At 35.3% G+C, this 72,089-nt stretch overlaps 4 protein-coding genes and 2 long non-coding RNA genes across 11 annotated transcripts; 3 read left to right on the forward strand and 3 right to left on the reverse strand.

Moving 5' to 3' along the window:
* The first annotated feature begins 1,563 nt into the window (after positions 1-1,563).
* On the forward strand, positions 1,564-3,687 carry LOC118646907. The gene is made up of 2 exons (XM_036290854.1): positions 1,564-1,870; positions 2,074-3,687. The coding sequence occupies exon 2, from the start codon at positions 2,092-2,094 to the stop codon at positions 3,685-3,687; it is 1,596 nt and encodes a 531-aa protein (XP_036146747.1). The 5' UTR covers positions 1,564-1,870; positions 2,074-2,091.
* A 481-nt stretch (positions 3,688-4,168) lies between these two features.
* On the forward strand, positions 4,169-5,889 carry LOC118646908 (the record flags this gene model as incomplete). The annotated part of the gene is made up of 3 exons (XM_036290855.1): positions 4,169-4,319; positions 4,403-4,474; positions 4,684-5,889. Coding segments are annotated over 3 exons (645 nt in total), but the record flags the coding sequence as incomplete, so codon positions are not given.
* A 26,512-nt stretch (positions 5,890-32,401) lies between these two features.
* Positions 32,402-36,264, reverse strand: LOC118646991. Its single transcript, XM_036291026.1, has 6 exons — positions 36,042-36,264; positions 35,148-35,567; positions 34,630-34,737; positions 33,198-33,445; positions 32,959-33,118; positions 32,402-32,880 (listed from the first exon to the last, which is right to left on the reverse strand). Exons 1-6 carry the CDS (start codon positions 36,238-36,240, stop codon positions 32,756-32,758), a joined length of 1,260 nt encoding a protein of 419 aa, XP_036146919.1. The 5' UTR covers positions 36,241-36,264; the 3' UTR covers positions 32,402-32,755.
* LOC118646990 lies at positions 36,246-42,040 on the reverse strand. 5 transcript variants are annotated; one of them, XM_036291022.1, is made up of 4 exons: positions 41,720-42,040; positions 41,433-41,611; positions 39,468-39,492; positions 36,246-38,510 (listed from the first exon to the last, which is right to left on the reverse strand). In XM_036291022.1, the coding sequence occupies exon 4, from the start codon at positions 38,395-38,397 to the stop codon at positions 36,283-36,285; it is 2,115 nt and encodes a 704-aa protein (XP_036146915.1). In that variant the 5' UTR covers positions 38,398-38,510; positions 39,468-39,492; positions 41,433-41,611; positions 41,720-42,040; the 3' UTR covers positions 36,246-36,282. The 5 variants fall into 5 exon arrangements, with proteins under 5 accessions (XP_036146915.1, XP_036146914.1, XP_036146918.1 ...); XM_036291021.1 differs by having other exon boundaries at positions 36,246-38,638; XM_036291025.1 differs by having other exon boundaries at positions 36,246-38,638; positions 41,433-41,636.
* A 23,633-nt stretch (positions 42,041-65,673) lies between these two features.
* Positions 65,674-70,288, forward strand: LOC118647018. The gene is made up of 2 exons (XR_004964346.1): positions 65,674-65,753; positions 70,082-70,288. It is a non-coding gene; the product is annotated as an uncharacterized LOC118647018 (long non-coding RNA).
* On the reverse strand, positions 66,135-69,741 carry LOC118647015. Of its 2 annotated transcripts, none has more exons than XR_004964345.1 (6): positions 69,426-69,741; positions 68,948-69,123; positions 67,115-67,168; positions 66,764-67,026; positions 66,505-66,683; positions 66,135-66,416 (listed from the first exon to the last, which is right to left on the reverse strand). It is a non-coding gene; the product is annotated as an uncharacterized LOC118647015 (long non-coding RNA). The 2 variants fall into 2 exon arrangements; XR_004964344.1 differs by having other exon boundaries at positions 66,190-66,416; positions 66,566-66,683; positions 69,426-69,739.
* Positions 70,289-72,089: the final 1,801 nt, after the last annotated feature.

Raw genomic sequence — 72,089 nt, forward strand, 5'->3', positions numbered from 1 at the left:
TTATAAAAAATAAATAAAAATAAAATATTGCCATACATGGTGCTATAGTGACGATGCGAACGCCGCATGGTAGCAGATGCGCGAGATGGAATTTCGTCCCTCATTTTCGGCACCCGCACTACCCGCAAAGATACCCACAATGTTGACGATGATAATAATGACGACGACGTATCTTAAATGAAATTTTGGCTTTTCGGACTTTGCGTCGTGATAATCTCCTCTCATAAAGTACGTAGAGGAAAAATAAAAACACTTTTCTGATACAAATCGACCCTAAGCTTTCGATTGAGTCTAGTTAGAACTCGATTTAGCCGTTTCTGAGATCTGATAATCTCGGATGCTCGCAAGTCGCGTACTCGCGTAAAAGAGCACGGTCGGGCTCACGCTACGCTTTCACTTGGCGCGAGCCACTACCGTGTCTCTTGATCTTAGTAGTGATTTCCCAAAGACGACGATTCCCCAAAGTACCAAGATTTCTACGGGGACTGATCTCATCACAAGTAAAAGATAGCGCCTTTGCACGTGTTCGGTAATATGAAACTCCAAAACATGTAACCGTTGCATTATCACGTCATCGTGAGATGACTATAAGCCACTCGGCACGTACACCAAGATCGAAACAAAGAGTTATTTTTATATAATATTATAATAAAAATAATTAGCAGGATATTTATTAATATTATTTAATACTACTATTAATTACTATTAAAATCTGTAATTTATTTTAATATTTTAATATTTTAATATTTTATATATTGAACTTGATACAACCAGACATGAAATACATGTGTTGCATTGTCAAAAAAAAAAAAGTAGAAATGTTAAACCAGATGATGATAGAAGTAGAATCTTATAACTTCGAACAGAGAGATTTTTTTTGCAACATTTAGTATTGTGCGAGCTTTGAAAGAGGCTAAAATGAATCTCTACGAAATCATATCCAAAGTACAACGTATTTTGATACCCTATTCGCCGTATTTACGACGTGTTTGTAATAGTACGTGGTGCGCCCGTTTGCGAAATCTTTCACGAAAAGCTTTATTGAAAAAATTTAAATTTTTAATAAGTCGCTCCGGTTTACGTATCATTATAAAGTGTTACAATAGAGGTTTATTTACTGATGATAGTGATATTCTTAATATTGTTTACAACGAAATTGTGCAACGCGGTTTACAAAATACTGAATATGTTCACAATATAGTGTCCAGATACAACGAACGTCGTGGTAAGTAAAAAAAATAAAAAAATAAAAAACAGAATCTGATAGAAATATAATATTTATAATTTTTATACTTTTTAAAATAGCCATACAAGAATTATTGACAGATGAAGATGATGCTATTTTATTGGAATGTGTTCAACAAATTGAAAATAATGATACTACTAATGAACCATCAGTACATGAAGAAAAAAATGTAGAACACACCGATGCAGAGAGAGTTTACGACAGTTCTAACCTGTTTGAAGAGTGTAGTTGGATGTGGCAAGAATTTCTTCGTTTTACATCAACTTCATTAGAAATAGAGCAAGACAACGAAAATCGTAAAAATAATAGCTATGTACATACATATGAAGCTGGAACCCTAACTGTAGGGGAAGTTCGCCTAACGCCGGACGGCACCTATTGCCGGACACAACAAATATCTATACATATAGAAACGCGACAGAAAACGCTATAGTGGCAAAAGGAGAAAGGGAGGGAGTAATAACCTTGGACCTAGCGACACGCTTTTGCGACACGCAGTAAACAAATAGGAACTATCAATCGTTGCGCTCGGAAGAAAAAAATTGTACTGCGTAAATTTTAGAAGAGTATATTATCAAAACTCTTGTGATTAAATATTGACTTATATTTTTATTAAGTAATTTGGTAAGTACTTTTTCAATTACGTCAGTGTATTTTATATAAAAAGATACAGTTCAAAAAATATATTTTTTTATTTTGGATATTCGCTGTTCCCTGGTACCGGACAGAACATTTTCCCCTAATGCCGGACAATGAAAATGTCAACGTTATGTGTCTATGTTTATTTTTATAATATTGAATTATAATATTTTGTTTTTGGAGAATAGAAAAACCTAGGAGGCATTATGGAGAATAAAAAGAAAGGATCATGGGATAAGGATAATTTGAAAACTGCTCTTGATAAAGTTTTGTCAAAAAAAATGGGACTGAGAGAAGCTGCGCTAAAGTATAGTATTCCTAAAAGCACTTTACATGACAAAATAACCTGCCTAAAGTCCGGTGAAGAAATTGCATTGCAGCCTAAGCTTGGTAGATTCACCAAAACATTCCTACCAGAATATGAAGAACAATTATTGAACCATGTAAAAGACTTATCTAATCGATGTTTGCCACTTATGAAAAAAGAATTTTTAAAGTTGGCATATGACTTAGCTGTAGAGCTAAAGCTTCCTCATCGCTTCAACACTGAAAAAAGAACAGCTGGTAAACATTTTTACTATGATTTTATGGCTAGACATCCTGATTTATCACTAAGAACACCCGAGTCTACGAGTATGATGCGAGCTGTAGGTTTTAATAAGCCGCAGGTAGATTTGTTCTTCTCAAATCTTGAAAAACTCATGAATCAATATAATTTTCCTCCTTCTAACATATATAATTGTGACGAAACGGGAGTTAGCTGCGTACAAAAACATCAAAAAGTTTTAGCTCCAAAAGCTGTACGCCAAGTAGGAAAGCTTACTTCAGCTGAAAGAGGCAAGAACATTACAATCATGTTTTGCATGAGTGCTAATGGATATTTCATACCACCGTTTTTTATCTTTCCAAGAATGAAAATGAATGAACGCCTTATGATTAATGCTCCCTCACAGAGTGAAGGTGTCGCTCAACCAAAAGGTTGGATGAATAGTGACTTTTTCTGTCAATGGTTAAAACATTTTGAGAAATTCTCACATCCTTCAAAAGAATCACCTGTGCTTCTTCTCCTAGATGGTCATAGCAGCCATAAATCATTGGATGTCATAAATTTTTGTAGAGAACATAACATTCACTTAATTAGTTCACCACCGCACACAACTCACAAATTGCAACCTCTTGATAGAACTTTTATGAAGCCCTTCAAAAATGCTTACCATGAGCGATGTGACATGTGGATGAGAGCAAACGCAGGAGCACGAATAACTGATTATGATATTGCAGGCCTTGTTGGTGAAGCGTTCACAAAAGTAGCTCGATTAGACATTGCGGTGTCTGGTTTTAAATGCACAGGAATTTATCCGTTTGATAAAAATATATTTTCAGATATTGATTATCTACCAAGTGATATGACAAACGTTCCATTAGAAGAAATAAGGACTCAGACCGCTCCTGTAGCTTCCAAAGTCTTAGATGCTGTTCCTGTTCGTGACACACAAATGACAAAAGAAATCCATCCGTCTACTAGTTCTGTTCCAGATATTTCCAAAAATTTATTGAAGTTATCCCCGTTTCCCGATGCTGCAAAGAAGCGTTCCGAAGCAAGGAAGAGAAAATCCGAAAAAAGTCAAATTCTCACTTCATCTCCGTATAAAATATTAGTTGAAGAAAAAGAGAATGAAAGAAAAGGTAAAAAAGCAAAGAAGAGCCTTGAAGAGCTATATAAAGAAACTAATTTACCTGATAAGAAAAAAAGAAACAAAGCACCGAAAACAAACAGCAGTGGCACATTTATCCGGGCCTGAAGCTAATTACCTTGAAGGGTTCTTGGTTATGAGAAAACGCGAAATCTTTTTTCTAGTTTGTCATACACTTCTTTTAAGTCCGGTTATTAATGCATCAAATAATATGTTTGTGTCTTCTATACGAAACTTATTCTTGCCCTTTGGTAAATCTGTGCCTCTTTTGCCGTCTGAAAAATTTTTTGTTTTATTTTTTTATTTTTTAGCTTGTGTGGATATCTCTGAGTGTTTTGCTAACTATATTTGTGATCGGTACCTATTATTTTAAAGTTGTTCGGCGTTAGGGGACTTACTTTTATTGTGTCCGGTATTAGGGGCCAGTTTATGTTTCACTAAAATCATAAATCAAAGATTAACTGTGATTTAAGATAATTGTTCTGACAAAGTTGATTATTTTGTTCTTTTATCTTGATTTCTAATATGTTAACTTGTAATAAATACAATATAAAAAATATATAACGAAATAGTTTTTTATTTATCCTGAAAAAACCTTAGGTGTCCGGCACTAGGCGAACTCCCCCTAAATCACGTGTCGGGCGAAATTGAACCTACATCAATAAACAACGATAATAATGATGCGTTTAATGCGCCGAACGAAGTTGAGACTACTACAATAAACAACGAAAAAAATAACGGTAAGATATATTAATTAAGAGAGAATAATATTTTATTGTAGAATGTATTTAAAAAATTAATTATACATTTATACATGATACAGGATTTTCATTGGTAAATAATGTATCGGACGAGATTGAACCATCAGCAATAAATAACGATAATGATTATGACGGTAAGATATTGATATTTTTATAATAATAATATATTATTAAAAAATATATATATATATATGATGCAGGATCTCTACCGGTGAAATATGTGTCGGACGAGATCATAAATTCGTTTAAACTCCTTGAAAATTAAGTTAGTAATAAAATAAATAAATAAATTTACAGAAAAGTTAAAAGAGAAAAAAATGTTTTATTAATATTTTTATTACAGATATATTAACAATACAAATAGGATGTGGCCGTGCGACATGTGATACGGCTGCAGAAGAAGAGAAAAAAGAGGAGGAGGGAGAGGTGGAGATAAAACAGCTTGGAGAAAGAAAGAATATGCAACACGTTCAAGATTCTGATGAAGCGAGTGAATCGACATCATTTAATATTTTACGAGAAAATCGACACTATTTTCAACGATTTGACACTCATGGACATGAGATAACATTCGTTGTACGACAACCGCCAGAAGGTTTCAATCCTTTAAGATGGTTAGATAAAGTATTTGCAGAAGTACATGCATATCTTACAAATTCGAGCAATCCTGACGATTATATAGGCGTGACATTTACTGCTGATACTCTTGCCCATGGGCCTGTGTGGCTGTCTTTTACCATTATGTACGAGATTTTAGAAATATAGATTTGTGGGAATTAGTGAGTCGAGTCGCTTAAAGTGTCTCAGATTTTCATATTAATGATAGCTGCACACTAACAACTTGTATAATACGTCGCGTAAACGGTGGTTCACGCAGAAAACTAACCCTGGATAATGTGGCGAAACGATCAATATTATCAATAACAAATTCCGACAATCTTTGCTTACCACGGTCGTTAGTAGCAGCACGAGCGTACATGAAATTCGTTCGGGCGAATTACACAAACATTGGATGTCTATACGTTTATCTCGCGGCAGATTACAAAAAGAGAAGGCTCTCGAACTTGTAAGAAATGCAAAAGTAAATATACCTGATAATGGATGTACAATAGCAGAATTAGAACAATTTCAAAAATATTTAGCGGAATTTGGCGTCGCTATCGTCTTATGTGAAGTTGAAACACTAGGTTACGGCGGAGAAACTTTATATGACGGTACGAGATATGTAATGAATTTATTTAATAGTATCACACACACTTTATGATTTTTATATTATCGTAGAATACACCATTTTGAACCTATTTTAAACTTACGGGCTGCCGTAGGTAGTCGCGGTTTTTGTATAGCTTATAATGTAGCGTATACTAGAATAAGTGATCATAAATGTTTACAAAAATGCAATCGCTGTATGGGGCAACCACCGTGCATAACGGCTGTTAGCCCTCATATTAAATGTAATTCTTGTAAAAGATCTTTTTACAATAATAATTGTTTTCAACGGTATTTAAAACCCATAACGTTAGACAATAAAAAAAGAAAAGATAAAAAAAGTCTGTATGATACATTAAAAATATGTAATATATGTTCAAGATTTATTTCAACAGGTAAAAAGCAAAAGCACGATTGTAATATTACGTATTGCAAAATATGTAAAGATTTTTATCCTATTAATCATTTATGCTACATTCAACCTACAAAACAAACTAAAAATAATCAGTCAAAAATCGTTTTTTTGTTTTATGACTTTGAAACACAACAAAATATGCATGTTAAAGAAGGATGATAAAACGTTTGTACATGTACCTAGTTTATGCGTTGTTCAATAATCGTGCAGTTATTGTTTAAATGATAACAGTAATATGTCAAAAATATGTCAATATTGCGTTGTGCGCGAATATATATTTAATCAAGATCCTGTAAAGCAATTCGTTGACTTAGCAACAAAACCGTTACATTTTTTCAAACGCACAATCTGTATTGCTCATAATGCAAAAGCTTTTGATGCTCAATTTATTTTACGATATTTTGCTATGCGAGGTAGTATGAATGAGATGCCATCAATAATATTAAATGGTACAAACATCGTTGTAATGACAATAGGTCACACTACATTTTTTGATAGCTTAAATTTTTTTCACATGCCGTTAAGCGCTTTACCGAAAGCTTTTGCACTTGATAGTTGTACTACAAAAGGCACATTCCCGCATTTATTTAATACACCTGAAAATCAAAATTATATAGGACCATTACCAGATATAAAATATTATTCACCATGTTATATGCATAACGATGAACGCGAACGTTTTTTACTTTGGTATAACAAGGAAAAACATTCAAACTATATATTTGATTTTGCAAAAGAAATTGTGCGATACTGCAAAAATGATGTAACAATATTACGCCGAGCTTGTTTAGCTTTTCGTAAAATGTTTATTGAATGTGGTAAGGTTTGTCCTTTCGAGGAGAGTACAACAATAGCATCGGCCTGCTCACGTGTTTATCGTAAAAATTTTCTTCAAAGAAATAGTATAGGTATTATACCTACAGGGGATTATCGGCGGGGTCAAAAACAATCGCGTAAAGCTATTTCTTGGTTGATTTGGATGGAACATGAATTGGGTCGTATTATAACTCATGCTGGGCGTGGTCGTGAAACACGGTTACCCGAAGTTATCTTGGTTAACGGATATTACGAAGAAACTATTGAGAACACGATGATTAAACATGTTTTACAGTTTCACGGTTGTTATTGGCATGGTTGTTCCCGATGATATACTGTAAATAGAAACAGCGGTACTAGCACTGATACCATGGATGCGCGTTTGGAACGCACACAGTTTATTACAGCAAAAATTATATCTGCCGGATATATTTTAACAGAAATGTGGGAGTGTGACTATGATCGTATTTTAGCATCTAGAGAAGATATGTGTATATTTTTAGAAAAAAACCAAACCTCTATATCGCTGAAAGTGTTAAATCCGCGTGATGCCTTTTACGGAGGTCGTACAGAAAACATGGTATCTCTGTATGATGTAAAGGAAAATGAGAAAATACATTATGTCGATGTATGTTCTCTTTACCCTTATATTTGTAAAACAGGTAAATTTCCTGTAGGACACTCGAAAATATACGTTGGCGAAGAATGTCGCGAATTAACAAGTCCTACAGGTGTCGAAATCGATAAAATAGAAGGCCTTGTTTACTGTACAATATTACCACCTCGTAATCTTTATCACCCTGTATTACAAGTACGGATGCATGGTAAATTAATGTTTGCTTTATGCCGTACATGTTGCGAAAATAAGTATCAATCAAATTGTATACACGAGGATGTTACCGATCGCGAATTTACGAGTGGCACCCGTTTGGCCACGTCAATATTGGCCACGTCATTATTGACCACGATCCCGATTGACCACGGGGTGGATTGGCCACGTCATTATTGGCCACGCGTCATTATTGCCCACGCGTCATTATTGCCCACGTCATTATTGTCCACGCGTCATTATTGCCCACGTCATTATTGCCCACGTCATTATTGGCCACGCGTTATTATTGGCCACGTCATTATTGGCCACGTTAATATTGGCCACGCGTGATATGGCTCACGTCAATAATGGCTACGTCAATATTGGCCACGCGTCAATATTGACCACGTCATTATTGCCCACGTCACTATTGACCACGCGTCATTATTGCCCACGTCAATATTAATTTTTTTGCTTAGCGTGGAAAGTTGTAAACTCATGTGGTGCAGAGAAATGCTTTGCACACACACACACACACACACACGGGGGGGGGTGCAAGAGGGGCCTTTGGCCCCCCTCCTGCACCCACCCTGTCCAAGTCGCAAACCCGTATACAGTAATGACGTGGGCAATAGTGACGCGTGGGCAATAGTGACGTGGGCAATGACGCGTGGGCAATAATGACGTGGTCAATATGGACGTGGCCATTATTGACGTGGGCAATATCACGCGTGGCCAATATTAACGTGGCCAATAATGACGTGGCCAATAATGACGCGTGGCCAATAATGACGTGGTCAATAATGACGCGTGGGCAATAATGACGTGGGCAATAATAACGCGTGGGCAATAATGACGCGTGGGCAATAATGACGCGTGGCCAATATTGACGTGGCCATTATTGACGTGGGCAATATCACGCGTGGCCAATATTGACGTGGCCAATAATGACGCGTGGCCAATAATGACGTGGCCAATCCACCCCGTGGCCAATAATGACGTGGCCAATATTGACGTGGCCAATATTGACGTGGCCAATATTGACGTGGCCAATCGGGACCGTGGCCAATATTGACGTGGGCAAACGGGACGCTCCCGAATTTACAGACACTTGGGTGGTTCATGAAATACACAAAGCAGTAAGCGTTGGTTATAAGATCAAAAATATTTATGAAATTTGGCAATACGACGTAACGCAATATAATTCTTAAACTAAGGAGGGTGGTCACTTCACAGAATGCATAAACACTTTCTTAAAAATTAAGCAAGAAGTTAGTGGTTGGCCTTCCGATTGCGTTGATGAGGAATCTAAAATACGATACATAGAGGAATATGAGCGAGCGGAAGGTGTTAAATTAAAGTCGGAAAAAATTTGTGTCAATCCAGGTCTCCGAGCTGTTTCAAAATTATGTTTAAATTCTTTTTGGGGTAAATTTGGTCAGCGTGAAAATCTTCCTAAAGTTGAAATTGTGACAACACGTAGCAGATTGATACAGTTACTATCCAGTAATGAAGTTAACGTTACAAGTATACTACCTGTTAATGACGACGTTTTATATGTTGGTTATGTAAGTACAGACGAAAATTTAACACCATCTTCGATAACAAATGTTGTAATAGCCGCATACACAACAGCTCAAGCGCGTTTAAAATTATATGAATATCTCGAACGTCTTGACAAACGAGTGTTATACTGCGATACAGATTCCTGTATATATGTAAGGGGTATTTCACCAAACGAATATGAACCGCCAACTGGTAAATTGTTGGGTGATTTGACAGATAAATTAACGTGTTATGGTACGGGTAGTTATATCGAATCTTTTGTTTCGGGTGGTCCAAAATTTTATGCTTTTGTAGTACGTAAACCTACCTGACGGTAGTACCGCAGAAATTTGTAAAGCTAAACGTATTACTCTTAATTTCGCAAATAATAAATTGATCAATTACCATTCTGTCAGATCTCTCGTTACAAATGAGCTGGATACCCCTATAATACTTCATTTCAAAGCTATTAAGCGTACAGAATTTCATAACGTTGTAACAAATTTCAAGCATAAAACATGCAAACAGACTTTCGATAAAAGAAGGCGTGAAGGATCTTATGGTTCATTACCGTGTATGGTTATTGTAATTTATAATTATTTATTATATGCTTACAATTTCTTGAAATAAAAAACATCGATACAATAAAAAAGTTTTGTTTTGTTTACTTTTTAAAATATTTTAATACTTAATATTTAGTTAACTATATTATGATGTAAGAAATATTTTAACCAGAAACTTTCGCCAACTTTGGTTAGTCGCTAAGATGGATACGCGTTGGAAACATCCTTGGACTTCTATGATCTGTGGTCCCACAGGCTGTGGTAAAACCTTTTTCGTGAAAAGATTTTTTCGAAACATAGATACTATGAGCGACACCAAGTTTGATCGTATATTGTTTTACTATTCAGAATGGCAGCCAAGTTATACTGAATATGGTGATAATGTCGAATTTTGCGAGGGTCTACCACGAAATGATGATTATGTTAATGATCTACGACCAAAACTTATTGTTATTGACGTTCTTATGCGCGAAGCATCTGATAACGCTGTTGTAGATTTATTTACAAAAGGGAACCACCATAAAAATATTAGTGTTATTTTTATCATACAGAATTTATTTCATCAAGGTCGTGGTATGCGGGATATTTTGTTGAATGCTAATTATATAATTGTGTTTAAAAATCCTAGGGATTTTACGGGAGATATATAACGATGCAGCATCTACTCCTCATGGTTATTTATTACTGGATTTAAAACAATCTACACCGGAAAATTGTCGTTTTCGTACACATATATTTCCGGATGATGAGTATCAATATGTTTATATACCACGTAAAGAGATAAAGAGTAAAAATATAATACGGGAAACACAGTTCCGATAATCTACATCTAATATTTTATACAGAGACTCACTTAATATATTTATACTCAAGAGTTAATTCAAATCTTGTCAGTAGCTAAAACATTTCTTATATTAACAGACAGATAGACAGGCAGATAACAGTATTACCCACGATCACGTAATTTGTTTATAATGGCACCGTCGGCGCATATTTTATTCGGTCAAAAACATGCTGCAATACTACAGGCATTATGTCATCTTAGTAGCGAACAACGAATTGTTATCTTGAAAAAGGCTGATCCGAAACTCGTCAAGTGTATATGTGAGTGTGCTTTAAACATATTACGTGGTAATGTGACTCTTAAACAACCATATAAACAGCGTTTGAAACGTTAGGCGCACATATTACGACGACTAGCCAATAAAAACGATTCTTGGAAGAACAAAAAGCGCTTAATCGTACAACGAGGAGGCTTCTTACCTTTATTACTAGCACCTATATTGGGTACTGTATTATCTCGTCTTATAGGAGGTAGCTAAAGAATAATGGAATACGCAAAAAAAATGGTCTTAATACCAGAAGAAAAAGTCGAGCAATTAACACATGTATTGAATAATAATAATAATAAAACAATTCAAACACCTGGTACTACATTAAGTAGACTAGATGAAGAAATGTGTGAAATTCTCAACTCAAGCAAATTTGCGGACGAAAGAGAAAAATGCAAGGCCTATTTACATATACTACAACGTTATCTATACTTCGTAGAAGAAGCAAAACGTAACACATCACCTATTAAGCCTAGCCTTGATAATAACGATTATAAAACAATACAATCAAAATATTCAGAGGATAAAGAGATGAAAAAAAAGACTGTCTAGATGACTTATTAATTTTGGATAGTGTGCCTTTAAAATTTCGTCAAAAAGCTAAACTTTTATTAAACCATATATCATTCTAACGCTTCTGATCGACTAAGTTGGGATAAATATGGAGTTGTCACTATTAACGGTTTGAAAATAGATGAATCTAATATTATCGATCTTATAAATGACGCTATGCGTTCTAGAAAAATGGAAGACCTGTCGGAAGACATCATTTTGCATCACTCCTGCATAATGTAAAGATACCCCGTGAATTTATAGGAAACCAAAATTTTTGGTCAAATGATTTGAGCACCGACAGTCATACGCTTCAAATACCTAACATTGTACCGTTGGTGGAAGAGTACGTCAGACATCTGACTCGAGTGAGTTTTTCACGGATGATACCGACGTCTACGAGCGTTATACTAATAAGAATAATTGGGAGAGTTTAACCCCTTTAAATAAAAAAAGAAAAAAATAAAACTAAAGTATGAAGAGATTGAAAAAAATCTATTACAACCCTTCTAATGAGGCCTCTTTTTCTGGAGCGCCGAAATTATTACGCGAAACAAATAAAACAATTTCGAAAGACAAAACAATTGCATGGTTGGAGAATCAAGATGCATATACGTTACACCGGCCTTTACGACGTCGATACCCGCAACGTTTTTACAATTTATATAATATTGATGATTTGTGGGAGGCAGATATCGTAGATCTACGGGCAATTAAAAATTATAATAATAATTATGCATATTTACTGGTCGTTATTGCCGCTTTAAGTAAATTTGTTTGGGTTGAAAAACTGCGGGATAAAATAAGTGTTGGTATTGCAAAAGGCTTAGCACATATACTATCACGCAGTAATGGTAGACGTCCTATTGTTCTACAGACTGATCGAGGTAAAGAATTTGTAGGGGCAGTCACACAGATTTACTTGAAAAATGCGAAAATTGGTTTTCGAGTAGCTTGTAATCCAGATGTGAAAGCAGCAGTTGTCGAACGATTTAACAGAACGTTAAAAGAACGTATATGGAGATATTTTACCTACACAAAAAATAAACGATATATTGATGTACTGCAAAATATTGTTAATGCGTATAATCGCTCATACCACAGCGCTATTAAAATGGCCCCCCAAGATGTAACATTGAATAATGTTCGAATTGCTCGAGCAAATCTCTTGCATAAATATGCTTGTAAACGTACCCGTATTCCTAAATACAAGGTCGGTGATCTTGTGCGAATCAGTAGTAGCAAAGCTGCGAAAGGTTATGAAGGTGGCTGGAGTAAAGAAATATTTCTTATAATACGTATATCCATACAACCACAGCCACCGGTCTACTTTTTACGTGACCTTCAAGGTGAAGACATCGATGGCGTCTTTTACGATGAAGAATTGACCAGAGTTCAACAAGATTATGCAAAGACAGATCTTAGAATTGAAAGAATAATTCGCCGTAAAGGTCGAGGCCATACAAGACGTATCTTCGTTAGCTGGCGTGGTTTTCCAGAAAGTTTTAATAGGTGGATAAAGCCTAACGATGTAAAAAATAAAAAATGAGGGATAATTTTTATCTAGTTTTGCCTAGCAACAGCAGTATCTCATATTTCCGGATAACACAACGACACATTTTATTACACGATTACCACAACAATTGCGTTTACAAGGTGAATGGGGTGTTTCTTTAACTGATATTCAAATACCTATGACATTTCTTCATCTTCCTGAAGATGAAAAAACAATAGTAAGAAGAAACTATATCATCGAACCACAGATGCTTGATACATTGAGGGGTGTAGAAGAAAAGCTAAATATCCCAGTGAACACAGTAATATAGTAGCAGTGTAACAGCAATGTAACCGAATATAACAGGTTATGTTACTCTGAAATTACACGTAACTTACATGTAAGTTACAATTTCCGACTCAGCAATATAACATGTTATAATTACATGTTATCTAACCGTCACACAACAGTTACAAAGAAAAATAAAATAAAATAAAAAATTCATTTTTTTAAAATTATTTTTATCAACAGCACATACTACATTTAGAATAAATTTTTATTAATTAATTAAATTTAAATTATGTTATTTTTTATTTTATTCTTACTTGCCGCTGCTAGGTTTGAACCCGGGACCTTAGGATGACGAACCTTGTACTCTACCTGCTACGCCAATTTGACTCATCGATATGGGTACTTGTTATTGTCTACATATACCTATATGTTATAAACTGACACAACTATATTATTTTTTATAAAAGCAATTAAATTTTGCAAAACATTAAAAATAAATAGCATTAATTTATTTACTTATTAATTTCATTGTTAAATTTATCTTTTTCCATAACCTTAATAATTTGATGGAAATTGCGATTTATTTAGCACTAATCTTTGAAGCGTTCAAATGATTAATTAGATGGTTAACTATATAGATCGTAATTCTAAGAAAAATTGAATAGTATACATTTATTATTCTGTTTTTTTTCAGCATATGATGAATTTATATTTTGTGCATTTTTTGTGCGCAGTAATTGTAGACAAACCGTTATTTTTGAAAACATCTTTATAATAATTTTTTTTATTATCAAATAGATCTGTCATTCAGGATGTTATAATGTTGTCTGATTTCTAAGTCAACTACGACGCATCGTTCCGTAATAACATTGATACGAACGTGTTGTTACAATTATACAATTTTTGTTGAATAACTGTAACGCCAAAACGATGTATAACAGCTATATCACTTGCGTATAACAAATATTACGTAACAGGTTATTTCCATGTCATATAGCACCTACATATCACAAGAATAACAATGTTAAATTACATGTAACTTCCATGTTATATTGCCGCTATAAAATTTGTTCACTGGAATATTTGTAGAACACCACATTGTACCACGGGGTTTCTATTAGACAATTGATGATTTTATTAAAACAGTGAATGGAACATCGTTGAGCGAGCATTTAATTTTTACATTACATTAGATAGAAACGGTTATATTACAGCACAACGTTCCTGTAAACATTGCCGAGAATATAAGCATACTATCCAATTATCGCCAACATTGACACAAATATTTGGATATGATTTGGATATGAAAAAAAGAGGGTATCATATTTTGTATGGTAATGATGAAAAACCTTAGGTAGCATCTAGACCAGCTAATTTAATCAGAGCATTACCTACGACGTTGTTTGTATATACAGATATATGTGAATCTTACAGGTGATGTGCAAACACCATTACTCCATACCGTATCTTTAGATATAGAATTGTACGTTTATGGTTCGGTCAAATATAAAAGTTTTGCAACGTCCAAATATATACCACTACTCCATACTTTTTTGCAAGCAATTGAGATTGATATAAGAAATGAATTTGGACAGCCTATACCATTTTAATACGGTACATTGACTGTAACACTGCACTTTAAAAAATTAGATTAGATTAAATAAACATTAAAAAGAAAAAAATGACATATTACGATAAGTATTTTGATATTCAATATGGTGGTGGTGGTAGACAGAGCGGTATTGAGCGCATATATGTAGGGTCAGCGAATCAACGAGGGCATGGAATTGGTAGTTTTCTCGGAGGACTTTTTTGTCGTGTTTTACCTCTTTTGTCAAAAAGTGCAAAGGCTATAGGTAAAGAAGTTGTTCGTTCTGGGATGAGTGTAGCTCATGATGTAATACAAAGAGATATACCGTTTAAAGAAGCATTTAATACCCGTATAAAAGATTCAGCTGAGAAGTTAAAACGGAAAGCCGAAGAGAAAATCAATATTCTTATAGAGGGATCGGGGTATAAAACATCAAATATAGGACATTTAATTAATGCTCGTGACAACGGTCATATCGTGAAACAACAAAAGAAAAAAAAGGCGACTCACCATAACAGAACAAACACGTTGAAGAAGAAGAAGAAAACAAAGAAGAAAAAGAGCTACACACGGAACAATCAAACTGTTGTTGATATTTTTCAATAATATATTTGACGCTAAATAACAACGAACATGGCCTTTTTACATGCTTATTTATGTGAATGTCTCAAATCAGAATTGGAATTATTCACCGTACTACCCACACAGGCAACAACTGAAAACTCACAATGGATACACTATAAACCGATATCATCGTTAACTGATGATTCACCTATAGAATTTGTTGTACCGGGACAAGGAGAAGAATACGTTGACTTACCACATACAATGTTGCATATGTGCGTTCAAATAAGGCCTACTGTTTACAAAAAAAAACAGAAGTTGTTACAGAAGCTTCAAAATCTTCAGATGTAACTGATAATCTCGTAGGGCCTGTAAATAACCTTATGTACTCGTTATTTAATTAAGTGGATATTTTTTTAATCAAAAACTTGTATCACCCCCAAACAACGCTTATGCTTACCGAGCTTATATAGAAACATTGCTTAATTATGGTCCTGCTGCAAAAAACTCTCATTTAACGAGTGTATTGTGGTATGAAGATACAAGTGGTGCAATGACCGAATTCGATTTAAATCAAGGTTTTGTAAAACGACATTCATTAACAAGTAATAACAAGAAACTTGATCTTATGGGCCATCTACATTGTGTTGTTTTCAATCAAGAAAGATTTCTGATAAACGGCGTAGAAATGCGTTTACGAATAGTACGCTCGAGAGATAGTTTCTGTCTTATGGATAAAACTGAACAAAATTTCGAGGTTCATATACTTGATGCTACTCTACTTGTTAGACGTTTAAAAATTTCACCGGGTATATTATTAGCACATGCTAAAGCTCTTTCGAAAACCACCGCGAAGTATCCTCTTACGCGTGTTGAAGTGAAATCTATATCTATACATAGCGGTATATACGGTGAAACACTCGACAATGTAATATTAGGTCAAATACCAAAACGTTTAATAATTGGCTTTGTTGATAATAAAGCATTCAACGAAAATCGTAAACTTAATCCTTTTAATTTTCATCATTACAAAATTAATTACTTATCTCTTTATGTAGACGGTAAACAAATACCTAGTAAACCGTTACAAACCAGATTTTACGAAAGAAAATTTATATATGGATGCCTATCATACGCTTTTTTCTGGAACAGGTATACATTTTTTAAACGAAGGCAATTCTATTTCTTGTGAGTGTTATCCAAACGGTTATTTTTTTTTTACATTTGATCTTACACCAGATCTTTCAGCAAATGACAATACACATTGGAATTTAATGAAACACGGCAATGTTAGAATTGAAGTGCGTTTCGAAGAAGCGTTAGAACATACGATAAATTGTATTATTTATGCTGAATATGATAATATTTTGGAAATTGACGCCTCAAGACAAGTAATTGTGGATTATGATGGAAAAGTGTGCATGAGAGAGAGAGGGAGAGAGGGAGAGAGGGGGAGAGGGGAGAGAGGAAAGAGAGGGAGAGAGGAGAGAGGGAGAGAGTGAGAGAGGAAGAGAGGGAGAGAGGGAGAGAGGTAGAGAGGTGAGAGAGAGAGAAGAGGAAGAGAGGGAGAGAGGGAGAGAGGGAGAGAGGGAGAGGAGGGAGATATGGATAGAGTGAGAGAGGGCGAGAGTTTGTATATATATGTATAGAGCGTTCAGATGATGAGATAGGGAAGGAAGTTTGAGCCTGCTCTCTTTATCTCTCGTGCTCTCTTTCTTCTCTTCTCTGTTTCTCTCTTTCTCTCGTTCTTTCTCGTGTCCTATACTCTTTCTCTTCTCTTTCTCTCTCTTGTACTTTATTGCCTTTCTCTCTTTCTCCTCTGTTCCGCTTTCCTCTCTATCTCTTCTCTCCTCTCTTTCACTCTTTCTCTCGTTCTCTCTCTCTCTGCTTCGTCTCGCTCTCCTCTGCTCTCTCTTCTCTCTCTCTCTCTCTCCTCTCTCTCTCTCTCTCGCGCTCTCTCTCTCGTCTCTCTCTCTCATCTCTCTTCGATTATATTGTGTTACAAAACATTTCCCTGCACCTTGCGTTACTATTTGGTTCAAAACAAGCACTACAGGAACAGGCACAGCAGTAAAGATCTTATATATTGCATCGTCAGTCTTCGTTAGTTCTTGGTCATATACACTACTACTACTACTACTACAGCTATTAGTAATTCTCTTTTCCTGCTGTTATAATTATAAAATATGGACATCGTTATCGATATACAAGGCTTCAAGGATACTGAAGAATCTTTTTTTCCAAAAGAAGTTGCTGTTGTCTCTGTAAACACCGCCCATTGCGCTCATTGGATCATTGCACAGCCGTATTCTTTTACTGAACTGTCTGCCCGTTCAAAATCTCAAAACAGTGGCTCAGTAAAAATTTCCATGGTATTGAGTGGTTTGAAGGAGACACACCGTATAAAAACTTATGTCGACATTTGAGAGCTGTTACACACCTTACCAACCAAATATTCACTAGAAGCGCTGATAAATCAGCATTTATCCAACGTATTACTAGCAGAAACATTATAAATGTAGAAGAAGAGCAAGAATGTCCATCATTTCACCGTTTACCACAGTTAGAGCAAACTTGTTTCATTCCTAACATAAAAAGTAAGACAAATAATAGGGAATATACACGTGCTTTAAATAATGCGTTACGTATCAGAAAATGGCTTAAAGATTATGGTCTTTTGGATTCTACATCATCGTCACCATTATCGCCACCAGCCCCATCATCTTCTATGACATGGTATAATCGTGATAAGCATCAAAATACTAAAGAAGAAGAAGAAGAAGCAGTAAAAGAAGAAGAAAATAATTCTCCACATAACTTTTGGTGGTTATGAATAGTTTGCAACTGCAAGCAGCTTTACAAAATATTCCTTGTGACACCGCCGGTGTTTACGCGGCGGATGAAATACATACCAACTGTTTGGAGTAAACCTGCAGGAATTATTGCTAATACCGATGATCACACAAAACCCGGAACACACTGGGTCGCTATGTACGTCGGAAGAGACGGCGTCGGCCATTATTTCGACAGCTACGGATTACCACCCGTCATCCCTCAGCATCTCAAACGGCTTAGAAGAAACTGCAAAATCTTATTCTACAACCCTCAACAATTTCAAAGTAATACCTCTGACGTGTGTGGACAATTTTATGTTATGTTTGTGCATCTTATGTGTACTGGTTTTAGTATGCATCGATTTCGTGATATCTTTTCGAACGATTTATCACGAAATGATAATATAGTTCGCAATTATTATAACACGTATATGACACACCTTATATTTCAACAACCTTATATTTCAAACCAACAACCTTATATTTCAAATAAAAATCAATTTATAGGTCGTGGTATGTCTCATTCAGGTTGTGCGTCACGAACACAAAGTTGTTATTCGCGAAAATAATATATCTTATATTAACCACAACTATGTAACCAATAAATATTTAAGATACTATTTTGTATTACTACTGCAACAGAAAAAAATGTATGTCGTAAAATGTAACATGTAATCAATAAATAAATAAATTATTTGATTATTTAAAAAACAAAAAATGCTTTATTTCTTAAAAACCTTTCTTTAAGCTTTATGTTAAGGATGTGCTTATTGTTATTAGAATAAATAAATAAGTATTTATCAAAAATTTGTACCAATAAAGTATTTAAAAAGGGAAGAGAGAAAGAGAGAGAGAGAGAAAGAGAGAGAGAGAGAGAGAGAGAGAGAGAGAGAGAGAGAGAGATTTCATAAATGTAGCATTTGTACCACTATAAAGCGAGAGAGAGAGAGAGAGAGAGAGAGAGAGAGAGAGAGAGAGAGAGAGATTTCATAAATGTAGCAGATTTCATAAATGTAGCATTTGTACCACTATGGGTAGCCGCCTGTGACACTGGAGCCGTTGTAGAAAGGTGGGGGACGGCGCCAGTGACGTCACAGGCGGCTCCCCATAGTGGTACATACCTACTTACCTTGTCTGATAGACAAATCTTTGTAAGACCTATAGCGGTAAAATTTTTTTCGGTAATCGAGTTCTGGTAGCCGCCTGAAGAATTCTATCGATGATTATTAGCACTCAAAGCTGTAAACTGCGTAATAAAAAATTTTTTTAGTTGAAGATACAAATTCGAAAATTTTCTAAGTCCCGTCAAAATGGAAATATTTCTCGATAACCGACAGTTCCATTGAAAATTTTGGTAGTCTTTCAAAGAATTTTATCGATAATTATTAGCATTAGAAGCATTTGTCAATTTTTAATAACAAGGAGTCAACTTCACGCATTCTCCGTCACTGACTTTCTCTTGTACCTCCGCGCTTATAGACTTATTACAATGATGAATTAAGGCGAAACTATTTACCGTATTGAAAAATAGTATTAGACATTTCTTCTTAGATTTTCATTCTCTATTGCATGGTGCTAAGCAAATCCGATGCTTTTGTAACACCCTGTGTATATATATATATATATATATATATATATATATATACCCAGCTAGCCAGGCCTGTTAAAATCACATATCGTGAAAGCTTTACAGCAAGGATTGTTTCAATTCTGACAACAATTTTATGACAAGTAATTGTCTGTTGCTTTGTTTTCTAAAAGTTTCGAGCAAATTTACGGCAAAAGTTTTCATCACACGATGCTGCAAATAACAGAGAAAGACTTGTACATAAATATTACGTATAGAAATTACAAGATTTGTTCCGACACGATAAAATGCAAAATTTAAGCAAATAACAGAGCAAACCTTGCTACACGACATGACAATAAATTTATGACAGAAACAGGAAATCTTGTTAAGCACAGAATAACGGCAAATTAGTAGCAAGAACAAAATAAAACTTGCCGAGCATACTTTTGCAACAAAATTGCGACAAGGTGTGTCCGTAAACAGCTTAGTTTTTGTTGGCAAGGCTTGTCGCAAATAGTATGACGCACATTTTATACAAATAACAGGGTTGCATTATCGGGTTTTAAACTTTATTTCTGACTTTACTATCTATCTCGAGATGGCGCATTTCTTGTGAAAAAGATTTACCTACTGGATTAATAAAAGGGGCTCGTCGAGAACAAAGAACCAAGTACGATTGCACCATTCACATTTAATATTGGACTAATCAGTCTAATATTTCAGTCTAATAATCATTTTTGTTGATCTAAATTTCGACAATATTTGTCCTATTTTTGCCACAAATTTGCTATCATATTGTGCATAGCAAGGTTTGCCTTGTTTTTGCCACAAATTTGCTATCATGCTATGTACAGCAAGGTTTACTCTATTCTTGCCACAAATTTGCTATCATATTGTGTACAGCAAGGTTTGCCTTGTTCTTGCTGCAAATTTGTTGTTATACTTTACTAGTAAATTTTACCCTGTTATTTGCATAAAATATGCGTCATACTATTTACAACAAGCCTTGCCAACAAAAGCTAAGCTTAATGCGGACACACCTTGTCGTAATTTTGTTGCAAAGGTTTGCTCGAGTTTGCGGCAAACTTCGCGCAAAGTTTGCGTTATTTTGCTAGTTGGGTATATATTGTGACGTGACAGCCGCAGGCTGCTGTCCGTCACAAGGGCCTTAGTGGCCCTTACGCGTTAACATCACGCGGGTCCTGTGTCCTCCCGCTCGGGGACGGATGCAAAAGCGTGTTGTCTCGTGTTTTTGTGTATGTGACGTTCCATGTACTAATCGTTAAGATTTTTGCGAGCGCTGCATCGCGAGTGCGGCGGAAATCGGTGGCCACAGCGATCGATCTTGTAATTTTTTGGCGTCTCGTCTCGATGGAGAACATTCCTGGAGGTCACCATGTGAGCGGACACCAAGGGAATAACGGAGACCCTTTTCGAGCGGGGGTCTGCAGGTAATACCGCCCTTATCTTGCCTACAATTCGTGTCGTTCGAGAATTCCGATACTGCCGCCAAATCACGCTTTCAGGATCCAGCGAAGGCGCGCGAGGCCGATGTTCCGACGGGCTGTGGACGTTGTATTGTCTTGTGCAATCCAGATCCCGAGCTGAGATACCATGTAAGAGGACGCAGGAGCTGGAAACCTCCCGATCCGGACGAGGCCGAGACGAAGGAGCCGGCTTGGTGAGACGAGCGTCGTAAATTGTAAAGCCACCGATTTCGCGATTGGGCGACTCACGAAGGAGTTACGGATTTATTACGATCTTGTGGTCATTAGATTAGAGTCGCGAGTTTATTAGTGTATCGTTGCTTCGCCCGATCGCGCCCGCCCGCGTGAGTTCGTTCCGTGCTGTTCGTTTCGTGTTCAGGGGGTCTATTATGGTTCTTAGGTGAGTTCACTGACTTTTTACATTTCCAGCACTCTCTCCACTGATTGGTGTATACTTTTAGAACTAACAATATACACCAATCACTGTAGCTCACTTTTCACATTTTTACAGTAGGTGATCTCACCTAAGAACTGTAATAGACCCCCTGATTATGTTGCGTGAGCGTCCCGATCCGCAGCCGAGTCAATTGTGATTTCGTCCTACAGTTGTGTCGCGAGTTATTAAGCGCGCTGTGAATTGTCGCGCATGTATGATTTATTGTTAGAAGAATTTGGTTTAATCTATTGCATCGATATTGCGAATCGTTGTTAATTGCGCTCTCGTCTGATTTCATATTCTTGTCTTGTACTACTTCATTGGCGAGCTCAGAATAATTATCGCGCATATTATTCGCGGATCTTGTAACGTGCGGAGGAGCACAAACCCGCCGCGTGTCGCGTGGACTCGGAGCTACTGTTCGTCCCGATCGCCCTTGGCGACACTGTTATTCCATCGGGAGTTTGGCGTCCACTAACGGCGCCGGATAAAAAACGTAGACCCGTCGGAGAATTCCCGCGTACGTCAAATCATCCGTTCATTGATTATCCCGTATTCGCGACATGTAATGTCAAGCGATCGTCAGCTTGTAACGCGCGCAGGTCACCATTGCCGCCCCATAGAGCCGTCTAATCCTGTATTACTTACTGTTAAATATATTTGTTAATTTTATTGTTAAATTTATGTTGCTTCAATAATTTTCTCGCCTTTTCGATTCCATCCACCCGCGCCGAACCTCCCCCTCTGCCATTTTAGGGCTGAGCAGCTGGATATCGGAGCCGCTAACGCCCCAGTTGCCTAACGAGTGCCCGTCTTTTCTGCGATCTTATTAACGTAACGACAATTTATGATTTGGTGTAAACAGAGTGGTACGCTTAACGTACCTGGCGCCCAATCGAATATTTTTGGTGTCGGAAGCCTTACGAGAATGGTCGCCCCGACACCCGGGCGGCTGAGGGCCGCGACCAGGGACGAAGCGAAGTTGGTCGTCGCTCGCGACGATTACAATATATATATGTATATATATATTGTACATATATTGTATACATGGGAAAAAGAATATTATAATATAAAATAAACCCAACAGGTTTCCAAAAGTTAACAACACTTCTTTTATATTCGATTGGGGTTTCATCATTTACACATATCATTTCCTTTACTTAATATGTTTTTTCGTCTTCATTTCCTTTTTCCTTTACCAAATCTGCTTTTGTAGGCCTATTCTCTAACTCTTAACGACAATGTCGATATCGTTATATTGTCGTTGCGCAGCTTTTTTACCATATAAAATATCTGCGTAACGATACCCCTAGCTAGTAATATTGTCGTTAAAAAGTTAGAGAATAGGCCTACAGGCTTCCGGTATATAGTTTTTGACCGTCTGCCATTCACATTGAACTTTCGTATTTTGATTCATAATAGTACATATATTCATGTCTGTTATCTAGCGATTGATAACGGGCATAATAATGCAAATATATCGAGAGGTTTTTAATTATTTTTGAAAAATAGTTTGTCGAAACATAACTCCAGTATATACCGTTGAATTCATAAAAAAAATAACCTTTTATTTGGTGATAAAAAAATTTTAAAATTTCAAAAAAATTTATTGAATAGTGGGGGTATTTTGAAAAATCAAAGCATCAAAAAAAAATTTTTTGTTACTGTTTTGTAATACTTTTAAAGCCCTTCAACTTTTATTTTAACAATTTTTTTTTTATCTTGTTTAGTTCCGGAGATATTCGGAGACTTTAGCTTTGAACATCAGTTTATACACATAAGTAGTATATAACATAAATATTAATTATAGGCTTAAATGAAAATAAACTAATAAAATTAAGATAATGTAATGTCAGAAGAGAAATTTAAAGTATTATTGTAAATAAGTTACACAAATATACATAAAAAACTTTTATCGTCAAACGCAAATAATTAAAAATACGTATTTAGATGTTTAAAATTAAAATATATTTAATAAAAAAACATTTTAATAAAACAACATTTTAACATAAAATTTTTAATAGAGTATAAAATATATAATAAATAATAATAGTTGAACATTATTCTTCAACATAACCTAACAAAAACTATTATTTTTCAATATTTATTGTAAAATAATAGTTCTTGTCAACCCCAAACAGCACAATGATGTACTGAGAATGTTCGAAGAATATCACAAAAGTATATTACTGATATTCTTAGAATATTTGAGATACGTACTGTGATATTCTCAATATATACTGAGTATAACCTAATATTCGCCTTTTACGTTTACTCAGTCTATACTCAAAATATTTTGCAGTATGTAGTGAGAATATCACGCAGAATATACTGAAAATATCACGGTGTATGTACTGATAATATCCCGCAGTATGTATTGAGAATATTATGGTGTATGTACTGAAAATATTGTACAGTATGCACACATTACTCATATTTATACTCTGAGAAAAGTTGTTTTGACAAAATTTTTTAACTTAATTAAATTTCTTTAATTTAATTATTTATGTATTTCAGTCACTGTTCAAGAATCATTTTACTATCTACTACTTTCGTCGCCGATCAGATGGCAGCATCTGCCGGACACGGTCGGGCGAGACTAACCGAGATTGGCGCGCATCGCGCAAGCGCATGCCCATCTCAGCTGGCGACGGCGCTGCTTCACGTTCGTTTCCGGCTAGAGTTCTCTATGGCTACCGTGCGAATCGTACGCGTGAAATAGTGTGCATTAGTGTTTCATTAGTTCTTCTTATCTCGTGGACATTCCGAGCGCTCTCAATTGTACTCAGATTAAGGATCAACTCATTTGTCAGACGCATTCAAGAATTTCTATTCACCGCGTGCTGCGCCACGCGGTCTGCACGGCTCAAGGGCATCATCATGAGTGGCCTTCACTTGGACACAGTACAATTGGACACAGTGCAAATGGACACGGTGCAAATGGACACGGTGCAAATGGACACAAAGTAATGTACACGTTTTAAATGGACACGGTTCATTTCGACACAGGAATTTTAGACACAGTAATTTTGTACACAGGAAAAATATATTTTGGACAAATTACAATTTGGACATAATAAAAATGTACACCGTGCAATTGGACACGTAAAATTTGTACATCGCAAAGTTGTATACCGCAAATTGTACACCGCAAACTTGTACACCACAAAGTTTTGCGTGAAAAGTCGCAAACCCATGTGGTGTAGAGAATGGTTTGCGCGCGCGCGCGCGCGCGGGGTTCAAGGTAGGCCTTCGGCCCCCCTTCCGCACCCACCCCGTCGAAGTCGCCAACCCATGTTGTACATTGCAAACAAAGTAAAGTTTATATGTATTAACAGATTTCCAATACAATATACAAAAGTCCAACCCTCCCCCCTCTGCAAACGCAGACAATACGCATTTTTCAATTAAACTTGCGCCGTTCAATCACGGTGACAGGTGACATCCGTAATATTATCTCGGAAAAACACATAGACATCCTATTATTACAACAGCCATACACTAAAAATCAAGGTAAAAACTATACCCACTGTAATTTAGGCATTGGGACGAAAATAGCAGCCATTTGCACACAAAGTCCTTGCACACATCCAATGGTCGCAATAAGTAATCCCAAAATACAACTTCTATTCATCCCACAACTTAGTACAACGCACTGCGCTTGCACAGAAAATAAAACCAATGCATCGTTCTATGTAGCTTCATGCTACTTCCAATACAGGGACGAAGTTGGCAAACATCTCGCATACCTCGAAAAGGTGCTACAATCTCTGAGAGGCCACAAAATCCTGCTGGCGATAGATACCAATGCCTATTCTTTATCCTGGGGATCCCTAGAGACAGATGATAGAGGTGTAGAAGTAGAGTCGATTATAAGGGCACATAACGTGATGATAGCGAATGATATTAGTCAGGGACTAACGTTTAAAACGGTAAACGGTTCTTCATATATAGATGTAACATTAGCAACGCCATCAATGTTCCCGACCATTGGGGCTTGGAACATAAGGCAAGAATGGTGCGCTAACGATCATCAGGCAATAGCGATCGACATTAATCTAGGACCGCCCATAGGATGCGAACAGCGCAAACAGATTAATAGGTTTAACCCACGTAAGACCGACTGGGAACTATTCTCAGAACGCCTAACAGAGTTAGCGCAAGAACTAGAAGTAATAGAGCTAAACTTAACAATTAGGGTAGAGAAAATGGTCAAAACGCTGTCAACGATTATCACTGAAGCGTGCGAAAGGTCCATGCCTAAGAAACAACTGTATAGGAAATCAAATCCGTGGTCGGATTAACTAACCAGGAAGAAAAAGAAGTCTGCAGACAAAGAAAAAAGCTTCAGCGAAAAAAGTGTAAGGACAAACAAGCCCTGCTGACATACCGAGCACTAATACGAGAACATAACAAAGAGATTAAGAAATCCAAAAGAAACAGCTGGTAAAACTTCGTAACAACACTAGGAAACAAAGAACCTTGGTGGTTTATATATCGCCAGCAAACGGACAAACTGGAAATGGAGAAAGTCCTTAGCTCACTAAAGAAAGGAGAAAACTATACAATGACAACTGAGGAAACGGCAAAACATCTGCTTGATACACATATCCCAGAGGATATAATAAGTGAAGATACTCCTGAGCAGAGCCTAATTAAAGAAAGAGCAAACACACCGCCAACGGCCAATACTCCAAACTTAATGGAGAAAGAAGTGGCTATAGCAGCCAAAACATTTAAGAATGACAAAGCTGGCCCAGATCTGATCAAAACCAGAGTGATTAAAATGGTAGTCAAGCTAATCCCCAAGCAACTTACGAGTTGTTAAACGGCTGCCTACAGTGGGATGTTTTCCCAGCAACATGGAAAGTCTCAGAGATAGTCTCAGAGCTCTTCTCAAGAGCGAAGACAAAGATGCTTCAGACCCAAGATCTTACAGACCAATTTGCCTTCTATCCACAATAGGAAAATTATTCAAGAAACTTATAAAGCAACGCCTCATGGAAACATCCTTAGCCACTAATATATTAGACCGACAATTCGGCTTCATGTCGGGAAGATTAACAGACGACGCGATAGTTGAACTACGAAAAGTAGTTGCCACCTCTGGGGAGATACACTGTAGCATTATTGTACGACATCACAGGAGTCTTGGACAACGTATGGTGGCCCCTGGTTCTCGCGGGCCTAAAAGAATACGGCTGCCCCGCGAACCTGTACACAGTGTTCCAAGACTGCTTTAACAATAGGGAAATAGGGATAAAAATGCAAAATACACGTATCACTAGGCGGGTTACAAGGGGGTGCCCACAAGGCTCCGTACTTGGCCCGCTCTGTTGGAACATAATGTTCAACAAACTACTAAACATACTTAGGTCGGTATTCATAGTCGGATCTTATATTTAAGATCATCTTAAGTACTGTCTTAAGATGCCATCAGCCAATCACAGAGCCGTATTAGCATCTTAAGACATTGCTTGAGACGATTTTTAAATAAGATTTGACTATGAATACCGGCCTAAGTTTATCGTAGTCAACCATGCTAGTGGTGCTAGGCTGTATGTTTGGTTGTATGTTTGGTATAAGAAAACTGAGATAAGTACTCTAAATGTAAAATTGCTAAGATTTTTATTATAAATTTGCATTTATTGTCAAATTTATAATAAAATTGTCGTTATACTCCATATTGTTTCCGGTAAATTATTGTCGCCAGCGCCACCATTTGGTACTACATTTTTGACAGATTTTCGCCTCACTTTTGGAGGCGAAATCAGGCTTAGTTCGGTCTCCTGGTTCTAGTCTTCATAGCCCTACTAATTCAATTAACTATTCTCCCGGATTGGTCGAGCCGATGCCTACGACGCGCGGCTACTTTGAATGGATAAGCACTGCATGCTGCACCGCGTTTTTGTTTTACCAGCATCAAATTGATAAAACTTATTTCTTGTGCGATAACTGCTATCTTCAAGCTCCCCCCGAGACCCATCTGCTTTACACATACAAGCTGCACCATTACATACATATCGGGTTCGGTGATTACCAAGAATACTGCGCAGTTTGTAATGTATTATTAGCCATTCGCAGTATCTTACGCGAGTGTCGCGCCTGTATCAGTATATTTGAGGAATTCTTGCGTTACCTTGAACGGAGCGACGACCTTCCAACTGATTTGGTCGAAGTCACTATCGTCGCGATCTCAGAAGATCCGGTGTGTTAATTTTGTAAAGTTGTCCAATTTCATGAGTCATAACCACATCAGAGTGCAGGGCAATAGCCGCAATTTCATAATTGGTCGCGTGCTCGTCCTGCACGTAACATTAGTAATAGCACAGGGAACAACTTCGTCGCATACGCGAACGGGAGTGGTTTACTTGGACACAATACAATTGGACACAATTCAAAAGGACACGGTGCAAATAAACACAAAAAAATGTACACATTTCAAATGGACACGGTTCATTTCGATACAGGAATTTTGGATACAATAATTTTATACAGGAAAAATAAATTCTGGACAAATTACAATTTGGACACGATAAAAATGTACGCCGTGCAATTGGACACGTTAAATTTGTACACCGCAAAGTTGTATACCGCAAATTTATACACCGCAAAATTGTACATCGCAAACTTGTACACCGCAAAGTTGTACACCGCAAAGTTGTACACCGTGTATATTGTAATGGAAATCTGCTAATATGTATATATAAACTTTACTTTGTTTGCAATGTACAACATGGGTTAGCGACTTCGACTTGGTGGGTGCGGGAGGGGGGTCAAAGGCCCCCATCCTCGTGTGTGTGTGTGTGTGTGTGTGTGTGTGTGTGTGTGTGTGTGTGTGTGTGTGTGTGTGTGTTTGTGCGCGCGCGCAAACCATTTTCTGCACCACATGGGTTTTTGACTTTTCACGCAAAACTTTGTGGTGTAGAACTTTGTGGTGTAGAACTTTGCGGTGTAGAACTTTGCGGTGTACAACTTTGCGGTGTACAAGTTTGGGAGAGGTTCAATGACGCACAGTACAACTGGACACATTGCAATTGCCCACCGTGCTATTAGACACGAAACATTGCGCACCGTTCAATTGCGCACAGTTCGTTTGGATACAGTTCGATTGGACACCATTGTTTTTGGACGCAACGCATATTATTAACTTATTTAAATAAATAAACGTCCCAGGTAGTCGTCTAATTGACGAGTGAGTCCCAGATGCGCACAGTAACAAACGGACACCACCAATCAAATTCTATAAATTCATCCTAATCCTAACCAACCCAGCAATCTGATTGGTGGTGTCTGTTTGTTACTGTGCGCATCTGGAACACTCCCTAATTGACGGCATTTTTTGGTTATTTTATGACGAACCAGACGTCATAATGTCGAGATAAAATGACGTCTAAATGTCGTAAAACTGACGTACATTTGTCTTATCTTAACGACATCATATATTGACGCCAAAAATACGTCATTATTTTCATATTATTGACGTCATTTTCAAGAAGCTAGTATCGTACATTTGACGGTATTTTATTGTTATTTTTATGACAAAACATAAGTTTTTAGATTACATCTAATAAAGACGACATTTTAACGTCATTTTTATGACTATCCCAAATAGTAAAAGTCGTTATTTTGACGTTTTTGAGATAATCTTTCGGGTACATGTCCTATATATGCAGTACTTGCATTATGAAAATATCGAAATAACATAATTATAATGTAAAAAAACAATTTCCGTTGTTTCTCAAAAATTAAGCATCATGACCCACCACACCATAGTCACATTTGGAATTGCTTAACTTCCGCGATCACCCATCCAACTCTGAACCGCCGTCGACGTTACTTGACTTCGAAAATCGTACGCTACCCAGTGAACACATTTTATAGCGGCAATATAACATGGAAGTTACATGTAATTTAACATTGTTATTCTTGTGATATGTAGGTGCTATATGACATGGAAATAACCTGGTACGTAATATTTGTTATACGCAAGTGATATAGCTGTTATATATCGTTTTGGCGTTACAGCTATTCAACAAAAATTGTATAATCGTAACATAACACGTTCGTTTCAATGTTATTACAAAACGATGCGTCGTAGTTGACTCAGAAATCAGACAACATTATAACATTCTGAATGACAGATCTATTTGATAATAAAAAAAATTATTATAAAGATAATTTTTTCAAAAATAATGGTTTGTCTACAATTACTGCAAACAAAAAATGCACAAAATCTAAATTCATCATGTGCTGAACAAAAACAGAATAATAAATGTATACTATTCAATTTTTCTTAGAATTATGATCTATATAGTTAACCATCTAATTAATCATTTGAACGCTTCAAAGATTAGTGCTAAATAGATCGCAATTTCCATCAAATTATTAAGGTTATGGAAAAAGATAAATTTAACAATGAAATTAATAAGTAAATAAATTAATGCTATTTATTTTTAATATGTTTTGCAAAATTTAATTGCTTTTATAAAAAATAATATAGTTGCGTCAGTTTATAACATATAACCCAGATAGCACACGGACGTCCTTAGGATGTCCTCAGGACGTCCAGGACGGACTTCGTGGATATCCTGAGGACGGCCTGATTTTAGCCCGGGACGTCCTCAGGTCATCCTGAGGAATAGCAAACGAGCGCCACTTTTTAGTCCTCAGGACATCCTGAGGACAGTCTATCGGACATCCTGAGGACAGTCCATCGGACGTCCTGAAAATACCATAGGATTTCCTCAGGACATCCTCAGGAATAGCAAACAATGACCACTTTTTATCAGATTTTTTAGATTTTTTTTTTTAGGATTTTTGATAAATGTATCGATTTTTTATAAGAAACTTATAAAATTTTTTGAAACGTTTCTCAGAAAAATTTAAAAAATAAAAAATTCCGATTAATTTAGAAAATTTTTTAAATATTTCTAAGTATTTTTAACAGTTTTTGAGAATTGAAAAAAAACTAACAAAAAATTAAAAGTTCTAATTATTTCTACGATAATTTTGTAAGAGGAAGAAGACTATACATGTTTTAGCGACAGTTGTACCTGTTAAAGCATGTTTAATCTCTGTACCCGAGAAAACGGTCACCCATCCAAGTATCAACCATCGCCGACGATGCTTGACTTCGAAGACCATATGCATCCTAACGCTTCGTGATGATCCATGAGTACTTCTTGTTTATGCATACATATTTGTTATAGATCATTACAATAGATATTGTCAGAAGGATGAAACATATATAGTTAACTTATAAATTTTTATAAATAAATATAAAGTTTTACAGTTTTTTAAAGTCATTTTTACATATGCGCGCGAAATAGCATGTGGAATAACTTATTAAAAAACTGTTTTTGCGCCGTTTGTATAAAATAAAATGAAAAAATTATTTAATGTCATCTTTTATAATTTTTTAGTATTGTTAATATGCCATATTGTTTCAATAAGTGTAGACATTCAATCTGACTTTAAAGTCAACATTTTTACACATTTGATTTTGCAATACATTCTAGAAATACATACGATATTCAAAGATTTCTCACTTGCTATATTAATTTACGTTTTTTTCAAAAATTACTATACGTCCAGGATGTCCTGCATACTGTTTTGGGATGTCCTGAGGACTTTCGTAGGATGTCCTGAGGACTCTCTTAGGACGTCCTAAGGACTGTCTTGGGATGTCCTGAGAATTGTTTTAGAATGTCCTGAGGACTGTCTTAGGATGTCCTGAGGACTTTCAGGATATCATTCTTAGAACATTCTGTGCTATCTAAAATGTCTGGTATTTATACAGTCATTATATTTAAGTTTATCTTCAGACATTTTGTAGCTAATGAAACTCTTTATACAATATTTTAAGAATAACGTTTTCAGCTACCCACACAACACGCAGACATAATTAGGATGTAATTTGGATGTCCGATACAAATCCTGAGGACATCCGACGGATGTCCTATTTACATCCAATGGACGTATTTAGGATGTTTTATATTCGTCCCAAGGACATACCAAGTACATCCTTAGAATGTCCGAACCGGACGTAAAACGGACATTATTTGGACACATAATAGCCTCATATATGTAATACTTCTATATAGCTAACGGTCCCGACAATCGGCGAAAACATCACGGTACAGGGGCCCGATTTTTGAAGTCATTCGCAAGAGAAACGTATACGCAAATACTCGTTCTAACAGAAAGTTGTAAGTTTATTGGTTAATAGCCATACGATAGCCAATAAATTTCTAACTTTTCTGTAAGAACAGAATTTGCGAATACGTTTCTCTTGCGAATAAATTCAAGAATCGAGCCCCAGGTCTTTTTCTCCACGAATAATATTCGCTCTCTTTCTTTCTCTCTCTCGCTCTCTCTCAGAGTGTCGTGCACAGGCGTTGGCTTACTATGCTTGCGCACAACGCTGCAGAAAGCTATCCGCGGAAGAAAGATAATAGTATATACATATATCTGCACCGTAATGTTTTCGCCGCGACTGCACTATTTTAACTAACGTTTCAGACGGAAGGCTAGCAATGTACAAGTATTACATATACGAACCTTACATAAAAAATACTATTCAAAAGAATTTGCATAACGCTTATTAAAAACTATTGAAATTATTTATCATTACAAGTTTTCAATAAGCATTATCAAATGTTATCATTTTGAATAGCATAACTTAAACAGAGATCAATGAATTTATTTTTATTGTAAGTGGTGTGGCAAAAAAGGGATCAAGTATTAATTTTTAACCACTGCTGTATATTGCAATTGTCAATAATTATTCTGTCAATATTTTATTTTTATATATATTATAAAAATATATTTCGTATACATTTATATATATTATAAAATATATAACTTTATGGTCCTTAAAATATATTTTAATCGCAAAACAATTTTACATTATTTCAGTACTGTTTGTTTAGATATCACAGTTTAGTCTTTCTACAATGTAGAAATACTATTTCTACAATGTAAAAACACTAAACAAACAATACTGAAATAGTGTCTACAATACTAATACTAATTAATAATGCTAATATTGCAAATTTTTGAATTCTTTAAATTTTAAAGTTTAATAGAAAAACAGCCATGTTAAACATTAGAAAAAAAACATTAATGATTATGCACTATTTCAATATCTACATTTTTTGGAATCCTTTCCGAGGCACGACGGAACCAGTTGATTATGCCCAATTCTATCTCTCGATCATCAATTTTAAATTTATGCTTCGTAGCAACTGTAAATGAAAAGTTAAGTATTGTATAATATATATAGTCAAATTTTTGTCATCAACTATTAAAATATACATATTTACCAAATATGGTACGTGCCACAACAGATCCTTCCACTTTTTCATTATTTTTCCGCCCTTGCCAGGAGAACTGTACGGCAAGTTGCGGAGAAAACACGGTTCCAAGTATTCGCCTGATCAAGTCTCCACCATTTTTTCCTCCTCGATTGGAAAACATTGTCTCCTTAAAGAATAAAAAATGTAATTTAATTTTAAGATTTATTATGATTTTAAAGATTTTTATTTTGTTTCTAAACACTTACAAGCTGTTCACGTGCGACTTTATTATTTGACAATAATGTTGCCAACTCATTCCAATCCTGCAGAGTTTTCAATGGAAAAGCTGGCAAAATGTTTTCCATTTCTTCCCCTTGTTTCGTGTCCTTAGTTTTTCTTTTAAAAATGTCTTCTTGATGTAAAATATCTTGTTGCATCGTTATGATAACGTCACGAATTTCTTGTATATCCAATTTTACTTTCGTTAAGTCACGAATTACTCGTTTTTCGAATTCTGTATGTAAGAAATTGTTGAATAATTATAACACTTAATGAGTCCATTTATAGGTACGTTCCGAATAAGCTTTCGCTATTTTTTTAGTTACAAAGTTGGTAACCCTTTAACTAACTTTGTTTTGTTCTGTTATGCATCAGCTGACTCAATTGAATTTATCGTATTTATTAATAAGCAAAATGAATATTGTTGTATTAAACGAAGCCTTTTCAAGTTCAAGTTCAAGTGATGAAAATGATGAAAAATTAAATTAAATTTTATTAATATGGTTGAAAATAAAAACCGATGCACACATAAAAAATCAAGAGTTGCAAATTTTATTGAAACTGTTGTTTATATGTATAACAATGAAAAATTTCAAGAATCTTTTAGATATATAACTCAGATAGCACAAAATATTCATAAAATATTTATAAGAAAAAATATAATAAATATTTTGTACATATTTTATGTCCGAGTTTGTCAAGTATAAAAAAATTATGATAAACATTTATGAAAATATTTAAAATAAATATTTATACTATTATTATTAAAGAATATAAAAAATATTTCAAGTTTATATACCATAAATATTTTTCAGTATATTTTAAAAATATATTCTATATATTGTTGATAATAATTTTTGTATTATTTCTAAATAGTTTATGAAAATATTTATATAATCTTTAAAAAATATTTTTTTTAATGAATTTGTAAAATATTTATAAATATTTATGATAATATTTTGTGCTATCTGGGAATTATATGTAATAGAACATAAAATATTTTTATAAAAAAATTGAAAATTAATAAATAAAAATTGTAATTTTTATTATTAGAATGAGACGCTTGACTTTTAATTACTTATTATTGTTATTAAGAAATGATTTAGAGGGTGGAAAAAATTGTGGCAGAATGCCCATTTCTGCAGAAAAGCAGTTGTACATAGCCCTATATGTGTATTAGGCACATCAGATTCATATAGGTAACTACTTTGATAAGGCTTCGTTTAATACAGCAATATTCATTTTTGCTTATTAATAAATATGATGAATTCAACTGAATCGGCTGATTCATAACGGAACAAAACAAAGTTAAAGAGTTACCAACTTTGTAACTAAAAAAATAGTTAGCGAAAGCTTATTCGGAACGAATTCGCACCCTATATCTTCTATACATAACATTAGAGTAATAAAATTGTTTACCAGTTTCGCCGATATATGTAATCTGTGATTTTATTTCGCGAGGATTCAACGGTTTGGATCGTTGTTCTTCTCTTCGATGATCCTTGCTGCATCCTTGTCGTACACCATCTAAAAGGGAAGACGGAAAACTTTCTAATATTTATGTGCGTTCTAATAGTTTCGAAATGACCAATATTTTCAAATAAGCATTTTTAAAAAAGTTTCAAATAAAGCATTTTGGATATTAAAAAATATATTAACTGATGATGTTAATTTGACCTTGATGTCAATCTGTTATTAAAGTATTAGTTATGCAGATAATACACGTAATCAGTAAATTTGGAAATCATTATCTATGCCTTGCTTAAGTAGTTACCCAGATAGCACAGAGAGTTCAAAAAGAACTCAATTGTATGTCACCAATTATGAATTCTTTTTGAGAGGCAAAAAGAATTCATAATTGGTGACATACAATTGAGTTCTTTTTAACTCTCTGTGCTATCTGGGTAATTTGTTAACAATTTCAATTAGATGTTTACCTTCATCGACGATGTTATGCTGATTCTGTGAAGACTTAGTGGAAATAATGAAACTCTTTTTTCTCAGGACCTCACAGGGAGTAACATTTGCCTGCAGAACTCGTTCATTTTTATCTTCGAAGGCTGCAGGTAACTTCAGAGCGTTTGATTTTCGCAACTTATTTTCCTTGTCTTCGTCGCCTGACGAACTATTTGAGGTAGTGTTTTTTGAGGACTTATAAGTTGATAGCTTTAAATTGTTGTACATAAGAGCCGCCGGTGTATTTTTTTCGTTTACTCCATCATCTGATGAATCGTCATCGCTAACATATCTTCGATTACGTTTAGGTAATCTTTTTCCTAGAGTTTTTAATTTTTTGGACGGGAAATCGGATGAAATTTCAGCTTGATTTAAGTTCAAACGAGCTGTGTCAAAATCGTCTGAAAAGTTGATTTTATATTATTGGCTCGAGTCAATTATCGGTTTTTAAAAATCAGAAGCAAAGAAACGAGTAAATTGGTTTATTTATTAAAGTCTAATTATATTTTCAGTAAACATTACCTAAGGTCATAAATACCGATTGTCCAATTCGCAAATCAAAATGAATGTACACAGAAAAAGAAGTAATATAACCAATAACATATGTAATTGTGGGTTACCAACTACATAATATAATCAATACAATAATATTTACTGTTAATGCAAGTACAATGTTGATTTTTATGCAATACCATATATTATTGTATTGAGTATATCTGTAGTTAGCAGCCCGCAACTACATATCTTATTGGATATATTACATTTTTTTCAGTGTACAAATAACTTTTTGTGCACTTAGAAAAGTGAATATACATTATATTTTTAAAGTTTTTATTTTATTTAAAATATCGTAAATTGTATTCTATTTTACGTACCAAACGTGCCGAGGATTCTACACTTGTGGGTTGTCCAATGTTCCTCAGGAACTGTCCTTCGAATGACATTCTTCGTCGGGAAAGAAGTTTTAGGCCAGTAACATTGCGAGCGTCCCGATGATTCGTAAATCCAAAAATCTGGCACAACTTCTACACTGTCATCTTCCGTAAAATGGACGATGCAAAACTGTGACGTCATCTACATAGGTCATCATATATTTACATAATAAAAATTGGAAAATTACTGACTGTGAATGAGAGGAAATACTACAATATTGTTGCGGTGTTCGAATGCGTAGCTTTCATCAAAAATTGGAAGAACAACCCCTTTGTTTTGTATGTCTTCTATTGGAAAGGATCGTAAAGAACTGTATTCGCCAGAGAATTGTAGTATTCCAAAGCAAGTGGATGGTGCAGGAGAATTAAAGAACGGTTTTCCGTTTTTTAAAGTTTTACCAATAATTACAATCCTATTATTACGATGGCATATGTTACTCACTATAACAATACTCTCATCTTTCATTATACAGCAGTTATTGGGAGCTTTTGTAGTAATTGTAAAATATTGAAATTGAATCTTTTTGTACATCGGCGCTGTACAATCATTTATCAAGCATCCATTGTAACATTGTTTGCCTAATTTATAGGTTTCGATGCGTTCAACGGTTTCAACGGTGACACTATTTCTTATTTCAGAAATTCTATTACTTAGTTGCTGAAGAGGTTTATCATTTTTTCTCATAATTTTCTTTATTTGTTGTAGATAATTTTCGAAAATAAACGCAGAAAATGCATCTAATGTTCCCCATTTTAAAGCATCATCAGCCAGATGCAATAATCCGTGTGTATTGTATGTAGCATTGTTTTCTCCATACAATTTTAAAAAGTCAGTAAAATACTCTTCTAATAAACGCTTTGCGTATCTGTTTTGTTCCATATCTATTCCGGGAGTTGCTAAAATACGTATAGCTACAGATAATTTCAAAAAATGCTCATATACGCCCTGTCTTACAATTTTACGAAGAACCACCCCTCCAGTATACAAGGCAAATTCTCGATGTTCAGTTGCCTTCATTCGATCAAGTTCATCCAATGATCTGGGTTTTCGAGCAAATTCAAACGGGATATGTGCCCTCAATGCAAGCTGCCTACGTGACATGTCGACAACTTGTTGCGCTCCCAGTTTCATCGGATTTAAGTTTCCTGTCATCATTTTCAACATTTTTTTTACTTGTCCTAGTACTACCAAATGCATGTAGTCGAGAGGTATTTGGGAAATCATATCTATATTAAGTTGTAGTAAGGGACTTATTCCAGTATGATGTTGAGCTTGGGTTTGATTGACAAATGATTCAGCGGTACGTAACGGAGCATTCATTTCAACAAATACTACTTTTCCTCGATAGATACCTCTAGTTTCACATTTGGGACACCCATAATATCCGCTGTGACCTTTTATACAACAAATATAAGCCCTCGCAGGAGCGTCACATATAAAGCAATCGATGTAGAATGGTATATTATTGTCAGCATAAGTAAAACCATTTTGTACAAGATTTGTAGCTTCTTCGATAAAGTAATGTAAAAAGAGTTCAACGCCTGCAGGTTTTTCATATCCGTGAAAGGCTCCAATCAAAAACGGTGATTTGTTTACAAAATTTCGAAAACTTCCAAGAATAGGCCATAGTTGGCTTTTGGAACTCTTTGCAAGTGGTAATCCATCTATGTTCACAGACAAATGTATTTCTTCTGGTAGACATCTAAAGCCACCACTGACATTAATTATATGCCGCAAGCCTTCCTCTATTCCAAAATGACAGTATTGCCCATGCTCCATTGGAATAACGTTCGACTTTTTGGGAGTTTTCAATAATGTTCGACCATCACGGGGAAGGATTTTCATAACGTTTTCTTTTCTTAATGTGTGTAAAAGATTCGTTACGGCGGATATATTTATATTGTTTTTATGACTCCATTGTACTAGATTTGTCTTTAATCTGTCAATATTTATTCTATTGTCAATATCACGTTCCAACTCCAATGAATCTTCGCTATCGTATTCATCTGACGATATTGCTTCTTCTTCTTCTTCTTCTATTTCCTCCTCTTCTAAAACTTCTTGTACTTCATCTTGTATTGATCGATTACATGCTTCATTGTACTCTAACTCGAATGAAACGTCTTCGTTTATACACAACTGTCTGTCACTGCTATTGGCTGACTCTGACATACTCGTTTCAGTTTCATTTTCCAATTCATTATGGCTATTATCAATTTCAATTTCCCGTACCGCTTGTTCTAAACGTTTGTTTCGATGCTGACAACTATAAAACTTTGTTTTTTTTATTTTCGGCATAATTCCGTTCAGTATTCAATTCCAGAAGAAAATAATTGGTAACAAAATCTGCACAAATTTGACGGACGTTTGCGTCAATGCAGTACCTTCGTTGTATTTTGCGTTTGAAGAACCTGTCAGGTATAAACACTTGCATATTTCAATGTCCATTTATATTTTTTACTCGTAAGATAATTGTATAGAATGAATGTTTATATCTTAAAATTAAATCAAATTTTATTTTGTTTCATCAAATTCGTTTCTGTAAAAAAAAGTTATTTCTACAAAAGTAATTCGTAAATTAATTTTTAATTTTAATTCATATAATATTAAATAATTTTTACAAATTATTCAAGTTGCATAAACTTTAAAAACTTCATTGTTTACTATTTTTTGGAATATCCTTAAATAAAATTATTTTTATTAATTGAACGGCACTTCATTACGCTGGTTATCATGCACAAAAAATGAACTAAACCTAAAGATAACCAATCACAATAATGTTATACATATAAGAATCATGCCTATCAAATGCAATAGATGGAACAACGCGTTCATCGTTTTATTCTATGGGAATTACAAGCATGAAAACAGAAGTTTATGTAAGTTAGATTAAATATAGTATTTTATGTATAGATGTTGAATGAAAAGTGGTACTTTCATTATATACTAACGATATATTATAATTGCGGGTTTTTAAAAAATTGTAATAAAAAGTTTAATCTTCTTTTCTATTGTTCATAACTATTTTGTAAACCAGATTTCATATTGTAATAGGTATACGTATTTATTTAAAGAAAAATTTCAAGTTTTATGTAATCGGACCGAGGCTACCAATATATGTACAAATCTTACCAAGGATTAAATAATATTTCCACACAGCCGAGGAAATTTCGACAAGAAGACGGTGAATCATGCCTATATTAATGATTTTTTTGCGATACCAGAATTTTTATAATATTAATATCGACAAACACAACAATATCGATGTAATTAAAATAAAAAATAAATAAGTAACAATAAAAGCTAAGAAAAAGAAATATGAATTTATGCTTAAACTGAGTAAAAGCAAAAAAAGTATGAAAACTTACTGATACAAATTATGTTTTACACAGCCTTGGGCAGCATTAATTGCAAATATAATTAAATTATTAATTATTAACCAATAACAATTATAATTTGTAGTTAAATGGCATAATAATTACTATTTACTACTATTAACATTTTGACATGTAAGTAAAACCAATTCAATAATCACTAATAACATTTTAAAATGTTAATTAAATCGAATTTAAGAACAAATTACATTTGAGAAAGTAATAAAAACAGATCTTTTATTGCTAATTACATTTTGAATTGTTAATTACGTTTTTATTTTGCAATTAAATCGATTTGAAGAATTACTTTTGACAAAGTATTTAAATCAATTTAATTACTAATTAAATTTGTAATTAAAACCAACATAAATATAGTAATTAAAGTGGCCGATCTTAACATGGCTGATCTTTAACTTTGATTTTCTTTCTTTGCCTTTCCTTATGATATTCAAAGAGTTGCTGCTTGGACAGATTTATGCAGATCTAAAAAATATTTTTTGAATAACTTTTACGTTATTCAGAAAATTAAAAATACTATTTTTGGATATGTATAAATCTGTCCAAATTATACATTTCTATTCGGTTTACAAGGTATTAATGTAGTCATATGCAAGTCTTTAATATCTAAGCATATGTTGCCATCATGTTGCTGTAAAATTATTGTTTGTCGCAGATGACTCCTGATGACAACAAAATGCCTTCATATTGTCGTCATATTGCTGTCACAATACTGTCAATTGCAGATGGCAAAGTGACGACAACTTGTTGCCATCATGTTGCTGTCACAAATGAATTCGTCGGGAGAGCAAACCAACATCAACAAGTTGCCGTCAACATGCTGTAGTCTAGTGTCGAATTCACGTGAGTACCTAAGACGCACAATGCTGAAGAGCTGTCAAACAATGCTGTCTCGAGTTTCTATATAGAAATTGGTTGCTGCAACGGTTGACAGCAACATGACGGCAACTTCGTAGGCATTTGGTTATCTGGGTGTTTATTATAGGAACATTCCTGAAATGTATGTGTGCATTTGAACCATCACATAAATTTACATGCTTTACTAAATGAGTTATGCTGGAACTTAGTTTACATAGCAGTAAAAGCATAGAAAGTAAAAAAAAATTACATTTACTTTTTCATTACAAAGAAGAATTATAGGACCGTTTTAGCCAAGAAGGTAAAGTCAATCATTGATTGTTCAAAATGCATTCAAACTGCCATCACCAAATAGTATATATATGTACCATAAATGATTTATGTTGACACTTAATTTATGTTGTAGTAAAAGCAGAGAAAATGAAAAATACACTTTTAACCAAATTATATAGGCCGATGTAAATAAAATTGTCCTACGCTGAGCATCTATATTTAATAATCATTATATTAATTGCATGGACAGTCTTAATTTAAACGCATAATATGCGTAACTAACGTGTATATATACGTATATGTACGTGTAATAGAAGTTAAGCTTAAAGTTTAAAGAATCAATGCAGTTTGCTATTCGACAAAATTAAATATGAATACGCAACTGAAAATGAACTATAATATATGTTGAGAGTACAATAATAAATTATTTATATTTCTTTCTTTATACTCGCCATAAATAATTCAGTTATGCAAATTATGTTTAAAGACTGTCGATGCAATTAATCATTATATGCTCAGCATAGAAGAAGTTTTACATCAAATGCTTACGAGTCTCCTCTACAGTGAGTGTAATTAATTGCATATAATTTGTATGCTTATTAATAATTTGTATAACTGAGTTTTCACTGATTAACATTTATTACAAGTCAGCCATGTACCATTAAAGTAATTCAGCATACGTCCGTTACATGGAATAATTTCTTAACCTCTTATAATATATGTTAAAAAAATTTGAGAACGCGCGTTACCGTTATTTGCGTTGCCAATGAAAATTCACTAATATTAAATTATTGAACGGTACAAACATACCTTTTGGTGAATCGTACAAAGGATATTTTCTTTATCTTCTAGTGGAAAATATTTCAGCCGTGTACATCAAAGAAATTCAGTATGCACGCCACGTGGGATGATTTATCTTATATATAAACCTCTTATAAGTTAAACAATTTGGATTCTCCGTAGGAAACTTGAGTACGCCTGTTCTTAATCTGGATAAAAAAGGACTATTATAACCTTAAAAAAATTGGACTATGCGTTAATTAATTGTCGCGACAATGAAAATTTACTAATATTAAATTACTGAACAGTAAACATACCTTTTGGGGAATTGTACAATATCGTTATTTTCATTTATTTTCCAGTAGAACTCACACGGGACACTTAACGGAATTTTTTTGGCCACGAAATGCGAAGCATGACAAAACACGAGCAGTCTTGCCGACAATGCTTCCAGCAACTTCCAGTCTCGAATCTTTTACAGCAGCGAGCGATCGATCGACTATTTGCTGTCTCCTTTCCAGGGCTTGAAGGAGACAGCTCGAGAGAAAAGGATAGCAGATAGTCGAGCGCCGTCGAGCTATTCGCTATCCCCTCCACTTACAGCACGTTGCTACATGTAAAAAGATTCGAGACTAGAAGCACTGCTTGCCGAGCCGAGGCGCGATGAAGCGCGAGACGGTCAGGCGGTGATATATCAGTATGTCGATAATTGATTAAATGTCGACATATCTGTAATGATATTAAATTTATAAAAGTTTAAAGCGCAAAAAAGAAAATAGTTTTTAAATACAATTTATATGTATAATATTAATATTAATATAAACGAATATTAAATATAAGTTACTGTCTAATAATGTTAACTAATAAATAAGTAAATCGTTATACAAGTTAATTATTATTAATTATTATTAAACAACTGTTATTTTGTAATAAACAATTTTTTCAAAGTGCGCGCGTTAACATGCTGTTGAAATATTTAATTTATATAAGAAGCTACTACATTTTATGAATATTAATATTAATAGATTATATTAATAGATTATTAATATTAATAGATTAAATTATAAGTAAATAAAAATTATTGTTAATAATAATTTTATAAAATTATTTCAAAATAATTTTTTAGTTAATATAATTTGATTAAAATACTAGAATTAGTATTAATGTATATCTTATTATATTTTAATATAAATAAATATTAATTTTAATAATATAAAAAATAATAATAAACCGTTAGTATTTACGTTGAAAAATGTTTTATGAACTTCTTTGGGACAGTGAAATTCGCTCTCAATTCCTCATACTTTTTGTTTAATAATAAATATATTATATTAACGGAGTCCCCATGGGATCTCCGTTATCTCCAGTTGTGGTGGATTTGATTTTGCAAGAATCACGTATTTTGGACGTCTTTCGGACGTCCTTTTGCTGTGATTTAACGGGACGTCCGGATAACGTATTTCGGATATCTCGCGGACATCCGAAATACGAAGACATAAACAGGACTTTTCAGGACACATACAAGACATCCGAAGGACGTCCGTGTGTTGTGTGGGTAGAATACATATATCCTCAGGACATCCCGAGGATGTCCTCAAGACATGAGTAAAATTTTAATTTATATTAATACTATTACAGAATTTAACATTCTAAACTTACTTTAGAAGTCAAATTTATACATAAAATATTTACAATAATACAATTATTATATCCTGACAAGATCCCAGGACATCCCGGGACATATTCAGGATGATCCTGAGGACGTCCTGTGCTATCTGGGAAGTATATGTAGACAATGACAAGTACCCATATCGATGAGTCAAATTGGCGTAGCAGGTAGAGTACAAGGTTCGTCATTTTAAGGTCCCGGGTTCAAACCTAGCAGCGGCAAGTAAGAATAAAATAAAAAATAACATAATTTAAATTTAATTAATTAATAAAAATTTATTTTAAATTTAGTATGTGCTGTTGATAAAAATAATTTAAAAAAAATAAAATTTTTATTTTATTTTATTTTATTTTTTGTAACTGTTGTGTAACGGTTAAATAACATGTAATTATAACATGTTATATTGCTGAGTCGGAAATTGTAACTTACATGTAAGTTACGTGTAATTTCAGAGTAACGTAATCTGTTATATTTGGTTACATTGCCGTTACACTGCTACTATATTACTGTGTTCACTGGGTACCTAGCACTTTGTGATAATCCATGAACACTTGATGCTCATGAATACATATTTGTTGTAGATCAGTTCAATAGATGCGAGACATGAAACTTGTAGTTAACTAATATTTTTATAAATAAATATAAATTTACAGGTTTTTTCCTGATTTTTACATATGCGAAATAACATGTAGAATAACTTATAAAAATATGTTTTTGCTCTGTTCTTTTGATAAAGCTAAATATTATTATACCTCAGACCTCAGACAGAACGCAATATTTATAAAATATTTATAATATTTATTTAAATATATTATAAATATTTGTGTAGTCTTAGATTTGACAAATCATAAAGATTTATCATAAATATTATAAAAATATTTATGAAATATTTATAAATATTTACAAAATATTATTTATACATACATCTTTATCTTTTATTTACCATAAATATTATATAAAATATTTAGTCTATATTTTAATAATATGTTGAATAAAGATTTTTTTCTTTGTGTATATAAAACATGTGTAAAATATTATATAATATTTTGAAAAAATAAATATTAATAAATATTAATAAATATTTATCATAAATATTATGTGCTGCCTGGGATGATTCTAAAATATTGATAGTATTAATTATATAAAATATTATATTAATTTTAATAATGTTGTTTATTAACCAATCTTTAAATAATGATTAATAGTTATAGGTAGCAAGGTGTCGTCCATTAGACCTCAATAATTTGTCATTTGAGGTTAAATCGTCAATTATTACAAAGAATTATAGTTAACGTCAGTAATTAGTCACTAATAAAATCTTATTAATACGTCGTAAAATGATCAATTAACTGACGTTATTAATTAGTCAAGAATATGACGTCGGAAATACGTTGTAGGATGGATAAATGACTGACGTAATTAATAGGTCAAAAAATTATTTTACTATTACGTCTTAATTTGGTAACATGACGTCTGCAACCTTAAATGATGAATTATTGACGTCGTATTAACGTCACCTTGCTACCTGGGGTATTACATTGGACATGGTTCTTTTGCGCACAGTTCAATTGCACACGGTTCAATTGCGCCCAATTCTTTCACGCACCGTTCAATGGCGCACCGTTCAATCGCGCACGGTTTTTTCGCACACCGTACAATCGCGCACCGTTCAATCGCGCACAGTTAAATCAAGCGCATTTTGAATATCTATACATTATGATTGTTGATACATTTAGAGTCATCACACTCAAAATGGCATAACCCAGATAGCAAGCTCACGTGATTTTGACGTCCCAAAATGGTCATTTACTAATTATTCTTGACGTCACGAAATGATGCCCTTATGACGTTAAAATGACGGTCGAATGTCACAAATTCCTGACGTCATGAAATGTACCGTATTTTGACGTCATGGAATGACGTGAACAATATGTTGTCAAAAAGATCTTTAAAAGATATCCTGTTTCTGAAAATGATAACATAAAGAGACTTCTAAAAGGTAACATATAATGTCAGAATGTTAACCAATGCGTCGTTTTTTGAGAACAGAAAAATATCATAAAACTAATTTCTAAAAGATTTCTTAAATTGGATATCTTTAATAAACTGCAACTAGAGATAAAAAAATAAAATAAAAATTTCATTTTTTAAAAATTATTTTTATCAAAGTACATACTAAATTTGGGACAAATTTTTATTAATTATTAAATTTAAATTATATTATTTTATTTTATTCTTACTTGCCGCTGGCATATCAGCCCCTCAAATCTAACATTTGGTGACTGAAGACAGGACGTCGGTGATAAGTGATCGAGAAAGTTGTGCCGCGTAGCTACTTAACCTAAAAAGAAATGGATATCGCCAAGAAACAAAGAGCTGCCCAACGTACGCTCTTCACTAAGAGCCTAAATAGTTTTACCGCTAAATGCAGAGAAGCGACCGTTTCATCAGACGAACGACAAGTTGCATTGCGGATGCTGGAGTCAAGAATGCAAGAGCTCGAGCTAGCTAATACGAAATATGTTAATCTATTGTCGGAAACAGACGCAGGTGAGAAAGAAATCGAAGCGGAAATGGAAGCTCATGATGCGTATAAACGGAATTTTCTGGAATCAAGGTTAAGATTTTTAGGCCAACTAAATCCATACACTCAACAAGAAACACACCCTAATCAGCCAACGACTCAAAGCGAAAAACCTTTCAAACGACCATTTCTGAAGGTTGTGAAATACAGCGGAGGTGTAAGCACATCCCAGAGAACATTATGACGTCTTAAAGACGTCTAAAAGACGTCTTATATTTCTATAAGACGTCTTATAAAACTATCAGAAAGACGTCTTTTAGACGTCTTTAAGACGTCTTATGACCCGATTTAAGACGTTTTTAAGACGTCTAAAAGACGTCTAATTTTTTTTATTTATGACGTTTTTGAGACGTCTTATATAATAAATTATTTTAGACATCCCTGGCGAAAAAATTTCTACAAAATTCTAAAAAACTACAAAAATTTACAAAAGTGTTCCAATTCTGGCATTTTTTTGTAGTTTTTACAGAAAAATGCTAAATTTGAAACACACTTTTGTAAATTTTTGTAGTTTTTTAGAATTTTGTAGAAAATTTTTCCACCAAGGATTCCAAAAGCTAGGTTTATTATTTTTTATTTTTTATTATTTTAAACAAAATACTTTATATTTATATTTCATTATTTTTATTTTATTATTAAGATAAGTTTTTTTATAAATAAAAAATTTTATATTATATATTTCAATTTTATTTCATGTTTTCGTGATTGGAAATTACAGAATTTTACAGAGATACTGGATTCAGTCACATATTTTACAGCAACTTAAGCGCAACACTATTATCGTCCGGTTTATTAATTGTCAAAAACTGTTGTCAGAAATGTTGTCAGAAAGGTTAATTATTTCCAATAACAGCCTACACACGCGATACGTACGAGAGTTAAAAAGTTGTGTTGTATTAACGTATTCACACTCGGCTGCGTTACACAGCAAACCGGGACAAAACGTCCCAACACACACGCGATACGTGCAAGAGTTCAAAAATTGATACGGGATAAGCACGTCGATCGACTTGATCGCATCACACGGCAGATTTGGTTATGTGCGTCATTCGACGTCTTAAAAACGTCTTTCTCAGACGTCGTAAAGACGTCTAAATGGCGTCTCAAAGAATATGTCTTAAAAAGACGTATTTTAGACGTCTTAAGAGAGACGTCTAAAATAAGACGATTTTAAGACGTCATAAAGACGTCTTTTAATAAAGTCTCAAAGACGTCTCTTTTAAGACGTCTTAAAGATGTCTTTTAGACATGCGTGTTGTCTGGGATGGCTACAATTTTGGTTGCATTTTCGCAAGATACATGAAGATAGGGCTGTTTCCAATAAAGACAAGTTGGAGTATTTGAAACAGATGATGGAGGAAGGAATCAAAGCCGAGAATATAGTCAATGGATTTCCGACAACAGCTGAGAACTACGAAAAAGCTTTTGAGAGTCTCAAAAACCGTTTCGGCCGAGACGACTTGCTAATTGAGTACTATACACGAGAGCTACTTTCATTAGCTCTACAAAACGCAACCAGCAAAGGGAAACAAGTAAATGTTTCGACAATCTACGATAAAATATTGGCACACATCCGAGCCCTAGAGAACACAGTAATATAGCAGCAGTGTAACAGCAATGTAACCGAATATAACAGGTTACGTTACTCTGAAATTACACGTAACTTACATGGAAGTTAGAATTTCCGACTCAACAATATAACATGTTATAATTACATGTTATCTAACCGTTACACAACAGTTACAAAGAAAAATAAAATAAAATAAAAATTTCATTTTTTTAAAATTATTTTTATTAACAGCACATACTACATTTAGAATAAATTTTTATTAGTTAATTAAATTTAAATTATGTAATTTTTTATTTTATTCTTACTTGCCGCTGCTAGGTTTGAACCCGGGACCTTAGGATGACGAACCTTGTACTCTACTTGCTACGCCAATTTGACTCATCGATATGGGTACTTGTTATTGTCTACATATACTTATATGTTATAAACTGACGCAACTATATTATTTTTTATAAAAGCAATTAAATTTTGCAAAACATATTAAAAATAAATAGCATTAATTTATTTACTTATTAATTTCATTGTTAAATTTATCTTTTTCCATAACCTTAATAATTAATTTGATGGAAATTGTGATCTATTTAGCACTAATCTTTGAAGCGTTCAAATGATTAATTAGATGGTTAACTATATAGATCGTAATTCTAAGAAAAAATTGAATAGTATACATTTATTATTCTGTTTTTGTTTAGCACGTGATGAATTTCAATTTTGTGCATTTTTTGTGCGCAGTAATTGTAGACAAACTGTTATTTTTGAAAACATTATCTTTATAATAATTTTTTTTATTATCAAATAGATCTATCATTCAGGATGTTATAATGTTGTCTGATTTCTGAGTCAACTACGACGCATCGTTCCGTAATAACATTGATACGAATGTATTATGTTACGATTATACAATTTTTGTTGAATAACTGTAACGCCAAAACGATGTATAACAGCTATATCACTTGCGTATAACAAATATTATGTAACAGGTTATTTCCATGTCATATAGCACCTGCATATCACAAGAATAACAATGTTAAATTACATGTAACTTCCATGTTATATTGCCGCTATAAAATGTGTTCACTGGGACTCTTGGCGTCAAAACAGACAACTGCGCGACCATGCTTTACCCACTCGTTGAGTCTTTGCTACCAGAGGAAATTCTTCGACCGTGGCAACGCTCAACACTGAGTTCCACGGCAAGCAACGAGACGGTAACGGGCGGCGATGTTCCAGATCGCCTTACTCGACTACTCTAGTTTCTGAAAGCCGAGATCAGCAACAAAGAAAGGATCAGCATGGCAATCAACGGCTTCACGACACAGGCTCCCGAAAAGAAGAGCAGGGATAACAGAAACAAAGAAAAGGCCACACCTACAGAGCAGGCGAGTGCCAGTGCCTTATTCTCGGGAGAAGAAAAGCGTAAGAAATGTATTTTTTGCAACGACAACCACGAAAACGCGAATTGTGAACAGGTTAAAAAATTACCGTATGACGAACGAAAAAATTTAATTAAAGGGAAAAGATGTTATAAATGTTTGAAGCCGAATCATCAATCAAAAAATTCTAAAAGTAAAGCATTTTGCGCGTGGTGTAACAATCGCCATTCGATACTTGTTTGCCCGAGTCTAAGTAACGCGACGGCCAGCACGGCCCCGAATAAAAACGAAGCGTCAGACAAAAAGGAAAGCATAGAACAAAGTCTCGCGAATCTCGTCAGTATGCCCGACGTAATTCTGCAAACGTTACGCATTTTATTATATTCGGAATCGAAAGAAAAGATCGTGCGTGTGATCATTGATCCAGGCTCTCATAGATCTTATATTCGCTCGGATGTAGCGAAGTGCATGAAATACGAACCTCTTGGCAAAAAAACGGTATCTCACGCATTGTTTGGTGGGGTGAATTCGAAATCCAAAGAACACGATGTCTATTTAATTCATATGAAAAGTCTAGATGGAAAATATGCGTGTAATTTTCAGGCGATGAACAAAAATATTATTTGCGCGGATATACCAAGAGTTAAAAAAGCTCTGTAGTTTAAAGAATTAAAGAGTAAAAATATTTTTCTTACCGATTTAAAAAGTCATTCGGACAGTTTGGATAAGGAGATTGATATCTTGATTGGTGCGGACGTGTCAGATAAACTTTTCACGGGAAATAAATATGAGCTATTCAATGATTTATCTGCATTCGAGACAAAATTAGGCTGGGTAGTTATAGGGAAAACACCGGTGAAGATCATACCGAGCGAGAAGATCATACGTTTAGTGAATTATCGATGTTCGTGAGCGAAGCAAAGGCCTCAGATTTATGGAAGTTAGACGTCATAGGTATAAAAGACCCAATCGAGAAGAACGCTCAAATTTTAAACGAACAGAAGGTCAAAAGTAATTTTTTAAAAACGGTTTTTTTAAATAAAAATGAACGCTACAGGTTAATCTGCCCTGGATCACACACCTATCGCACATAATTTTGATGTGGCCAAAAATAGACTAAATAGTACAGTGAAAAAACTTAATAAAGAAGGTCTTTTTAATGAATATAATAAGGTATTATTGGAATGGCTTGAACAAGATATAATAGAACGTGGAAGATGAGCTAGAAAATTCGGCTCACTATCTACCTCACCGTCATGTTGTGAAGCCCGGAAGCACTACCCCAGTTCGACCGGTGTTTGACGCGTCTGCGAGCGAGAAAGGTTTTCCGTCTTTAAACCAATGTTTAGAGAAGGGACCCAACCTAATTGAGTTAATTCCGGCTTCTTTAATAAGATTTTGTGAAAATGAGATAGCGGTACTTGCGGATATTCGCAAAGCCTTCCTTCAAATTGAAATTAATCCGAAAGATTGCGACTATTTACGTTTCTTATGGCAGAAGGAAAACTTATAGTTTTGCGAGTCGTATTCGGCCTCACGAGTAGCCCATTTTTATTAGGAGCAGTGCTAGAATATCACTTTTCAAAAACTAAGAGAACAAAATCAAAATAAAAAACTATGGTCGAAAGGTATTATTGATAAATTAGAGAAATCTTTCTATGTAGACAACTGCGTAACGAGTGTTAGTTCTCGATCGGAATTAGATTTCTTTATCAAACAGGCAAAGGAAATAATGGCCAGAGATAGTTTTAAATTACGAGGGTGGGAATACAGCCATGACTTATCGGAAAAAGAAACCACACTTGTACTCGGAATCTTGTTTAATAAATCTCGCTACAGGATATCAATTAATCCAGCAATGATAAATAGTTACACTGATTATATACAAAACGCATTATTCTATCGGCTACACATAAAATATTCGACCCAATCGGATTTACAGCACCGGTCACGATAATTCCAAGGTTAATATTGAAAAGACTATGGAACGCGAGATCCAATTGGGATACACCAGTGGTTGAAAAAACGCGCAAAGAATTTTTAAGTTGGCATAAGCAGTTACACTATTTAAACAGTATCGAAATACCGAGAAAGTATGGCTCAGGCACTTTTTCTTTACATACTTTTTGTGACGCAAGTCAAATAGCGTATGCGGCGGTCATTTTTACGCGTAGAGAACAAGGATCGTGTAGAACTACGTCTACTGGCCGCAAAAGCGCGAATCGCCCCGGATAAAGCGAGTATTCCACGTCTCGAACTTCTAACCGCGTGCATAGGTAGCCGTCAAACTGATGACATACTACAAGCGCTCAGCTATAAAGATACTCTTACCTTTTGTTGGTCGGATTCAACTACGACTTTAGCCTGGATAAATTGAGATAAGCAGTGGGGAGTATTCGTTTGGAATCGTGTACGTGAGATTCGTCGCCTATCGAAAAAATGGACGTGGAAATATATACTCAGATCATTAAATCCAGCAGATTTGCCGTCGCGCGGATGCCGAGCTAAACAGCTACTCGATTCGCGCTGGTGGGAGGGACCTGTTAAGAGCGTAAATATAAGTTTAGTGAATAAGTTTTCATCGTACAACAAACTGATGAGATTTTTTTGTATTACGCTTAGATTTAAGAAATTTTTAAAAAAAGAAAATATAGTAAGTAAATATTTAACGTATAAAGAGATTTACGAAACGGAAGTAAAATTTTTTAAATGTTTACAAGCGGACATGTTTTTGTCTAACAACGATCCAAAGTTATCAACGATTAAAGTTTACAAACATACCGATGATTTGTTACGATTGAGAACGAGAATAATACAACGTAATGATGGTTTCTCCTTTCTGTGTCCGATAGTATTAGATAGTAATCATGAAGCAGTAAAATTGCTGATCCGCGAAACGCATGAGAACATGTGCCATGCCGGGACGCAAACGGTAATGTGCCAGTTGAGAGAGAGGATACTACGAATGCGGAAAACAGTGCGAGAAGTTATCTTAAAATGCGTTGTTTGTAAAAGACAATGTACAAAATCGTTAAAGATAGATCCAGCTCCTTTGCCACTTAATCGCGTGAGAGATGCTATTATATTTGAAGTTACAGGTGTAGATTTTGCAGGACCAATATATCTACGGGGGGGGGGGGGGGCAGAGGGCCTGGATATGCCTGTTTACATGCGCCGTATATCGTGCGGTGCATCTAGAACTTGTAACATCTATGTCAACAGTAGCATTCTTAGATGCACTAGATAATTTTATTGGACGACGCGGACGACCGGTTGTCATCTATAGTGATAACGGGACAAATTTCGTCGGAGCAAATAGCGCTTCTGAAAAACTTAATTGGGACACAATCGTCAAGAAGAGCTCCGCCAAGCGTATTGTAAGTCTTATCAAAAAAATTCTTTTTTCTTTAATTACTGGAACGTGGTTACTTTCACCAGGAAGATCGAGGATGGACTTTTCTCTAGGATCTAGGCCGGGTTCGAGAAATCAACTGGTTTCTTTAGTAACAAGGTAAGTATATTTTCTTATGTTCTACACTAGGTCGCCTTAGCGAATATCACCGGATAGGCACGAGAGGTAAGTCTAAAGTAAGTGTTCTTTTCAGGTTCCAGACTTCGACTGACTTGCTCCGGATCCGCATCTTCCTCGGAGCCGGGAGATGACAGCCGGAAGATACCTCTAACGCCATCTGTGACGCCATCTACCTCCGCTTTGGCCTCGCACGCCACCTACTCCACGCCGCCATCTTACATATACTGGGTGAGTAGGAACTAGTGACATTAACTTTCAGTCTTACAGCTCGGCCATTCTGATATCTAGCTTCGCCTCGAAGCTGCGCGCTTATCTATTATCACATTTAATTTTGTACATGACTAAATTACAATTACAAGTATCGCTTCTTATGTTAATTTATCTATTCTTAAGTTTGTATCCATTTTTTCAATTTGTCCGAGGACAGAACAGTGTTGAGCGGCCGTGCCGCGTGATTGAAGCCGGGGATGTCTTTGATTACATACCGGTTGAAACCTAATCGACTATGTAAGGCCCTTTGTATTTGGCTTGACTTCCGCGTTTTGACCGGGTTTCGTTTGAGAATTTTTCTCTACTACACAATCGCTTTCTTTATCTACGCTTAGGATGCGGGATCTTTGATCAACGCTGTGTTTATCGTGTATTTTCAGGGCTGTCGGATTTGACCTGCCGTGATTTGACGTTTCCGAGTACGATCCACCTTACTCTTTGGATTACTTTTCCTGACGGGAACTTCGCGTGGACAGCGCGGGGATTCAGTAGACTGAATACTCGCGCTCTCGAGGCCATCAATATTTTCCTTGGCCGTGTACCCGTCAACTGCCGCCTCATTGTCACGGGACAATGCTTCGCTGATCACATCTTGTTTGCGTGCCTTAGCACTTGCGTCGGGATCAACAACAGCCTCCTGTACCACTGTCGAGACATGCTGTTGTTCCGTGCTATCGTTTATGCTCAGCGGGAGCGACGCAAACAAGTTGACCGTTTGTTGCTTTTCACGCGCGAAAGGTCGATATACTAATGTAAGATCCTCTTTGTTGAGGAAATCGCGGCCCAGGACTAGGTCGCTGACAAACAATTTACCTCGGATTACTTGCAGCTCGACCTCGAATTGCTTGTTCGGGCATAACTCTAAGGTTATTTTTGTTTTTATACTACCGAGCAAATCTAACGGTTTCGCGCTCAGGTTTGTCAGGGACCCATTCGATGGGTTTAATTTGTTTTCTCTATCACAATATAATTTATAAATTTTCTCGTTTATTAGCGAGACGGGGCTTCCGGTGTCTATGAGCGCGGACAAGTTACACTCGTCGTCTTCTATCTTCAGCACTTCCACGTAGGGGCCGGGGACTCCGGGGACCTTTCCGGGGCCCTCTCCTTCTTCCTGGATCACCGCTACGTAGTCCGCTGTTGGAGGGTCGTCTGTCACCGCTTCTTCTGTCGAGGTTTCTGCCACACACGCTGTGGCCGTCAATTGACTTGGTAGCCCTCGAGCCGGTGTCGTGTCCGCCTTCTTTTTCTTCGCTGGACACTCGTACTGCCGGTGTCCCTTGACCTTGCAGTAAAAGCACACGGCCTCGTTCCGGCATTCCGTATGCGTATGCCCTTTCTTACCGCAGTTTCGGCATTCGTCCGCGTCTCTAGGTTGAGGGTTTCCCTTTTGAGCTGGTTTTCTCTCCTGTTGGGTTACTCCTCTCGTCAGCGGCCGTATTTTCTCCAGGAAGTCTTCCACTGTATCTGCGACTATGGTCAACGCCGTGTAGCGGAGCGCGTCCACTGGTATGCCACCTGCTAATATGCTGACGGTATCCTGTACTGTCAGGTCCAGATTGCTCATAAGGTCTAGTTTGTCCATCGCGTACTGCATGAAGGACTCCTTATTTGTCCTCCAAGTACGCGCCTCGAGTTGCTGCATCGTGCCGTACATCGACATCTTCGTGTCGAACGCCCTTATTAATAGTCGTTGGAGTTCCGCCCACGACTCTAGGGCTGCGCCTTCTTGCCGGTGATACCACCGCTTCGCGAAGCCTGTCAACCGGCTGGAGGCCGCAAGCAGGACCAGGCCATCCGATGCGGCGTGGATTCTTGCGACACTGTTCACCCGTCGCACCCACACCTTCACATTTTCCTTCTCGGTGCCGCCGAATTCCGGTATCTGCGGCACCAGCGTGGAGACCTTTACGGCCGACGCCGACGTCGCCGACGCTCCGGGCGTCTCCTGCCGCTCCACCGGGAATTGTACTATCGAGGTCGAGTGGTTCGAGGCTACCGCGGGCATTCCCTCGGTTTCCCTTGGGCTGGGCAGCATCACCCGCTGTCCCGCCACGAGCTGAGCTAAACGCTCAAATTGTTGCTGTTGGCGCTCCATAAACTGCTGCTGCCTTCGTTCCATTTCAGCTTGTTTCGCCAGGAAGTCCGCCGTGACCGCGGCCAGGATTTGCTTCGCTTCCTGCGAGAGGGGCACGTTGTCTGCTCGAGAGGTTCCGCTCGCGGACTCGCCAAATTCAGCCGCGGCGTCGAACGGCGAGTTCACGGATCCTTCAATTACCTCGAGTTGGCCGTCGGATTCTTTCCGCGCGAGAATCATCTCGATCAATTCGGCGCGGTCCACCGGCACTTTTATCTGGTCGGCCAGACCCGCGCGCACTGCCTCTTTTTTGAGGGCTTCCGTACCGAGTTTCGTTAACTTCGCGCGATCCATTTCGGAAGGCATCTTCTCCGGGAAATTCGCGTCGAGAAATCGGAGCGCGTGTTTCGCGATGCGCGACACGCTGCCGACGGCACTTAATGGCCGTCCACCCGTCGGCTCCGGTACCGACCGGCACTATGGCTCGTCTCGGAGCACGCGAGTTCGAGTTCGAGAATTTAACGCGTTCCCCCTACGGGACGCGCCATTACGAGTGAACAATTAATGACTTGACCGCGACGCGACTAAAAATTCGAGACTTTTCCAACCTGTCGTTGATTTCTGTTCAGGTGTGATCCGCGCCCGGCTGCCGGCGGCGGTGAGTTGAGACGAGGAGCACCGACCGGTCCGCTGGTCTTCCACACGAGACGAGGCTCCGGAGTTTCTTCCGGACGAGGTACGAGACGAGATTCTCCTGTTTCCTCCAGCGGGGCCCGAGACGGAGCACGTAGCTTCTCCTTGCACCGTTCCACAAGGCACGGGAGCGATCGGAGCACACTGTCCAACCGTGAGTCGAGAGTGTTCGTAGCGCGTTTTCGAGACACGAGTCGAGAGAGTTCGGAGCACTTCTCCAACACACGAGCCGAGAGAGTTTGGAGCACTTCTCCAACACACGAGCCGAGAGAGTTTGGAGCACTTCTCCAACACACGAGCCGAGAGAGTTCGGAGCACGTTTTCCGAAACACGAGTCGAGAGAGTTCGGAGCACGTTTTCCGAAACACGAGTCGAGAGAGCTCGGAGCACGTTTTCCGAAACACGAGTCGAGAGAGTTCGGAGCACGTTTTCCGAAACACGAGTCGAGAGAGTTCGGAGTCTGGATGTTCTCGAGACGAGGAGCGAGAGCGGATCTATATCCCACTTCTGAGTTGTAAGTCTTATCAAAAAATTCTTTTTTCTTTAATTACTGGAACGTGGTTACTTTCACCAGGAAGATCGAGGATGGACTTTTCTCTAGGATCTAGGCCGGGTTCGAGAAATCAACTGGTTTTTTTAGTAACAAGGTAAGTATATTTTCTTATGTTCTACACTAGGTCGCCTTAGCGAATATCACCGGATAGGCACGAGAGGTAAGTCTAAAGTAAGTGTTCTTTTCAGGTTCCAGACTCCGACTGACTTGCTCCGGATCCGCATCTTCCTCGGAGCCGGGAGATGACAGCCGGAAGATACCTCTAACGCCATCTGTGACGCCATCTACCTCCGCTTTAGCCTCGCACGCCACCTACTCCACGCCGCCATCTTACATATACTGGGTGAGTATAGACTAGTGACATTTATTCTTCTATTACATATACTGGGTGAGTAGGAACTAGTGACATTAACTTTCAGTCTTACAGTATACACTGGATTTTTAATCCACCAACGGCAGCGTGGTGGGGAGGTTGGTGGGAGCGATTAATAGGCATGGTCAAAGTCATTTTACGTAAAGTTTTCAGAAAGTCGTGCCTTACGTACAAATGTATACAGTTTTGGTTGACTGCGAACGTACAATCAATTCGCGTCCACTGACATATGTTTCTGATTTGCCGGATGATTTAAAACCGCTTACTCCCGCGATGTTTTTGAATGATAATAGAGAGTCTGAGACATCGATATCATCAGAAAAACCGATCTTAACAACGCTACAGGAAGTAGCAAACAGGAAGTGATGCAACATATACGCGATCGTTTTCGGAAAGAGTATCTTAGTCAACTAATCTTTAAGAGCAGCACCAAAGAATCTCGTACAATAAAAGTAGGGAATATTGTAAAGTTAGGAGACGATAATCAAAAACGCATTGACTGACAGCTGGTTAGAGTTAAGCAATTAATTGAAGGCCGCGATGGTGTAAATAGAGTCGCAATTTTGAAAACTAAAGACGGCACATTAAAGAGACCATTACAACGGATTTATCCTCTCGAAGTTAGTGGCGACGATGTAAACGGAAACGATATGCGTGAAAAAACAACCGATCAATCTATCCCTAATAATGTTAAAGAAGAAAAATGTAATCCTGAGTCCAGTTGTGGTGCAAAAAATATTAAAAAGACTCGAAGCGGTCGTATCGTCAAAAAACCCGATCATTAAGTATAAGTCGTATCTTATGTAATTTTATTTTTATTTTTTTTTATGTTCTTATAAGATTAAGCGTTTCACCTCATGTCCCAGCGATCATAAATAACTCACTTTGTAGGAACGTGTTGAGTCTAGGGGTGCGTTCGGGGAGCTCACTATTAGCGCTACGTAGCACTACCGCTGTTCGCGGAGACGCTGGATAGCGCTATCAAAATTATGATGACGTCACTGTCCGTAGCGTTTGACGTCATAAACGCGCGCTATCCATGCTACTGCTTCCGAGGTAGTGCATGGATAGCGTTTGGCTCAATCCCCACCATTGTCTGTTTAAACATCACGTGCTATCTCTCTTTTAAGGTTAGAGAAAATTTATGCGTGATCTTGAAAGTAGAAAATAAGAAATTGTTTATATGTCCTAATGAAAATATTTAATTAACATAAAAATCTCTCTTCATTGAGAGAGAGAGAGAGAGAGAGAGAGAGAGAGAGAGAGAGAGAGAGAGAGAGAGAGAGAGAGAGAGAGAGAGAGAGAGAGAGAGAGAGAGAGAGAGAAAGAGAGAGAGAGAGAGATCTGTTTCATTGAAATTTATTAAATTTATTAAAATATATTAAAATTCCTTAATATATACTCATTTAAATTTGTTAAAATTTCTTAAAATTCATAAAATTTATTTCATTGTTATTTATTATATAAATAAATTTTTTAAATTTTAATAAATGTTAAATATTAATTTTTAATAAATTTTAATGCATTTTAATAAATCTTAATAAATAATAAAAAGGGATCAAATAAAAAAGTTTCTGTGAAATATTTCATTAATATATTTCTATCAAGGTGATCAAGACTGGATCTTTGAGTTTAATATTATTTTTCATCAAAATATGTATATAATAATATATACTATTTTGATTCATTAGACTGCATGTACTGTTTGTCTTAAAATGCAATCCTTTTCTGTACCAATTGCAAATATGTAAACGACTTAAGTATCATTATTATCAATTAAATTGATAACGTAATCATATATTATTTTAAAATTTTAGTTTAAATAATTAATGCAATTCAAGAGCGACAGTATACGACATAGTGCAAAAGAACATAAATTTAGATTAAAAAATTATATTAGGCATAAGCTTCAAACATATAATATTATGTAAAATAAATATAAATTAATAATTAATTAATTTGATTTTGAATTGAGATAGAAAAATGGAACAAAATAAAAATTTATAGGAAATTGTTTAAATTATTTTATTTTATTACATATAAAATAATTTTAATTAAAGAGTAATATATAGAACTTATTAATTATTATTTAATTTATTTAAAAATTAAAAAATTTATTTAATAAGATCGTAAATAACTTTAATAATTTTTATTTTGTGAACTTTAATAATTTCAATTTTCATTGAAAAATTTAATTGTTTAATAATCATTTTATAATTATTAAAATATTGAATATAAAATAAATGTAAACAAATAAGTATCATATATATATAAAGAAAAATAATAAATATACTAAGTAACATTGTTAACATAAATAATTATTAATATATATATAAACATTTTGTTAATATTGCTGGCAGTGGCTAATCAACTGCCCAACAGTGTTTGCTACGCTATAGCTGTTCACGGAACTCGCTATCACTACCGCGCTATTGGCTCCACGAACAGTTCAGATAGCGTTAGCGTTTGTAGCGTTAATAGTGTCTCCTCGAACGCACCCTAGAACTCAAGGTGGGAGGATGTGAGAAACGGAGTTGTAACTTTTTCGTTTTTTGGAACGCACTTGACTTTTCTGAACAAACCTAGCGCACACGCGGAATCTAATGGAGGGGATGCGCGCGCAGGAGGACAGAGGGAGAGAGAGGCGGAGGTCTTGTGTGTCTATCAAGATATCTAAATGTTTTCTTAAAAAAGTTATCTTAAAGTTGAATATAATATATACTTATATAATATGCTTATACCTTACGCCTTAAATCTCATTGTATAGACACCGCTTTAGACCGTGTCTAAAATACGTCTTTATGTCCCGACTTTGGATGCGTGCTGTCTGGGAAAATAATCGTTAGATCATGACTGAAATATGACTTCGAAATGATGTTCATCATGACGTCAATTTTAGGTCATGTAAAAAAATGGTCATTTTGACGACATATGACCAGATATGACCATTTTGGGACGTAAAATGACGTGGCTTGCTACCTGGGAACCTGCATATGCATAGCATGAGAGCGCTAACTCAATAAGCATCTTATGTAAATCAATATGGCGACTTTATCCTGGGAGTTGATTGGTTCAACGGTCTTATGCTACGGTTTATGTAGCTTATGTCATTTCATGAAGAAAAAGATAAAATGACAATAATTAAGGTATGTGATAAAAGGCTGCCCAAATATATATAAGAAAGCGGTATACATTTCGTTTAAGTATTAAAACTAAAGAACAAATGATATAACCTCATTTTAAGAGTATTTTTGTATAAAATAACTTAATATTAATGATATTTATTAGTATTATTAAGTATCATTCTTTAAATATATATATATATATATACATATATATAAACATTTTAAAAATGTCAACAAATTACTCGTAGCAATTATATGTGACATTTATTAGCATATATATATGTACATATACATTCCACTTGACGAACAATGTACATTACATAGCAGATGACACATTCCGATCGGTTATTCAGTCATGTACAACATGTACATTATATACTGGTACGCCTAGGGAATCAAGGTTAGCAGTCTAGTATATTATAGAAGTCTGTGGTCAATAAGCATCTTATGTAAATCAATATGGCGACTTTATGCTGGGAGCTGATTGGTTCAACGGTTTTATGCTCTGCTTGTGCTGGGGGTCTATTACAGTTCTTAGTGAGATCACTCACTGTGAAAATGTGAAAAGTGAGCTACAGTGATTGGTGTATATTGTTAGTTCTAAAAGTATACATCAATCAGTGGAGAGAGTGCTGGAAATGTGAAAAGTGAGTGAACTCACCTAAGAACTGTAATAGACCCCCAGCTCATGTCATTTTGGGTGCGTTCGGGGAGACGCTATTAAGACCCTCACACATGAATTGACATAACCATAACGTAAGGTTTTGACGCATTAGATTGAGCGACCATAACCGTAACCTGCCGTAACCGGCTAATTCAAGTACGTGATTGGTTGAAACCTTACTGTTACGGTTATGTCAATTCATGTGTGAGGGTGCGGTCCCATGGAGCGGATTATGCGAAAGCGGAACGAGCGGATCACCAATCACAGGACCGTTTCGACGGAATCTTTAAAAGAGTTCTATCAGAATGATCCCGCGATTGGTGATTCGCTCGTTCCGCTTCCGCATAATCCGCTTCATGGGACCGCACCCTGAGGGTCTTTAGTGCTATCATCATTAAAGACCTATAATCAAAGATGCGCCAATGGCTCCCCACTATGACTGCTATCCACCATCTTGTACCCATACGGAGACTGGATGGGGGCTGGAGCCGGGGGCTGGGGTCTGGAGTAGTGGAGATAGTAAACAATGCGAGCCTGCTCCAAGTTGTACGCAGCCATATAACAGATGCAAATTTAATTTTTCTTGTTCTTCCTGAGTGTACCGTCAAAATATAGTGACCCTCGAGAGTGCAGAGATTGAATTACCTTATAATTTCTGACACATATTTTTTTAACCTATACTGCTCAACACAGAGCACTCTCCCCTCTTCCTCGCTCAGCGTGGGTACGCAATGGCGGATAAACCATGTGATTCAAGTGACCAATCAAAATTGTGTTTGCCATTGGCGAATCTTGATTATAGGGCCGGAATTCATAGTCGAATCTTATTCAAGTTCCAGCTTAAGCACGATCTTGAGACGTCAATGCTGTTATTTCATTGGTTAAGTAAGTCTCAAGTTGGCTCGAAGCTAGACTTAAGACAATGCTTGAGCTTAAGATCGGTCTATGAATCCCGTCCTAGGTCTTTAATCAGCATCAGTTTATCCTTGTTCTACTTTTAATAAGTAATGAAGATGGACTGATGCTGGTAGCGCTAATAGCGTCTCCCCGAACGCACCGTTTGTGTGCGATGGCCCTTAGGGTGGCCGCACAGATTTTTGCATAACGCATAACGTATGTATATAAGCAAATTGATTGGTCCATAAGCTAAATGCATAAGAAATTCAACCCATCGAATTTCTTATGCATTTATATTGGATTGCCCATGTACATTGCAAGCAAAGTAAAGTCCACATAGGTTAACGACTTTGACGGGGTGGGTGCGGGAGAGGCGCCGAAGGTCCCCTTTGCACCCCCGTGTGTGTGTGTGTGTGTGTGTGTGTGTGTGTGTGTGTGTGTGTGTGTGTGTGTGTGTGTGTGTGTGTGTGTGTGTGTGTGTGTGTGTGTGTGTGTGTGTGTGTGTGTGTGTGTGTGTGCAAAGCATTCACTGCATCACATAAGTTTGCGACTTTCCGTGTATGCATTTGGTCCGTGCGCATGTGCAGTGTGCGCATTTGGTCTGTGTCCGTTTCGCTCTGTGCGCATTTGGTCTGTGTCCGTTTCGCACTGTGTCCGTTTTGCTCTGTGCGCATTTGGTCTGTGTCCGTTTCGCACTGTGTCCGTTTGTTACTGTGTCCGTTTCGCGCGCGCGCGCGCGCGCGCGCGCGTGTGTGTGTGTGTGTGTGTGTGCATGCGAAGCATTCTCTGCACCACATAGGTTTGCGACTTTCCAAACGAAATGCTCGAGATTTTCATTAAATACATACACACTTGAATTTCGCGCAATTTTTGCATAATTGTGCCTATAGAGGGTGTCTTCCGAAATGCGCTGAAAGTACTGACAGTACTGTTTTCGTACAGCTTTCGATTCGGAACTTCCGAAATTGTTTTCAGCGTGCTGCAAGAGAATAATAATTACTATCTTTTTAACGAAACTTGACCCTAGGGAATTGCTGACTTCCGGTTGATTCTGCACATGGTCTCGAGGTAGTGCAAGTTCAGTAATGTATATGGCGGCTGATCGTTTTGTAAAAAAGTAAAAAGTAATTTCACTATGTCGTTAAAAGGTTACACGACATTTTCTTGAAAACTAGATGAGAAAATGTTGGTACTAACAAATTCTCTAGGCAATACAATTTTAATTTCAGGTTAGTAACATTGTTGAAGTAGTAAATCCGTGTGTGAAGAGTCGTTTTGACATATGTGTGCGTATGTGACCGGTCACGGTGTTACTAACCTGCGGAAATTGAAATTATATTGCCTAGAGAATTTGTTAGTACCAACATTTTTTTATCTACACTTCTCGCAAAAATTAAAGGAACAAAAAAATTTTCTAAATTTTTTGCCAATTTTCAACAGGCTGTATTTTAGTGAAAAATGGTCGTACAGGAAATAAAAAAACATAGCTTTTGAAGCTTGAAGACTCTAGTTTTAGAATTTTTTGGTTAAAAATTTTTTTGAGCACCGGTAGCCATGCAATTCTTGGATAAAGCACGAAGAAAAAATTTTCAAAATTTTTTACATTTTTTTTCGCTCTACGGGCATGAAAAAAATTTTTCGAGCTAAACCAATGCATAGGTCGCATAGCCTGTTCATTCAGCTTCAATTTGCTTTTTTCGAAAGTCAGATACGACTATTTGTCTTCGAGATATCGAATTTTGAATGCAAAAGGACCCTTTTTCACTCAACTGCCGATATCTCTGAAACTACTGGTCGCCTAGCGAGCTGACGAGCGGTTTCGTTTTCTGCAGAAAATTTCCTACAAAAATCTGTCATGGTTGATTGAAAAAAAAATTTTGTCCCACCTGAAACGGTAACGTGAAAAAAGAGCAAAAAAATGTCATTTTCCCCTTTTTTGATAAATCGACTGTGTCTTCGACAATATTGGGGCAAAAGCTTAGGTTAGAAGAAAATTTTACAGTCTAATGTACCCCAAAGACCCCCCTAAATTTTTAGATCGATCGGTTCAGCGGTTTCCCCGGACCGATTGATTGAAATTTTGAAAAAATTAAGGGAACAAGACTTTGTTCCTTAAATTTGACCTAATCTTTTTAAAATTCAATAATTTCATTTTTTTTTACTTTTTACTCAATTTTGAGTTTTTTGAAGATTGAGTAACAAAAAAAAATCCAAAAAAATTTTTTCAAAAATTTTTATTCAAAAACATTACATTGTTGAGGCATCCTGCAATGAGTCCTGACCTGAATCCGATAGAGCACGTCTGGGACATATTGGGCCGCCGATTGCGTCAAAATTATCCGAATCTGAATAATTTGGGAGCATTAGAGAACGCTTTGATAAGAATTTGGCGTCAGATCCCTCAACAGATGATCCGAAATTGCATTTCGAATATGCAACAAAGATTGCAAGCTGTGATTAGGAGTAGAGGCGGGAACACTCGATACTGAACACGAGACACACACACTTTACACACACACACACACACACACACACACACACACACACACACACACACACACACACACACACACACACTTTAGAAAAAATGAGTTTGGAGTCGCAAAATACTGTGGAGCTGACGAACCACGGGGTCTCATTTTTTTCGAAGAATCATTAACACACGTGCGTAAGCACAAAAAAAGCGTAAATCCGACCGTGCAACCTCCACGTGGTATGCTTTGGATAACGCTAATGCCGGCGGTAAATCAATCATCAATCAAAATTTTCGTCAGAAAGTTTGATTTTCTTAAAAACGAAAAAAAAGAAATTTTTTCAAATTTTTTTTTTTAATTTAAAAAAAAATTTTTTTTGGAAATTTTCGAAATTTTTGAAAAAATTTTTTTGGATTTTTTTTTGTTACTTAATCTTCAAAAAACTCAAAATTGAGTAAAAAGAATTTTAAAAAGATTAGGTCAAATTTAAGAAACAAAGTCTTGTTCCCTTAATTTTTTCAAAATTTCAATCAATCGGTCCGGGGAAACCGCTGAACCGATCGATCTAAAAATTTAGGGGGGTCTTTGGGGTACATTAGACTGTAAAATTTTCTTCTAACCTAAGCTTTTGCCCCAATATTGTCGAAGATACAGTCGATTTACCAAAAAAGGGGAAAATGGCATTTTTTGCTCTTTTTTCACGTTACCGTTTCAGGTGGGACAAAATTTTTTTTTCAATCAACCATGACAGATTTTTGTAAGAAATTTTCTGCAGAAAACGAAACCGCTCGTCAGCTCGCTAGGCGACCAGTAGTTTCAGAGATATCGGCAGTTGAGTGAAAAAGAGTCCTTTTGCATTCAAAATTCGATATCTCGAAGACAAATAGTCGTATCTGACTTCCGAAAAAAGCAAATTAAAGCTGAATGAACAGGCTATGCGACCTATGCATTGGTTTAGCTCGAAAAATTTTTTTCATGCCCGTAGAGCGAAAAAAAAATGTAAAAAATTTTGAAAATTTTTTCTTCGTGCTTTATCCAAGAATTGCATGGCTACCGGTGCTCAGAAAAATTTTTAACCAAAAAATTCTAAAACTAGAGTCTTCAAGCTTCAAAAGCTATGTTTTTTTGGTAATTATTTAGTTTAGGCACTGGTATTCAAATATCGATGTAGTTGTGCTTATTCGATACAGTTTTGCTTCAAACGAACGAATCTGGCAAAAAAAAGCGTCGCTCTGCCCCGGAAAGCGAAATAATAATCGCTAAAGTTGACTAATATTCAGGTTATGAAACCTGTCATACCGACACAATGTAATGACTTGAGCACGCGCAGCGATCATATTCTCACGCTTTTAATCACAAGCGCATGCTCTGTTTAGCACAAGTCATGTTAAAAATGCGCGAATTTCAAATGTCTATATACATATTTTTACAAGCACAATTTTTTGTGTGGAAAGTCGCAAACCCATGTGGTGCAGAGAATGCTTTACGCACACACACACACACACACACACACACACACACGGGGAGGGTGCAAGGGGGGGCCTTCGGCCCCCCCCCTCCCGCACCCACCCCGTCCAAGTCGCTAACCCATGTGGACTTTACTTTGCTTGCAATGTACATAGGCAACCTATGTATATTGCAAGCAAAGTATGAGGCCACATGGGTTAGCGACTTGGACGGGGTGGGTGCGGGAGGGGGGGCCGAAGGCCCCCCCTTGCACCCCCCCGTGTGTGTGTGTGTGTGTGTGTGTGTGTGTGTGTGTGTGTGTGTGCGTAAAGCATTCTCTGCACCACATGGGTTTGCGACTTTCCACACAAAAGATTAGCAAGATCCTTACGCAAAGATTGTCAATGATGGTTGATTATTACTAGATCATATGCTAATCTTTACAGTATTTATTATTTTTAATATATGTAGACTCATTTATTATTAGTTACTATTAGAATACAAGGAAGTCGTTAAAAGTACACATTTTAAATTCGCGCCTTTATTTCATGCACATATGACCACCAAGCATGCGTATATGGCCGCGAAGCATGTACATATGACTGTAGAGCATGCGCACATGGCCGCGGAGAGTGCTCTTGTCGCTACATTTCGTCATATGACAGATTTCTTAACTTGAATATTCGACAAATTTTACGATTATTATTTCGCTTTCCGGGGCAGAGCGACGCTTTTTTTTGCCAGATTCGTTCGTTTGAAGCAAAACTGTATCGAATAAGCACAACTACATCGATATTTGAATACCAGTGCCTAAACTAAATAATTACCGTTTTTTTATTTCCTGTACGACCATTTTTCACTAAAATACAGCCTGTTGAAAATTGGCAAAAAATTTAGAAAATTTTTTTGTTCCTTTAATTTTTGCGAGAAGTGTAGTTTTCGGGAAAATGTCGTGTAACCCGTTAAAAAAATATTTTATATTAGATGTAAAAACTAATAATAATTATGAAGTATTCTTAAATGAAAAATGATTACGAGAAGGCATTAACAGGTAAGTAATAATTATTGAAGAAAATTTTGATTAAAATAAAGCAATAAGAATCTTCCCAGCAAACCTTAATTATTCCCCAAATATTCTAAAAGTATCCCCAATGTTCCAAAAATATATTCCATAGATATTCGTATCCTTCCCAAAATTTCCATGGAATATCATAGGAATCATCAAATGTCCTCTCTTATCTCCCGGCTTTTGTGCACATTCCCAGAATGTTTATACGCACATTCACTGGTCATTCTTAAAATATTCTATAAATAAAAATATCTTATAAATAGAACATAAAACGTAACGTGGAATTGAAAAGAAAAATAAGAGTTTAATGTATTGTCTAATCTAAATCTATGGCTGTTCATAAATAATTTAAAATTCTTTCAATCCAATTATTTATTAATTATGCATACATGTTTATATATTTGTACATATATATATATTTTTTAAGGCATAAGTAACTTAGAATAAAAATTATGCTTAATCATAAAAAATCACAGACATATCACATAAATATCCATCTTGTTGATTTTTATTCATCTCTTGTGTTATTACTTTGTGCTAAAGCGTGTGTTTTTTTACGCAAAAGTTTGTCCTTTGCTCTAATAAGCCAATTTTCTATTATTTTGTTTATTTCTGTTATAGTTGTGTTGTCTTTTATTACGACTTCTATAAAAATAATAATACACATGTTATTATTCACGTTATATTACACACATACACACACATATTATGTTATTAATAATTTTATAATTACTTATTTTCTATAACTTTGCAGATGCTTAAAGTACTGAAGTTATTTTTATTTGTTCTTTTACCTTTGAATGCGTACACAATTTTTTATTTTGTACACAATTCAAGAGTAAAGAGTGTACTCATAATTTTGCGGGTCATTTCCGTTGGATTGGAACCACCAATTTCTTGTAACATCTGGCGCTGAAAGTAATTAACAGATTTTATATAGAAATACATAAATATAGGAACTATATATTTTTTATATTGTTTTGTGACCTTACCAGTTAATTTTAATTTTTTTGTGCAATAAAAAGCGCTCCATTTCTAATATTTATTGCTCAGTGGCTAGTGGCAATGTATTTGTAATGTCAAACTCATTTGTTTCCAATTCTGTCTTTCCTTATTCTGATTCGACGTAATTCTTCCTGTACTTCCGTCAAAATCTTAGTTTTCTTCCGATCAACAACTAATGAGGATATTTGAATTGAAAGTTTCTTCAAAATTTGTATCAATCCATTTAAATTTATTTCCTTCAAATCCAGATCTACAATATTAAAAAGTACAAATTGTTATTGTACAATTCTACATCATTGTAACTAAAATACATAATTTATATTGTATTAATAACTCACTAGTGATAAGTTTTCGTTTTCTCTCCACTTCACACGCGGTCTTTCCTATTTTATCTGTAATAAAATACCACAGTTTGAAGTAATAATAAAAAGTGTAAATGTATAAATATAAATATAAATATAAATATATATATATATATATATATATATATAATTCAAATACGAGCCATCATACACACATACACATACTTGATGGCGTTCATTTTTATTTTTTCTAAAAATAATTGAAGTATAACGTCAACAATATTCTTTCGTGACTAATTAAAAATAAGTAAAAAATTAAATTTTTTTATACAAATTAAAATGCAGTTCGTAATTTTGATTTAATAATTAATGATAGAAAAATCCATACATTCATACTCTTATTTATTACGAGATGTAAATATAAACTGTTATTTTTTTACACAGTGTGATCAAGGTGAAATATACAAAGCAAAACAAAAGTTAACATTAACCTATGATATGTCGATTTTGGAGTTTACTTTTTCACACGTCGTCGTCTCGCGAAAACATTAATTATTACAAAATATGAAACAGTATTATAAAAACATTATTAGAAAATACTTTCTAGTTTGTTACTTTTTAAATCTTTTTTAGCTTTGTTTCAAAGTTATTTTTAAAAATATAGTACTTGTTTTAAAAAATACCAAAAAGAAGCCGACTTTGGTATACTTCTTCAAAACTATGTATAAATCTATGTCAAACAAGTCATATTTTAAAGGAAGCTTATTATAAAATTAATGTTCTGATATATCCCATCATTACATACCATCATATGTACGACAGACAAAATTTCTATTTAACAATTAAGAAAATCTTGATAATTTTAAATAGTATACTTAAATTTTTTTGAAATTATTAGTTATGCATTATGTGTAAAATTATAAATTATTTTTCAATTTTGTACAAAAGTTTATATATTAAATTTTTTTAGATTAAATTTTAATAAACAATAATTTTGTGTATTTACTCAAAATTTCATCAGTTTTTTGCAGAAGAACGTTATCAACGTTATCATCAACGTTCGTACAACCATCCTTGTCATGACATGCTGATAAATCATAAAGCTGAAAGATGTTTGTGTGTCACTGGAATCATTGAGTCCCTGCATGGATGCAGTCAATATTTGCGATAATGTTGCAATTGTCAAAAGAAAATACATTTACATTAGTCATTTAAAAAGGGGAAAAACAATGTAGAATAGTTTTTTGAAAAAGAAGTCATAACGGTTAAAACACGTCCGATACAACACGCAACCCAGGAGACTGACGTATTTTACTTTGAAAATTGCAACATCATCGCAAATATTGACTGCATTCATGCAGGGAGTCAATAAGTCATGACAAACGGGATGGTTGTACAAATCTTATTTATAACTCTATTTTAGGTTGAATTTTTCACACCACATTAAAGATCTCACTGAAAAAGAACCCAAAATATGGATCGAAACGTCGTGGTAACATTTTTCTATTCAATAAAGTGGCCAGTTGGGTCGTCCAAAATAATTTACCATTGATTCTTATTTACTGGCAAATTAAATTTTATCCTTTGATTGGAATATGTTTACCATAATATAAATTATTTATGGGAAGAAATAAATTCAGAAAAACATGCTTCTGAAATCAATACTATTAAATTGCTCATTAATTAAAAAGATAACATTTTTTTCTTTAAGATCAGACTTAATTTTTTCAATTTTTATTTAAACGTTTGTAATAACTGCATGTGTATGTGTTGTGTATTAGTACTTGTGTATGTACGTATAGGTATGCATCATGTTTTATGGATATATATAGGATATACATAAATGGAAATATGAATAAATTTACTTACGGAAAGAGGTCGAATTTTGCTGCAAACTTAATAGACAGTATACTGTGTAAAGAATCCTTGAGCTTTGAAGAATCACTCTTTCCACACACGGTCGATCTCTCTACGAGCTTTATATTATCATACAACCAGCACCCAGTAAAACAGTACAAGATATCCATGTTGAATCTGTGTAGAATCTGTATAAAAAAACGTGGATTTCACATGAAAACAACATAAATTATTTACAAAAAGAAGTCAATTTAGAAAAAGATGCTTCTGAAATCAATACTATTAAATTGTTCATTAATTAAAAAGATAACATTTTATTCTTTAAAATCAAAATTAATTTTTTCAATTTTTGTTTAAACGTTTGTAATAACTGCATGTGTATGTGTTGTATATTAGTGTACGTGTGTATGTACGTGTAGGTATGCATCATGTTTTATAGATATATATATAGGGGATATACATAAATGGAAATATTAATAAATTTACTTACGGAAAGAGGTCGAATCGTGCTGCAAACTTAATAAACAGTATGCTGTGTAAAGAATCCCTGAGCTTTTATGAATCACTTTTTCCACACACGGTCGATCTCGTCGCTTTATATTATCAAATAACCAGCACCACCCAGTAAAACAGTACATGATATCCACGTTGAATCTACGTAAAATCTATGTAAAAACGTAGATTCCACATGAAAACAACATGGATTTCATGTACTGTTTTAACAGGGTAACAGCTAATCAACACGTTCACTGCATGCAGTGCACGATGTAATGCAATGCAATGATCAATGATAATGATGGCTGTACGTACGTACACAGGCTGCGTTCCGTGTCAGCCCGTATCACGTGCACACACTCAGCCAATCGGGCGTCGATATTTATGCGCAATACAAACCTGTAGAAGCGTGAACGCTGACGTCGTGTTTATGAACCAATTACCAATGTAGTAGCTGTTGCGCGCGCACAAATAGCGAGATGCGTACATGCGCATGATGGTTTATTCGTAACAATTCCTCGAATATTCTACATATGTCCCATTATATATTCTATGAATATTTTTATCTTATGTACATATAATATTTATACACTATTCCAAATATTATAGGGGACATTTGATGACTCTGTGAACATTCTTCTCTCATTCCAGATATACGGCAGTTTCGGGATACAAACGGAATATTTTAGGAATATCTAAGGTTAGCTGGGTTCTAATAAGTTATAAATTTATAATTTTAATAATACATTTCTGATATTTTATAGATAAAAACTTTGTTTTTGAAATATTACAAAACATAAAAAAAAGTGGAATAAGTCCAAAGAAAGTAGATGAAATCGAAGAGATTATGTTTGAATCTAAAGAAAATAAAGAAAATAATACAAATAAAACGTTTGAAGAAGAAAGTTCTGAAGCAGGTACTTATATTCCCAGATAGCACACGGACGTCCTTAGGCCGTCTTCAGGACGTCCAGGACGGACTTCGTGGATATCCCGAGGACATCCTGATTTTATCCCGGGACGTCCTCGGGACATCCTGAGAAATAGCAAACGAGCGCCATTTTTTAGTCCTCAGGACATCCTGAGGACAGTCCACCCAACGTCCTGAGGATACCATAGGATTTCCTCAGGAATAGCAAACAATGATCACTCTTTGTCAGATTTTTTAGATTTTTTTAGGATTTTTGATAAATGTATCAATTTTTTATAAAAATTGAAACGTTTCTCAAAAAAAATTTAAAAAATAAAAAATTTCGATTAATTAAAAAAATTTTCAAATACATATTTTTAAGTATTTTTAACAGTTTTTGAGAATTGAAAAAAACTTTAACAAAAAATTAAAAGTTTAAATTATTTCTACGATAATTTTGTAAGAGGAAGAAGACTATACATGTTTCAGCAACAGTTGTACCTGTTAAAGCATGTTTAATTTCTGTACCCGAGAAAACGGTCACCCATCCAAGTATCAACCATCGTCGACGTTGCTTGACCTCGAAGACCATACGCATTCTAACGCTTCGTGATAATCCATGAGTACTTCTTGTTTATGCATATAGTACATATTTGTTATAAATCATTACAATAGATGTTGTTAGAAGGATGAAACATATATAGTTAACTTATATTTTTATAAATAAATATAAAGTTTTACAGTTTTTAAAAATCATTTTTACATATGCGCGCGAAATAGCATGTGGAATAACTTATTTAAAAAACTGTTTTTGCGCCGTTCGTATAAAATAAAATAAAAAAATTATTTAATGTCATCTTTTATAATTTTTTAGTATTGTTAATATGTCATATTGTTTCAATAAGTGTAGACATTCAATCTGACTAAAGTCAACATTTTTACACATTTGATTTTGCAATACATTCTAGAAATACGTACGATATTCAAAGATTTCTCACTTGCTATATTAATTTACCCGTCTTTTTCAAAAATTACTATACGTTCAGGATGTCCCTGAATACTATTTTAAGATATCCTAAGGACTTTCGTAGGATGTCCTGAGGACTCTCTTAGGATGTCCTAAGGACTGTCTTAGAATGTCTTGAGGATTGTTTTAGAATGTCCTGAGGACTGTCTTAGGATGTCCTGAGGACTTTCAGGATATCATATTCTTAGAACATTCTGTGCTATCTAAAATGTCTGGTATTTATACAGTCATTATATTTAAGTTTATCTTCAGACATTTTGTAGCTAATGAATATACAATATTTTAAAAATAACGTTTTCAGCTAGAATACATATATCCTCAGGACATCCCAAGGATGTCCTCAAGACATGAGTAAAATTTCAATTTATATTAATACTATTACAGAATCTAACATTCTAAACTAACTTTAGAAGTCAAATTTATGCATAAAATATTTATATAAAATATTTACAATAATACAACTATTACCCAGGTAGCAAGCTCACGTTATTTTGACGTCCCAAAATGGTCATTTACTGACTATTCTTGACGTCACGAAATGACGTCCTTATGACGTTAAAATGACGGTCGAATGTCACAAATTCCTGACGTCATGAAATGTACCGTATTTTGACGTCATGGAATGACGTGAACAATATGTAGTCAAAAAAATCTCTTAAATTATCCTGTTTCTGAATATAATAACATAAAGAGACTTCTAAAAGATAATATTATAATGTCAG

The sequence above is a fragment of the Monomorium pharaonis genome, chromosome 8 (assembly GCF_013373865.1).
Source record: "Monomorium pharaonis isolate MP-MQ-018 chromosome 8, ASM1337386v2, whole genome shotgun sequence".
Classification (NCBI taxonomy): domain Eukaryota; kingdom Metazoa; phylum Arthropoda; class Insecta; order Hymenoptera; family Formicidae; genus Monomorium; species Monomorium pharaonis.

Coding starts and splice junctions, on each gene's coding strand:
- LOC118646990 (XM_036291023.1), bottom strand. CDS start 38,397: ATGCCGAAAATAAAAAAAACAAAGTTTTATAGTTGTCAGCATCGAAAC.
- LOC118646991 (XM_036291026.1), bottom strand. CDS start 36,240: ATGACGTCACAGTTTTGCATCGTCCATTTTACGGAAGATGACAGTGTA. Junction 33,119..33,197: donor AAGTCGCACGTGAACAGCTT/GTAAGTGTTTAG, acceptor TTATTCTTTAAG/GAGACAATGTTTTCCAATCG. Junction 32,881..32,958: donor TGTGGCACGTACCATATTTG/GTAAATATGTAT, acceptor TTTCATTTACAG/TTGCTACGAAGCATAAATTT.
- LOC118646907 (XM_036290854.1), top strand. CDS start 2,092: ATGGAGAATAAAAAGAAAGGATCATGGGATAAGGATAATTTGAAAACT.